Source organism: Uranotaenia lowii, chromosome 1 (assembly GCF_029784155.1).
Source record: "Uranotaenia lowii strain MFRU-FL chromosome 1, ASM2978415v1, whole genome shotgun sequence".
Taxonomy (NCBI): Eukaryota; Metazoa; Arthropoda; class Insecta; order Diptera; family Culicidae; genus Uranotaenia; species Uranotaenia lowii.
In genome coordinates this window covers 26,582,313-26,654,401 of record NC_073691.1, presented here as the reverse complement: position 1 = coordinate 26,654,401, position 72,089 = coordinate 26,582,313, and the positions used below count along the sequence as shown (strand labels likewise).

At 34.7% G+C, this 72,089-nt stretch overlaps 1 protein-coding gene and 2 long non-coding RNA genes across 3 annotated transcripts; 2 read left to right on the top strand and 1 right to left on the bottom strand.

Moving 5' to 3' along the window:
• Positions 1-31,875: 31,875 nt before the first annotated feature.
• LOC129761051 (uncharacterized) lies at positions 31,876-32,601 on the bottom strand. Its single transcript, XR_008740426.1, has 3 exons — positions 32,451-32,601; positions 32,167-32,389; positions 31,876-32,088 (listed from the first exon to the last, which is right to left on the bottom strand). It is a non-coding gene; the product is annotated as an uncharacterized LOC129761051 (long non-coding RNA).
• Positions 32,602-39,439: 6,838 nt separating this feature from the next.
• On the top strand, positions 39,440-42,636 carry LOC129758647 (uncharacterized). The gene is made up of 2 exons (XM_055756208.1): positions 39,440-42,558; positions 42,629-42,636. Exons 1-2 carry the CDS (start codon positions 39,534-39,536, stop codon positions 42,634-42,636), a joined length of 3,033 nt encoding a protein of 1,010 aa, XP_055612183.1. The 5' UTR covers positions 39,440-39,533.
• A 9,170-nt stretch (positions 42,637-51,806) lies between these two features.
• On the top strand, positions 51,807-53,933 carry LOC129740064 (uncharacterized). The gene is made up of 5 exons (XR_008736083.1): positions 51,807-52,104; positions 52,164-52,432; positions 52,495-52,557; positions 52,634-52,992; positions 53,321-53,933. It is a non-coding gene; the product is annotated as an uncharacterized LOC129740064 (long non-coding RNA).
• Positions 53,934-72,089: the final 18,156 nt, after the last annotated feature.

The window sequence follows — 72,089 nt, the reverse complement described above, 5'->3', positions numbered from 1 at the left end:
CTGTATACGTTCACTGTAATCCGGAATATGAATATTTGAAGTGATGGATTCGGAACGGAAATCCAAAAGTAAAATTATGAATTTTAGATTTAAATACCTTAATTCAGTATGAGTTTTTTAACTCACTTTTGAATCATGGTGAACTTAGGGTGAAATAAATTCAGAAGAAAACTTTTTTTTCTTATTTTACAATCTAATAATGAATTCATTGTAAACACAAGCGAAAATAGTATTGCTTATGTTGCTTTATATTCTTAAATAATCTGAGACATCTGATAGGATTTTGTAAATTAGTTTTAAAACTCTCACTAAACCAACTGCATGCATAAGAATGTTGAATTTAACTTCTTATTTTTATTTAAATTTTATATGATTGATTTTCATGCTGAAATCAAAGCAACGTTGTAGGTTTTTGATTTTGATTTCATGATTTTGTTTCGATTAAGAAAATATCTTGAAATATTTAAAACAAAGCCTAATAGGAATTTCAGTTTCCCAAAACTTCAATTCGACATCAACATTTGTTGAACTGAATCTTTATTGGGAAATATTAAGATTAGAAATTTAGTTTTTGGTCCCAGAATTACCTTCGCGTTCCCGTTTCTTATTGAATAATGATTTTTTTCGTTTTAGAATGGAAATTTTTGATGATATAATTATAAATCATTATTAAAATTGTTTAAAATGGCTCAACATATTAATATCTTGCTACGCCGAGGCAAATACAAAGAAAGCAAATATTCGTTTGAAAGCATTCCAAAATAATCATCTGAAATTTATTTTTTTTGTGTAGAAGCAAAATGAAACTTTAATTAGTTTTTGAAAGCAGTACTCGTTTGATCTGGGATTTTTTTTTATTTCTTCCTAAATTTTCATTAACTGATTTTCTGGAATATTTCTGACTAATTGAAATCGTCTAGTCAGTTTATGGATGTACATATTTGTAAAAATTATAGCTTGCGATAAGAAATCAACAAATTTAATACCCTCATTTTAAAGTTTCATTTTTCTATTTAAATCACTTTGATAAAGAAATGATATACACCAACAACTAAAAAAGGGACAAAAAATTTGCTTTGTCTATGTTATACATATCTGTAAATTAACAAAACAAAACCAGAAGTCAAATTTTGTAAGCATTTAATTTTTGTTATGATGTTGAAATGAAAGGTGAGAAAGTAAGAAAAATATGCCAAGTAGAACAAAACACAAATGCTGTTTTTTCAACAAATTAAAAAAAAAAAATTTCCAGTTATTGAACTTTGATCCCTAGAATCCAAAAAGATATATTTTTCTTCTTAATGGATCGTGATCATTTTTATTTTCAAATTACTAAATTGTGTTCAATAACTAATGTTTATCCAGTAATTATCTGTTTAACAGGACTAAAATACTGTTTTTATTTAAAAACTAGAAACTAGCGCCTTTAAGTAAACTATTAATCTAGGGTAGTAGACAAACTTTTAGAATTCCTTTTGTCGGATACTTACAAACTGTGAAATGAGAACTAATATGGCAAAAAATAGTCAACGGACCTTTTATCTTCGGATTTAACTAGCTTTTTGCTTAGGGTCTGGGCACCCTGAGTTAAGAATCAAGTCTACTTAAGTAAAGTATCAAGTCTCCTGTAACTTAAAAAATTTCATAATATTTTTAGTCTCATGAAAATGCTTCCAGTTTATTTACGTGTTCATGTATCGATCTAACTTTTGAAGCATATAAAGTTGAAATTACACGCTGTCAGAAAATGCAATAGACGGCGAGTTGCTTAATTTTTTAAAAAAGTCGTTTAGGTAAGCAGAAGACAACTGGATTTTGCGCATAGTAGTACAATTTAGTAGCTGTAGTGCCAAATTTTTAACGCATGCGACAATGAATAAAATAAATTCAACTAAAAAATATTGGCACACATCAATTTTTAATTCTTGTATTTTGTTTGATTCTCGTTCTAAATCACCTCCCCCCGTTTTCGGAGAGCGAACAAACACGTTCTGCTGGACGTGCTGCTTGTGGTTCTAGAAATTCAGGAATAATTTACGTTTATAATTTTAATATTTTTGTGAAATCTCACAGAGTAAATTGTTGCACCTCATTACAATGTAAATTGAATTCCCTTTCCAACGAATATAGTTTTAATTGATTCAAACGGCGAGAAAGCACAGAATATCAGGATGCAACCTTACGTTGGACCAAAAAAAGAGACGAAATTTCAATATGTTTGAAAATCACGTAAATTAGTCAACTTTGAAAAATTGTAGTAAATTCATTTTTTGTTGTATCGAAAATCTTAATACAACAATATGATAGAATTAAAATAAATTTTTCATTCATACTTTTTTTTTTAATAACTTTACCACCCCTCAAACAGTCTTTACTAGCAATCGAATGAATAGTAGGTATTTCAGACCAAATTTTTATCTTTTTGTGCTTTTTCATTGAAAAAAAAAATTTAAAAAAATATTTCTTGATTTCATTATGTAGACCAAAACTTAAGCTTTCATATGCATAATAAAGATATTTTTAACGACTTAGATAGATTTCACTTTTGGAGTGTCAAATTGACACTCTCAGTCGGAAAAGGGAATTTTTGTGTCCAGGCTTCCAGGGTTCGTCCATAAAAAAAATAAAGGTGCAATTAGACTCGGAAACTACTAAACTGATTTACGTGAAATTTGGCAGGTGGGGGTGTTGGAGGCCGGAGAAGGTTCCTTAAATAGTTTGAGACCCCTCTCCTCAACAGGAAGGGGGGAGAGGGTCTTCCAAACAAAAGACAAATGTTCGCATAACTCGAGAACAGATCAAGAAAATGGTACCAGACTTGACATGGGGGGTTGTTTGGATACGAAAAATGTTTCTTTGATTATTTGGGACCCCTCCCTTTTTCCAGTAGAGAGATTGAGAGGGGGGAGGGGGATTCTTTTATAATTCTTTACGTAACTCCAAAACTAAATAAGCAAATGGAACCAAATTTGGCATGGGAGGGCATATGGGTACGAGAAATGTTCTAATGATTATTTTTAGACCCCTTCCGCATACCAATAAGCAAATAGGAGAGAGGAGGGGAGCTTCCATTTATTTTTTGTATAACTGAATAACAAATCTACGAAATGGAACGAAAATTGGCATGGGATGGTATTAGGGTACGATAAATGTTTCCCTGAATTTTTGATATCCTCTCTCCTTCCAGTGGGGAGGTAGGAAAAGGGAGAGGAGGTTCCTGTACAATTTTTTAAATACCTCGAAAAGTGTTTAAGGGGGGGGGGGGGGGGGGGTAGGGTCTAACGGGTATAAAAAAACACCATTTTCACGATTATTTTCTAGAGCTATCGTTCAAACAAATGTATTCAAATTTTTTGCATTATACAAAGCATTGTTAAAAGAACATTTAGTAATTTTTTCGTAGAAAAATATTGAAAAATGAGCCGGTGACGGAGCATTTTCGAGGATGCCTTTTAGAAAACAGGATTTGCGGTGGACACTGTATCTCAGCACAGAATCATCTAAAGTCAAAAAATCAGAGCAAAGTATTTTTAATAGATGTTTTTCTGGACCCCAACGTTTTTATTTAACTTAAAAATATTTTTATGAAATTTTTGTGGCTGTTTGAAGTAAAAACTACGATTTTTCACTTAAAAATCCGCCATTTTTCACCTGTAAAATTTCCCCAAAGGTAAATAATCAAAAAAGAAGAACGTTGGGGTCTGGTATTTTATATGTAGAAAATGTGTTCCAAATTTGAAAAGAATCGGATAAGTAGTTTTCAAATGACGATGTCCACGGACTTTAAAAATGTGCTTTCGAGAAAAACGCGTTTGAAGTTTCTGCTCTTGCTTTCTTGCAGTATTAGACAGGAGGAGATAAAGGCCTATAACTTCTGCAGTTTTGCTTCAATTGACTTGAAAATTTGACACAACATTCTTGAAATGTTTTACAATAAGAAAATAAAAAATAAAAAAAATCGATTTTTTGAAAGTGTTAGACCCTACCCCCCCCTTAAGTAAATGGTAAAAAATGGGGATGGGATGGTATTTGGGTACGATAAATATTTTTATGATTATTGGAGACCCTTCCCTTCTCTTATTGGAAAGATAGAAAGGGAGATGTGAGGCTCCCATACGATTTTTATTGCTTATCTCGAGAACAATTAGAGCAAATGGAACCAAATTTTCATGGAAGGGTGTTTGAAAACAATAAACAATTTCTATTGATATATGGTACTACCATTATTGACCATACTGATTGGACACTCGATTTCGTTTGTTGGAAAATTTTTCCAGCAGTACGTAATATCGATTATAGAATGCGCCTCAACGGCTTTTGATGAAATGCTATCCCAGTTGGGAAGAGCCACCCAATTTTTAAGAAAAATAGGCAATTTTTGACGATACAATCATGCCATGTCAGTGCCATCAGTGGTACAACTCCCTCCTTCCAGTGGGGAGATAGAAAAGGGAAAGGGACTCCGTTACAATTTCTGGCATAACTTAAGAACTAATCAAGCAAATGGAGCCAAATTTGATATGGGAGAGCGAGAAATAGTTATATGATTATTTGAAACCCCTCCATTCTTCCATCGGGGATACAGGAAGCGATGGTACGATTCTTTGCATAACTTGAGAAATTATTTATGGAAAAGGAATCAAATTTCACAAAGAAAAAGATTGGGCCACGAGAAATGATTCTATTTTTATTTAAGGCACCATTTCTTTTCCAATGTGTACGATGGTGGCAGGGGCCCTAATTGAAATTTTGATGACATAACTTAAAAATGAATCAAGCAAATGGAATCAAATTAAGCATGGAAAGGTGTTTGTGTGCTAGATATGTTTCTAAGATTGTTATAAAACCTTAGAGAAAAGGAGGGAGTTCCATAAAATTTGGTTGTTTCGCTTAAGAACTTATCATCCAATGGAACCAAAATTGATATAAGAAAATTTTTGGGAACGCTAAAAACTGTATGATTTTAAAACGCTTGCCTTCTTCAAACAATTTGCCTTGAACGTGACAAAAATCAATGTTCATATTTTCGTATGAATTTGACTTTAAATAATAATCCGAAATTCTATGTGTTCGATTCAAAAAAAAATTGTTTTAGCAAATAATCTGATGCTAAATGTATATAACTGAAACCACCCTCATGCCACGAGCCTAGTCATTAATGTGGGCGGCACTTTTTCCAAAATGGCATCTCCAACCCACCACACCACCTTCGCCTTAAAAGTGAAAGAAAGAAGAAAAAATCAATCGAATCGATCAATCCATTCGATTGGGCTGACTGGCTGGCTGCCAATTGCTGCCTCACGCCCGGCAAACATCATCGGCATGGGTCAGCCCCGGTTTTGAAATTTACAACATATCAGCCAACATTTATGTGCCCATGTACTTGGGGTGAGAAATTCACTTGCCGCAAGCAAATGAAGCTAGTTGCCACTTTTAGTTGATAATTGCAACTAGGTGAACCAGTTGCTCAAATTGGTTCGATTATGTCGATGGAATCGATGGAATGTGTCCTGGGCCAGATTGCGCCAGACAGCTGCTGACTAATCGAGGCTTATGATCGAAAAAGTTAAGTAGGTGTATTGAAGGTACTGACAAGAAAGCTAATGATATGGTTAAGCATATTCAACAAGAGTCTCGTTAATCCAAAATTTAAATTCAAAATTTTCTAAATTACAGCAGTTTTCTAAAAAGCATCCTTGCTCAAGAAAATATCCATTGAAAAAGTGAATGCTTGATTTCTTACAAAATCGACAGATAATCGACACAAACTGATCGAACAATAACTTTACAAAAAATCAGTGAACTGCATTCCGACATGACGGAAAACCGGGGCAATCTCATATATATAGATACCGTCTCTGGGTGCCATAACTTGCACTTAAATAATGCGAAAAATTGTCCACCGAAGGCCATTGACTGAACCGAAAAAAGTTGCCCCTCATAAAAAAGAGAGTGCAGCAGCAGCTCACATCATCATCACAGTTAAATCGGGAAAGCGCACAGAATCGACCCGGTGTGTGATGCAATTATGAATTAAAAGCATCGCTTAGTTAGCTTCATGCGCGTCAACGGTTTAGCTCAGATGATGGCAGAAAGACGTTACATGGCCCCCCAAATCCTAGCTTAGCACTTTTAAGCAGTTCAATCTTTGTCCACATACGTGAGACAAAAATATCCTCGTTCTTTTGACATTTTTTTTTAAATTTTCTGAATTATTTTGTAATTTTGTTATTTAAAAAAAAAATTCTGTTTGGTCAATTTTGTCAATTTTGTCAATTTTGTCAATTTTGTCAATTTTGTCAATTTTGTCAATTTTGTCAATTTTGTCAATTTTGTCAATTTTGTCAATTTTGTCAATTTTGTCAATTTTGTCAATTTTGTCAATTTTGTCAATTTTGTCAATTTTGTCAATTTTGTCAATTTTGTCAATTTTGTCAATTTTGTCAATTTTGTCAATTTTGTCAATTTTGTCAATTTTTTCAATTTTGTCAATTTTGTCAATTTTGTCAATTTTGTCAATTTTGTCAATTTTGTCAATTGTGTCAATTTTTTCAATTTTGTCAATTTTGTCAATTTTGTCAATTTTGACAATTTTGTCAATTTTGTCAATTTTGTCAATTTTGTCAATTTTGTCAATTTTGTCAATTTTGTCAATTTTGCCAATTTTGTCAATTTTGTCAATTTTGTCAATTTTGTCAATTTTGTCAATTTTGTCAATTTTGTCAATTTTGTCAATTTTGTCAATTTTGTCAGTTTTGTCAATTTTGTCAATTTTGTCAATTTTGTCAATTTTGTCAATTTTGTCAATTTTGTCAATTTTGTCAATTTTGTCAATTTTGTCAATTTTGTCAATTTTGTCAATTTTGTCAATTTTGTCAATTTTGTCAATTTTGTCAATTTTGTCAATTTTGTCAATTTTGTCAATTTTGTCAATTTTGTCAATTTTGTCAATTTTGTCAATTTTGTCAATTTTGTCAATTTTGTCAATTTTGTCAATTTTGTCAATTTTGTCAATTTTGTCAATTTTGTCAATTTTGTCAATTTTGTCAATATTGTCAATTTTGTCAATTTTGTCAATTTTGTCAATTTTGTCAATTTTGTCAATTTTGTCAATTTTGTCAATTTTGTCAATTTTGTCAATTTTGTCAATTTTGTCAATTTTGTCAATTTTGTCAATTTTGTCAATTTTGTCAATTTTGTCAATTTTGTCAATTTTGTCAATTTTGTCAATTTTGTCAATTTTGTCAATTTTGTCAATTTAGTCAATTTTGTCAATTTTGTCAATTTTGTCAATTTTGTCAATTTTGTCAATTTTGTCAATTTTGTCAATTTTGTCAATTTTGTCAATTTTGTCAATTTGTCAATTTGTCAATTTTGTCAATTTTGTCAATTTTGTCAATTTTATTAATTTTATTAATTTTGTCATTTTTGTCAATTTTGTCAATTTTGTCAATTTTGTCAATTTTGTCAATTTCTTGAACATCTGTATTGGAAGAAAACACATCAATCTTTCCGACTGTGATATTTGAATCAGGATTTCAATAAAATTTATCACAATTTTCTTAATTTCCTCTCTTAAACACAATAAGCTGTTAAACTTAACGAAATCATAATAGAATAATTTCCTGCCAACAATATTTGTTGAGGTTTTCCGATTTTCAATGCTTCGCTTTGCTTCTTATCATTGCCTACATCGCGGCGTTTTCTTCTCCGCTATTTCAAACAGTGAAAGCAAAATGTAGAAGTCGAATCGTTTCTTTCAATGCATGAAGACTAAGAAGCTTTACGTTATGGTTGTCACAAAATTTACTCACTGATCGTTTAAGTTTAAGCATGGTACTTTTCGAAGCTTACGCACGATCAAATACTGTGCTATAATGCTTCAATTTGCTATAACAAGACACGTGGGCTGTTGGAGTGAAGATGGATTTGAACAACTTTATTAACCAAGAGGCTTTTTTTTAGGTCGAACCAGCATTTCCTCGCAAACCGAATTTTCTCGAATCAGAGCATGAAAGTTACGAAATGTTCCTCAACAGCCTTTGTTGTGAAACATCTCAGTATGATAGTTAAAAATAGGAATCCAGAAATTTTTTTTTCAACTGTATTTACTTACCAAGAATTTATCACACAGTGAAAGTCAATTTAAGCAATTCATGAATTAAATATCAAGATAATTTCAAGCTTCTGTATGATTTTATTCTCAAATGTTATAAAAATGGATTTTAATTTAAGGAACATGGGAACCGTAAGAACCGTACGCACCTTATGAACTGTAGGCACTGTAAGATCCGTATGAACCGTACACGTAAAATTATTTTTAAATTAATTTTTCGGTATTTTTTACGTAAACGAAACTTTCGATGCATCACATGACCTGAAGTAATTACTTTTCTGTTATGTATCTATATCATGAATTTCACGTAAAGTCTAAGTGAAAGCGTTTTGCGCATTTTTCTCAAGCGTTTGGTTGTTAATCTTACTAGGCAAAGTAATTTTCGTCAGGCCAACGTACACTGCCGGCCAAAAGTTTGAGATCACCCTCTAAAAAAACATGCACATTTTGGTCGTTCGTATCTCTGCCGTCTTAGGACATATTGCAAATCTTCTGATCTCATTTGAAAGATAATGAGCAATAGCTATTTCGGAAGTATTTTGCCCAGAAAAAAGTTTTAGTTTTGTGCCTTAAACATAACCTAAAGTTAGAACATTTTCAAAAAATCGCACTCAATATTCAAAGCCGATCATCTCGGGATAGAGTGGACCAAATTTCAAAATTTGAGTTGCATTAGAGTTCTTATTCTTTACTTCTCAAAACACAATTAAAAAATTTGTGTAAAAATTTAAGAATGTACTTTTAATTAATAAAATATTCACTTTAGTAACCATCAAAATGTTTGGGATCACCCGTTAGTATGGTGTATCGGCCAAAGATTGGAATCATTCTTTTGCATAAAAACATGCAAATTTGTCCCGTTCAAATCTTTCTCATCTAACATCGTATTCCATATCTGAAGGGTACATTGAAAGCTTAGGAATTAGGCCGGAATAAATTTCAAATCCTTCTTTTGTCACTCGGAGTTGAAACATTGCAAGGGGGGGGGGGGGACAATAAAAAATAATGCGAAAAACAAATAAATTGGAATAAATTGCACGAAAACTTGTATGCAACCACATCGCATACTATATCATTGCACAAAACCTATCGCAAATCGCAAAAACAGTCGCAAATGAGTGAATTCACGTCACAAAAAATGGATTTTTTTTAATTTTACGAGAAAACTTTTTTAAATAAAAAAAATGAGATTTTCTTCAAAAATGACAAGACGATTCTGAAACACTAAAATTTATAGAAATCGGTTGGAATCTAGCTGAGTTGCAACAGCGCGAGTGAGTAAATTCACGTCACAAAATTTTATTTTTCGTTAAATTGTTTATGAAAATGTGCTCTGAAAGCTGTTTTGACCCTCCAGATGGTCGAATTTTGACAAATCGAGCATAATTTAGTTGATTTTTTAATAAGCTCATTATTTTCAAATAAAAATGCAAAAAGATTGGAGAAAAATAAAAAAAAATTTTTTGGTGAATCTTTAAATAAAGACAGTAGTTATTTTAACATATGATCCCTCAATATGTTGCTATTCAAGTGCCAATCAAAATAAGGAAAAAGTTAGGTGCAGATACTAAAAAATTATGATTGTAAAAGTCGGAACAACAAAATATCGTTTTTGAAAGTCTACATAAAATTTGAAGACTTCAAAGAATGGTTCAGTATAGCCACAGTATAACTTTATATTTCGTGACGTGAATTCAGTCAACTACCCTGTTCTGTTTAAACTGAGTGAATTCACGTCACAACTTCAAATCAGCATAACTTCGTTCGTTGTTGTTCAATTGAGAAGTTCTGCACATCAAATTGTGGGTAATTATTTTCTTTACAATTCATTTGAAGACACCGATATTCTATTTCCACAGAGAGAACAAGAATTCAAGGATATATGTACTAAAGTCCGAAACATGAAAAAGGCGATCAAAACTATTTTCCGCCAAAACTGTGCGTTTTAAACCTATAGTGTCTTCGAGACAAATGACCAAAATTACAAGGGCTAAAAAATTAATTATTTGAAAAATTGATTAATCCACCAAGTAGTGAGTTAGAAAAACTAACTGTTTTAATATCCATTTTAGAGCTGTATTGTCTGAGAAAAGTTTCTAGCTTGTACCAATTCTAGCAACTTTGCTAAAGAAGTCATAGCTGTAACATTAATCGTTTCAAAGTTATGACAATTTTTAGAAAATTACACCAATTTTCAGTTTTTTCAACATAACTTTTTTGCGCGTGATTTTTCATATAAAATACGTTGTAGAGAGTTTTGAAGACAGTAGAATTGCACACTTTTGCTAAATATATTGTATAGAAATTTTGAAGTTTAAACGAGATGTTTTAAAAATACTTAACAAAAATAGTCATTTTGAACTGGTTATATCTGCTGAGTTCGGACGAGTTCGATTACATATTTTACAGTTTTAGAATTAGAAAAGTATCGCCTTTCAAACAATGTTCAATTCAAAGTGGCCAATTGTGACCTTCATAGTGTAAATGTCAATAGAAGTGAGCCGAAAGTGAAGTTTTTATACTAATTTGAGCATAACTATTACTATTAGGCTGCAACATGTAGGATTCCTAAAAGTAGGCCTATTTGAACCACTTGGACTTGAGATGGTAGATGGGCTCAAATTAGTATAAAACTTTATTTTTATCTCACTTCTATTGACATTGACAGCTATGACTTCTTTAGCAAAGTTGCTAGAATTGGTACAAGCTAAAAACTTTTCTCAGACAATACATCTCTAAAATGGATATTAAAAAAGTAAATTTTTCTAACTCACTACTAGGTGGATTAATCAATTTTTCAAAAAAACTAATTTTTAGCCCTTGTAATGCTGGTCATTTGTCTCGAAGACACTATAGGTCTAAAACAAACAGTTTCGGCAGAAAACAGTTTTGATCGCCTTTTTCATGTTTTACCCCTGTGTGCACCGGGCAAATTGAAATTTGAAATATTGTCGGCGGGTCGCACTTAAAGTAAAATTTTGTCAATAATCAGCAGAGCTTCGGGTCATTTTTTATAGTTCACGTGTTTAACATAAAAAGTTCAACACGACTTTTTAAATACCCGATATTGAAAAGGTACACCACAAATTCTTTATCATTTTTGAATCATGTTGAACGTTGAATCGCTTTTTGAATTTCTGGGATTTTTTTCCACAATTAAATCTTGTCTTCAAAGCCTAGATTTTTTTTCATCCAAACGGTAAAAACCCCGTTTTTATATTGAAGTTGAGCAAGGTTGTCGAAAGCAAAGAAAACTGTTAAATTTCACAGTTTTTTAGCAACTGTTCTCAAAACTACAATCTATATTCTAAAATTTTTATCCAGATTTTTATAATTTTGAATCTTATTAAGATATCATTTGGATAGGATTTCATAATCTATATTGTGACTTTGGTAATGTGGAATGCAATTTATAAGTGAAATAACGCAATTTATCGATGTTTGTTTTAAATTTTCTATCAAATTTCTGAAAAAAGCAAACTGTGATTGCCAAAGACCTTTTGGGTCAAATCACTGAACTTAAGATATCTACTTATTGTTTTAATCAAAAACTCATTATTTTTTCGGTAAATTTGATGCCGGCTTACTCTGTTGTTAAGAAATCCAAAAACGTTCACCCAAGCTTTATTATTAAACTTTCGAAATTTTCATAAATAATCTGAAATAAATTTTTTTTCATAAGGTTTTGGTTGATTTTTTTGCCAGTATTTGAATGCTAACAAAACAAGCCTTTTTGCAGAATTGGATAGAATAATTTAAAAAAAATCTGCTGAGCATATTTTTTATCATACAACATTATTTAAGCTTGAAACAAAAATAACGACTCCACTAACGGACTTCGAAATTCCTTTGATCATATGTCGCTTCGAATTTTTCCCTGCTCTTCGTCACTTTAATGGACTGAATAAAAACAAACTCTAATATTACGTTGTGCCAATAAACAATATTGCATTGATGCCTTGAACAGAACATGCTTAAAATTCTAGAAAAAAGGTTATCATTCTGAATGATTATTGGGGAAATGTAAATAATTGCATATTTGATCAAGTCAAATAAATTTTCCTAACAATCCATTGTAGAAAAAGTTAAGGCTAAAAAATTTGAAAAAAAATCTTCGCGGGCCGCACAAAAGGGTCTCGCGGGCCACATCCGGCCCGCTGACCGCGCGTTGCTCATTCCTGTTGTACACTCTTAACACCCCCAGAAGTCGCGAATGATATAAAGATGTTAAAATGATTATAATTGAAACAAAAAAAAATCCCCCTAGTGACGCTAGGGATCACTCTGAAAACCTTTTTTCTAAACAATATATTTCTTACAGGCGGGTAGTATTTTTTGTCGTCCTAAATGTAGGCTCATTATTTCATTCAAGAAACTCGTGCTTGTGCCCTGTGCTACGACAGTAAAAGGAATCGCCCAAAATTTCCTCTACCATTTTTTCAAAAATACGCAGGCCTTGGTTTGCTGTTCAGTACACGTGAACTCTGGATGCAATGAGGTACAAAGAAAGGTGACGAACAAACACAAACATTATTCCAGATCTCGTTATTCAAAAAGCAAAAAGGTAAATAAAGCCTAGCCGAAGAATATGAAAAACGGTCATTCGATGCAGCATATCCCGACAAATTTAAAAACAGAAAGTTACGTAATAAAGCTATGCGAGTCAAAAACAAGCGACAGGATCTTTTCAAGAAATATAATTCGCAATTCACGAGCTAGTCTGGGCTTTAGATCGACGTGGTGGACATATCAACTGGACAAGATAACATTGCGCACCCACTTCTGCGAACACTGCCATTTTCATCAAAAGTTTGTGTTTTGAGACTTTTTAACAATTTTTTTTCGGAGCGAGGGATCATTTCCTGACGAATGGAAGCAAGGAACCGTTATTCCTATTCTTAAACCAGGTACAGATCGAACTAAACCAGAGTCTTATCGGCCAATATGCCTCATTAATCGTCGCCTTATGACAGAACTGGAAGAGAGTAAACGATTGGATGATCGCCAACACGCATTTCGTGCAGTTTTAGATATTGATTCATATTTTTCTTCTCTTGAACCTCTAATTTGCCATTCACCTGACGAACACGTCGAGCTCATTACATTGTATATCACTACAACGTGTAGAATGTCGATCATCCACACTTTGCAGAAATGGAAACTGTCAGTGATGAACATGTTGATTAGTCATCTAGAAGATCGTTTTTTTTTTTCGCGTGTTAGCCATTGGGAAACTATCCAGTTTAAGAAAAGCAAACAATTGTGTTCCTCAATGATCGATTCTGTCTGTCACAAGGTTTTTAGTTGCCATGCAGCCGTTACAAATTTTGCTCCAGCTTGAATTTTAGTAGCATTTTGCAACTTGTTTTTAAGTTTTTCGAATAACTTAATATTTCAGAAAAGCTATAATCCAAGAAACGAAATTTTTCGTTTCAAAAGTTTGAGTTTGTTGGATGTCGTTTATTCCACATGTATTTTCCTGAAAAAAAATTTAATATGAATATTAAAAATTTATGATAATTGAATCTTTTGTTAAAGACTCATTTTTTCAACAAATATGTTTGCTTTTGTTATACTTTTAATCTTTTGTCAACTTTAAGCGAGACATCTATGTCACCCAATATCAATAATGTTAGTCTTTTACACTTTCGTTTAAAGTAGCTTTGCAATAATATGCCACCAGAATAAAGTCTAGTTTTTAAATAATGATCCAATAAGGTTAAGAAATACATAAGGAAATGATTTAGTGATGGGTCATTAAAATTTTATAAAAATGCTAAACGCCCCTAGGGTGTCATAAAAAATGTCAAAATCGTAAAACTTCGTCACTCGATGGTAATTCTAACCGTTGAGTATTATTCATGAATTGTTAATGCAAGTAGGTACCTTACAGCAATGTGGTAGCCACAACGTTGACGCCAAAACAAACAATGAAATTCCAAAAACAGATAGCAAAACTTACTACTCATTCTTGATAGCCAGCTGAAAAAAACAAAACTAAGATCACTATCAGTAATCGACCAACAGGGACTAATAAATCTCGCTCAAGTGCCAAAATAAGTACTTTTGATAGGCTTTTAATTTCGACTGCTGGCCCACCACCCCTTTGTGGAATTTGAAGTCATTGTTCTTACCATTCACGGAATGAATACGCATAACTTGACACGGTGGTGGAATGAATGAATTGAGATGTCTAATGCCAAATGTTGTTCTATCCAACAAGGAACTGTTTTCGGAATTCCTTTAGCTTCTATAAGTACCGAATGTTTTTATTCATTTATTACGAGTGCTAGAATATTTCCACATTTTACGATAGGTTGACAGCTTTTTTATATTTTTTAATGAAAGAATATAATCTTTCTCTTTATTTTAATTTTTTTTTACAACATATTCGTTATTTTTGTCGTTTTTGTCAATTTTTATTGAGGTTTCAATTTTTTTTAATGAGATTGCCTGCACCACATTTGTCTCGAAGAACCATATTTTGTTAAAAATAGGTAACCGTTGTCGGTTGTCATATTTTTTGGACTCGTCTGTTTTTCATGAGAGGCCTCGCGGCTTGTAGGAATATTAAAAGAACCCGTACCGGTGAGGCTGAGGCCACCTTCAACCTGTTCATTAAACCTCAAACAAATGACCGATGTCATTCTTGTTTGGCTCTCTTGTCGCTGGGTGTCGCCTTTTTAAAGTTCCAGCAGCTAAAGTCAAACGTTACCTATGTGCTGCAGTAGAAATAATACCTTACCTTCTACTAGAAACCAAGTGCTCAAACACCTGCTTTTCCACCCACATTCACCCCCACCCGTGGGATTTTCGCGAACCTGGATATGACGAACTATTGTTTTCGGATTCTTTATACCGCCGCGAATGGTCAGAAGTAGCTGGTAAAATCCAACTAGTCAACCAGTCGCCGGTTTAATGTCCGCTCAACGCGAGTGAGCAGTCACCAAGAATGAAGAAATTAATCTGCATACAGCGGTTCATTCACAAACGGACGCGCCATACGCCACACCACCGCCTCGATGAATGGGTTTGCGGAGTGAGTGATTAGGGTAGCAGTTATAAATTGATTTTACAGAATCTTTGAAATTTGTGTCATCAAAATTTTTTCGATTTGAATCGAAAATTTGACTGGAATGGTTAAAATATTTTTAAAATTGACTGAAACAGCAAAAATTTAAATTACTTACAAGACCAACAAGAGTTACAAGTAATTTTACAAAGGAATTGTTTAAACCTAGTTAGAAATTTTATAAACCATTGAAACAAAACGGTTCCAAAACATTGAGAAGAATACAACAATTATGCAAAATAATATTCAAAACGTTATTAATACGACAAAAATTTTTTTTCGGATGTTCCATTTGTCTTTAACGAACTGTGCCGCATTCATAGGATATATTTATACTTTTTTCTGAAATAGTCTGTTGTTTTTTATTTTTGATAATTGTTTGTACTTCAGTTTCAAAGTCGAACCTGATTTCCTTTTTTGATTTTCGGAAACGCCGGAAAAGTTTTTGATGGATCAATTCAAATTGATGAATAATAAAAAAAAATATGACGATGAAGGATTTAAAAAGATGGTGGTCAAGATTTTCAACAGGCGGACCAAATTTGAGAAATGAAATATACTAGCGGGCCAAACACCAAATTTTTCTGTGATATTCGTATAAATTTTTTTTTGAAGATCCTATTGTGAAAAAAAAAGAAACATTTTCCACCAATATACCGTTCAACGCCGTGCGAACGGGAGGGTTAAGGGGTTCAACCCCCCCGCCCTATGGGGATTTTTCCAAGTAAAATTATCACTGTATTGTATCGGGAAATGACTTGATCTTGAAATGTGTATAAAAATAAGTGTTTACAAACACGTCAGAATTTTGGCTCTCCTCTGGCGGAATTTTTTCTTACATCACCCTAGACTTGTGACATTTCATTTAACGACACTATCACGACTTGAAAATAATAAATTTTGATTTGCAGTTGAAAATGAAAATAATAAATCTTTTGTATTAAAATTCTTAACTTCACATATTAAAACCCTACCCCAGGGCATAACTCCATCTATCCGTCTTTAACTTTTTCATGCTCGTGAAATAGCCTCCTTTCCATAAAAAATGGGATGGAAAAACCCTCAGATACATTTATACATAAGATATTGATTAAGAAAAAATCGAATGCTGATATAGATTGCTAATGTTATGCCAGGGCTTGAAGCTCATGGTAGCCAAAACGTAGGGTAAAACAGTTACTTTTAAATGAAATTAGGGAAAAATTACAATTTGTTTACACTTTACTGCATACGAGCCCATAAATGTACCCGAAGCTTTTTAACTTTTTCTGCCATAATTCAGTACTGTAAAAGATTCCATAAATTTTAATGCATGAAAAAATCAATCAGCTATAATATAACCTTTGAAGTTTTTTAACAATATAACTCATTTCTTACACTATTTCAACAAGAAAAACTATTGAAAAAAATTTTTTTTTGTAATCCTCATTGCTTTTCTTGAGAGAATTTCCGAACATTAGGTTAAACCGAAAAATACAATTTCTATAGAATTTTGGGTGATTCTATTCGTTTCTTCTTCCCAAAGCGCTCTAGCATTGATCTGTCCGTTCACGAATGCCAAAGCGTTGGTAAAGTGTCACAAATAAACAATTGATCTGTCCACCTAGTAATTTCATCATCTATACAATATAATTCTACTTAGTTCCTTTAAAATTGCTGAAATGCCAAATCAGATTAAAAATTAATAATCAGCGATTTAAAAAATGTTGCTAAATTTTTAAACGTGTTTTTCTTGAAACGTCATAAATGAACATAGACCCTTTTCACGTGTTGGTGCTGAAATGTTTTCATCATACACGATCAACTTAGTTACACAGCATGTGGATTGGAGTAACCCAGCAGTGTTAGCAATTTATTTTGAAAAGATATTTCAGAAACTGATAGTAATTAAGGACTGATTCTGAGTTTGGGAATAAACTAGAATCATTTCCCGGCATTGCCCGGATATTTAATGTAAAATTTGGGATCAGTCCAGTCCGACCCTGTTGCCAAAATTTCATTGAAAAAATCTTTAAAGGCGTTAAATATGTTTTAACAAGAAAGCCATACGTTTTTCTCGCCTCCGGTGGATATTAGACTTAACTCACCCTAGACTTGAAATATTTCATTTCACGAAATGACATGCATATATGCCGTACACGAATTTAAACTAATTTTGAATTATTTATTTCGATTTGCAATTCAATCAACATTTTGTGTTGGTACTCTAAACTTGACATTTAAAAATACTACCTTGTCTTTAGAATGGGTTTTTATGAAGAAGTGTAACGAAACAAATTCAGAGTTAGAAACCAACCATTTAAACATCAAAATTAATAAATCGAAGCCTAATTTTATACATTAACAATTTGGAAGCCATGTATCATGACTCATGATGGTCATCAGAATCAGCAAAATAAAATCTTAAACCTAGTATCCTTTACTTTATTACTAAAAATTTTGATTTACAAACATCGTGCTTATATGAAATATTCTTCGAGAAACCAATTTCAGTATCTATATTATTTTGTGTTTTTTGTTCATCTAAATGCTCAACATCACATTCGAGAGCGATTAATGAGATTTTAATTCAAACTGAGTTTTAGATATTTTAAAAGCAACTAATTGTTTTGCAGGATTGAACAAATTTTGTTAAATGAATTAAATTTTTTTCTGAACTTTTTTTGTGATGAGATCTTTCTACATTTTTCAAAACTGTTAAAGTTAACTTTTCCAAATTTAAAAAAAAAATGTAACTTAATTGAATTAAATAAATAGTGAACAAATTCAGAATCTGATTTTTCTTTATCGTAGATTTGTTATTTCATCCGTTATCAATGATTGATTTCAACTAAAACTGATACATTTTAAAATGATGTTCCTTGGAGTTATCAAATAAATCTATTAATAAGTGAATAGAATGGTTAGACGAGCTTATTGAAAAAAATGCTTCTAAAATGTTGCAAAACTTAATTTTCTTTTCCATATTTTGTTCAAATAAATTTACCGAATTTTAAAGTAAACCTGTTTATATTTAATGAAATAGATATTTTATAAGTTTGTTTTCTCTATTCTATATGTTTGTGTTCTGAAAGCATAATTTTGCATTTGAAACTAAATTTGTAATAAAAAAAAATAGCTTCCACCTTCTGTCCTTTCCATAACCTAATATTCCAACTGAAACCGACAAAATATTCAGAGCTTGAAATTTTAATCTTTAAAACCTTCGATTGAAAATTTTTAAATTTATAAATTTTATTTCTTTCATTTTCGTTTTATTTAATCATTTTTTTAATCGATCATGTTTTTTTATTTATCTTTAGGAAGTTCGAAATTTTTTTGAAGTAGCAACCGAACATAAAATTTTTTGAAATAGCAACTTAAAATAAAATTTTTATGCCCAATGTTAACTTAATTTGTATTAACGTTGTTCTTTCAATATTTATAAGGAAAACTTTGAACTCACTATTTTTATTTTTTTTTATCAATTCCTTATTGATCATTTCCCAATCTGAAATATGTCAGTTTAAATGAACATGTTGTGTTATATATAAAGTTATTATTTTGAACATCAGAACATTTCTTAGCTTTTTATTTAAATAACTGGAAGAATTTTATTATATAAAATTCAATTATCAACTATTGAATAAACTCTCCTTAAAATTCAAAATGTTTTTTTTCCCTACTCAAGAATCCACATTTCAAATCGTGATTAATTTTTTTTCTAATTGAAGATAGTAATCGGAATTTTTAATCAATCCTTCCACTGAAAACAAACAAAAGAAATGTTAAATAAAATGGGTAGTAAATAACAATCACTATTATTTCTCTATCAGTTTTTAATCTTGGTTAATTTTTAACCCAATCTGACATTTATTTGAGGATTCAGATTTTTTATTTAAATTTGGTGTTATATTTTTTGTATGTATTCTATTTCTATGCATTACTCTTGTGCCCGAAGCTTCATTCGAAATTTTTATTTTTCTTCTTTTTTATGAGTTTTGGAAATATTTATTTCCAATTTGAAAACTTTACTGCGTAGAATTCGTTTTCAAGCGAATTCCTACTTCAGAATAAGGAACATCATTTTTATAAATTAATGAGTTACCGGAAATAGTATAAATGTAAAACATTCATTCTGAATTGTTTTGAAAATTTTTATTTATTTTATCGGTAAAACTTATGATTTTTTAAGTTTGTGTGTTTATCATAAATAAGAAAATTGTTAAGAAATCAATTTCCTTGTTCATTGTTTATTTTTGGTATTGTTATTATTTTTTTATAAATTCAAATTTTGAAAACCCCCCAAGGACGGGTCCTTCGCACGGGCCTGCTAAACATCATGGGGAAGATTGCTAAAAATTTTTCAGCACATACCGGACAAATCCGGGCAATTTTATATAAAATCTTGCTAAATCCGGCGATTTGATTTCAAAATTGACTATCATATATCCCGACAAAATCCAGGCAAATTTAGTCAAATCATAGAAATTACTCAACAAAAATCAGGAAAAAATATTTGAAAAATTTTTTCATCAAAACTTATCGAACGATTTTAAAATGTATTCCGGACTTCCAAAAAACCTTTCATGATCATTTTTATAAAACTTGCTCAAAAATTTCCGTTTTGGAGGCATAAATTAAAAAATGACATCAAAATTATTTTTTGTTTGATTTGCCAAAAAAAAATTAATAAATCATGGTAAAATCCGGGCATTTTTAAAAAAAATCCGGGCAACCGGGCCAGGCCGGACTGATCCAAAATTTTGGATTACATATCCGGGATCCTAAATTTTGGAATCAATATCGGGGAAAACCCGGATAAAACCGGGCAATCTGGCAACTTCGTTTGTTTATTATTTAAGCTTCCAAAGCTATTCAAGTCAATATGTCCATTACGCACATTCAAATCATCTTAATCTTCATTCCAATATACTGAAGAACTAAGATTTTCGATACACAAAGTTTGTTTTATGAAAATGATAATTTAATTAACGAGAAAAACTAAAATTTGAGTCCAAAGGAGCGGCTCATGGAGAAATGAGACAAAGCGAAGCAAAGCCAAAACTTGATGTTATAGTTTTTTATTAATTTTTTTCTTCTACTCGAATATACTTGAACCTGAATACAGCAAAGCTATCAAAATTCATAAAAATTCAAAAATAAAATTGACTGTTTTTAATAAGGAGCTAACTACAGAAAAACTGCTAAAACATATGTAAATAAATTTGAAATATTCAGAAAACTAGAATAAATTACTGACACAATGAATCTAATATCATCAAAATATTTAGGTTAACATTTTCGGCAAGGGGAACGCTAGCAAACAATAGGTTAAATTTTCCCAAAAAAATATTTTGCGAACAATTTTGAAGGGTTTCATTTGTAAAAAAAATAATTAAAGGCTATTTGATTTGTGTTGTGTTGAACATTTAGAATGTTTGGAAGTCGATTCATTCTTGTAATGAGGAATTTCCTCTTACGAATAGTCGAAGTTGCTGTAAAAATATCATTTTGATTCTGATGAAAATGTGATTCCGCGAATTTTTTGTAACGATTTTTAATCGACAGTACTTTCTCCCTGAAACCTTCCAGAAGAAAACAAAAGTGTGCTTGAAAACTCACAACGCTATGCTAAATCCGCAAAATATGATGGATGGTTAGGAACTTGACATTTGATTAACCGTTTTTTACACTGGTTAATTGATCTATTTTCAATTAACATTTCTTAGTCAATTAGCGCATTTTTAACCGACTAATTTTCAACATTCGAAACCATGATTTTTCATGCACTTTTTGTTATAGGCATCTTACCGTGGCTTTTCAAATATCAAGATGGAACAACTTTGAATCCTTTCGCAAACAATTTCAACGGTCGCCATGTAACGTTCAAAATCATCGTCTGTTCAACATTTTCGAGTTTAATTTCTTTGTTCAGTCATAATCCTTAATTTTTTAAAGTCGATAATCTTTTTGACTTGGAATCTTTAAATATTATTTCAAAAAATTTAATTTCTGAAATAAATCAGAAAAAATGATTACTTTTCCTATATATGGCATGAAAAACGTACCACCAGGAAAGAATAAAACACAGCATCCCGCCCACCATAAAGAGAAGCAAAAAAAAATGGGTAGAAACCTTTACCCAAGAGTCGGCGACACGCAAAACTTTTCGGTTCAAACAGCCGGCCTGCCATTGTTTTGATGAATTTGTCTACAATAAATTTTTATTCAAGTGGCTTCGAGGGGAAAATGAAAACCCCACCTTATTTTAAGAAGTCAACGGCATAACGTTTGCAACGTTCTAGAACTTTAATCTTAAAAATTGTTTATAATTGTGCGTAAATTAAAAGAAAAACTCTAATTAAAAAACATTTTTAACTAATTCAAGTTAAAAAATCAAAAAAGGTTCCACTACAAAAAGATTGATTTGGTTTACACAAAGCATTTCTCAATCTGTTCGAGCTTCCGGTGTCCAAACTTCGAGGAAATTGCAATCACTCGTATGAAATGTGTTTTGCTGATTGCTCACGCTGAGGGTGGTCTGACAACAACTTTAAATTCCACCTTTTTAAAAGTCCACAACACGCAATTCTGACCTTGCCAATTCTTAGTTCAAATCTCACCAGGTTCGTCAATTTCAAAGAAAAACTTTTAATCGCTGCTTACATTTTCCGTTCAGTTCACACCCACGTTATCGATATTGTTCGATCTTGTTTTGTTCCGAGAGCTTGAATTATTTATCAATCGCTGTTGGTTTTGATATGTTCTTTTTTTTCCTGTCTTAAACGAAATTTTGATTAAGTTTGGGGGTGTATCTAACAGATTGACTGAAACTTCTGAAGGACCAACTTTTCAGAGCGTATCCATTGACTGAAAGAAGCTTCGATCGTTCTGTTATTTTGTTTAGGTTTTCTTTCCTTGTCTTTCTCTTTTTCACACAGATTTTTCGGTCTTCTTAAGCTCCTCACATTGCCAAGGTTGATTGCCAGTCGGTTGATGGATGCGTTTAGTGCGGCGAATGGCTTATATTAATTTGTGCTAATTCTTTCTTAGCTGATCGTCACATTTTGATTAGAGTAGCTTCGAGGGGGCGATTTTGATACATTTGTCAGATGTGAGTTGGTTGAGGTGTAATTTTTGTTTCTCTTGGTGGTTCGCTCGTTTTTGTTTGGTTGGGAAATCTAATTTAACGCTAAGCTGAATCGAGAAGGACTGATTTCATCTTAATCGCAGCAGATCCATTTCATAAATGTCTTTATTGTTGAACAAACTTAAAATTAATACTTAAGAAGAAAAAATCACTTACAGTTCGAATCTGACGAAAAAAACTTGATTAATAAAATGTCATTTCATAGTTTGTGAAAAATATGAACTCGGTTTCATTAATTGAAAAAAATAATTTTTTTTTATGTTTTGACAATAATAAACTGATTTATTTTGCATTTTTTTTAAATTTTCCAGAATTTCAAACAATTTGTAATTTTTCCTTATGTTTGTGTTATGTTTGTTATGTTTGTATAATTTTATGTTATTATTTTGGAGTTTAATTCTGGCGTTTTTGTGTAATTTTCTATATTTTTTTGTATTGATTTTTGACAATATTGTGATCTTTGTGATTTAGGCGATTTTTGTGATATTTTTATCATTTTTGACATTTTCGTCATTTTTGTCATTTTTGTCATTTTTTGTCATTTTTGTCATTTTTGTCATTTTTGTCATTTTTGTCATTTTTGTCATTTTTGTCATTTTTGTCATTTTTGTCATTTTTGTCATTTTTGTCATTTTTGTCATTTTCGTCATTTTTGTCATTTTTGTCATTTTTGTCATTTTTGTCATTTTTGTCATTTTTGTCATTTTTGTCATTTTTGTCATTTTTGTCATTTTTGTCATTTTTGTCATTTTTTGTCATTTTTGTCATTTTTGTCATTTTTGTCATTTTTGTCATTTTTGTCATTTTTGTCATTTTTGTCATTTTTGTCATTTTTGTCATTTTTGTCATTTTTGTCATTTTTGTCATTTTTGTCATTTTTGTCATTTTTGTCATTTTTGTCATTTTTGTCATTTTTGTCATTTTTGTCATTTTTGTCATTTTTGTCATTTTTGTCATTTTTGTCATTTTTGTCATTTTTGTCATTTTTGTCATTTTTGTCATTTTTGTCATTTTTGTCATTTTTGTCATTTTTGTCATTTTTGTCATTTTTGTCATTTTTGTCATTTTTGTCATTTTTGTCATTTTTGTCATTTTTGTCATTTTTGTCATTTTTGTCATTTTTGTCATTTTTGTCATTTTTGTCATTTTTGTCATTTTTGTCATTTTTGTCATTTTTGTCATTTTTGTCATTTTTGTCATTTTTGTCATTTTTGTCATTTTTGTCATTTTTGTCATTTTTGTCATTTTTGTCATTTTTGTCATTTTTGTCATTTTTGTCATTTTTGTCATTTTTGTCATTTTTGTCATTTTTGTCATTTTTGTCATTTTTGTCATTTTTGTCATTTTTGTCATTTTTGTCATTTTTTTCATTTTTGTCATTTTTGTCATTTTTGACAATTTTGACAATTTTGACAATTTTGACAATTTTGACAATTTTGACAATTTTGACAATTTTGACAATTTTGACAATTTTGACAATTTTGACAATTTTGACAATTTTGACAATTTCGACATTTTTGACATTTTTGACAATTTTGACAATTTTGACAATTTTGACAATTTTGACAATTTCGACATTTTTGACATTTTTGACAATTTTGACAATTTTGACAATTTTGACAATTTTGACAATTTTGACAATTTTGATAATTTTGACAATTTTGACAATTTTGACAATTTTGACAATTTTGACAATTTTGACAATTTTGACAATTTTGACAATTTTGACAATTTTGACAATTTTGACAATTTTGACAATTTTGACAATTTTGACAATTTTGACAATTTTGACAATTTTGACAATTTTGACAATTTTGACAATTTTGACAATTTTGACAATTTTGACAATTTTGACAATTTTGACAATTTTAACAATTTTGACAATTTTGACAATTTTGACAATTTTGACAATTTTGACAATTTTGACAATTTCGACAATTTTGACAATTTTGACAATTTTGACAATTTTGACAATTTTGACAATTTTGACAATTTTGACAATTTTGACAATTTTGACAATTTTGACAATTTTGACAATTTTGACAATTTTGACAATTTTGACAATTTTGACAATTTTGACAATTTTGACAATTTTGACAATTTTGACAATTTTGACAATTTTGACAATTTTGACAATTTTGACAATTTTTACAATTTTGACAATTTTGACAATTTTGACAATTTTGACAATTTTGACAATTTTGACAATTTTGACAATTTTGACAATTTTGACAATTTTGACAATTTTGACAATTTTGACAATTTTGACAATTTCGACAATTTTGACAATTTTGACAATTTTGACAATTTTGACAATTTTGACAATTTTGACAATTTTGACAATTTTGACAATTTTGACAATTTTGACAATTTTGACAATTTTGACAATTTTGACAATTTTGACAATTTTGACAATTTTGACAATTTTGACAATTTTGACAATTTTGACAATTTTGACTATATTGACAATTTTGACAATTTTGACAATTTTGACAATTTTAACAATTTTTACAATTTTTACAATTTTGACAATTTTGACAATTTTGACAATTTTGACAATTTTGACAATTTTGACAATTTTGACAATTTTGACAATTTTGACAATTTTGACAATTTTGACAATTTTGATAATTTTGACAATTTTGACAATTTTGACAATTTTGACAATTTTGACAATTTTGACAATTTTGACAATTTTGACAATTTTGACAATTTTGACAATTTTGACAATTTTGACAATTTTGACAATTTTGACAATTTTGACAATTTTGACAATTTTGACAATTTTGATAATTTTGACAATTTTGACAATTTTGACAATTTTGACAACTTTGACAATTTTGACAATTTTGACAATTTTGACAATTTTGACAATTTTGACAATTTTGACAATTTTGACAATTTTGACAATTTTGACAATTTTGACAATTTTGACAATTTTGACAATTTTGACAATTTTGACAATTTTGACAATTTTGACAATTTTGACAATTTTGACAATTTTGACAATTTTGACAATTTTGAGAATTTTGAGAATTTTGACAATTTTGACAATTTTGACAATTTTGACAATTTTGACAATTTTGACAATTTTGACAATTTTGACAATTTTGACAATTTTGACAATTTTGACAATTTTGACAATTTTGACAATTTTGACAATTTTGACAATTTTGACAATTTTGACAATTTTGACAATTTTGACAATTTTGACAATTTTGACAATTTTGACAATTTTGACAATTTTGACAATTTTGACAATTTTGACAATTTTGACAATTTTGACAATTTTGACAATTTTGACAATTTTGACAATTTTGACAATTTTGACAATTTTGACAATTTTGACAATTTTGACAATTTTGACAATTTTGACAATTTTGACAATTTTGACAATTTTGACAATTTTGACAATTTTGACAATTTTGACAATTTTGACAATTTTGACAATTTTGACAATTTTGACAATTTTGACAATTTTGACAATTTTGACAATTTTGACAATTTTGACAATTTTGACAATTTTGACAATTTTGACAATTTTGACAATTTTGACAATTTTGACAATTTTGACAATTTTGACAATTTTGACAATTTTGACAATTTTGACAATTTTGACAATTTTGACAATTTTGACATTTTTGACTATATTGACAATTTTAACAATATTGATAATTTTGTCAAATTTTGGCTATTTCGATTTATTTTAAAATTTGGTTATTTGTTGTTTATGATTCAGTCAATTTCTTACAGGAACGAATCAATGTCATGCTTTAAAAATTTTCCACTTGAAAGAGTTGTAAAGTCATTCGATTATCCAGTCAGCGTAGGGGTTGCTCACTTTTAATATCTCACTGCCACGGTCGGTCTAATTTTAATCGCATTTAAATGGTTGCGACTTTGAACGATCGCCTCCAGTAAATTATCTTTAACAGTAGCAAAAAAAAAATTATCGTAGTAAAATAGAACTGAACCGTGCAGAAGAATCACCTCAGTCTAGCAAAGAAAGAGAGGAAACTCCCACACTTTTAATGGTATCAATAATAATTCGCGCAGGTAGAAATCATTCCGGTTGGGTGGCTAGCGCAAAAAAAAAAACGCCAAAACAGAAAACGATCTTGTTTCGGAAATTTCAAACGGAAGGTGTGGAGCGATTCAAATCAAAACAAACGCCCAATTTCGAGGAGCGGGACAAGAAAAAAAAAACAAAAAGAACATTATCGAAAAGGTTAAAAAGGTGTTGTTCGTGCTGACATTTTTTGGCGGTCATCAATGAGGAAAACCTCGCACAAAGTCAATGAGTTTATTTTTGGCATAAAGAAGGGTTATTTTAAGAATCTTTTCAATTTATTTGGGATTTAGTGCAATTTTGTTTATGTTCTGTCACTGAGTTTTTTTAATCAATTCAAGACAAATTACTTTGTTTTTTCGGTTTCTTGAGGTTTTACTAAAGAAAATTGGCAGACGAGTAATAAAACCCCCCAATGGACACAATCTTTCTTGAAATTTTAAAACCTAATTTGAAGTCTGAAATAAAGACAATAAGAAAAGATTTTGAACATTTTTCAATTTCCTAGATTAATTTTTGTTTGACACCAATTTTTTTTATTTAAATGCTCTGAATGAAATATGAATAGCTTATGTTCATGGGAAAATCCTTAAAAGTTGCAGAGTTATTTGATTCTCATTAAGGAAGGACATCGGACATCCGTACAGGCATTGTTTTGCGAAATCAAGCCCTTTTCCTCCGTGTACACCTCAATCATAATTGGACCAGAACCACATCCACAGAAAAGGAAAAAGCAAACAAATTTTCCCACCAATCAACCACACGATGGCGATTAATATGCGCATTGTGCTTGGGCCATTATTAGTTAAATCAACGACGGCGGTAAGTCATTTGAATATCGAGCTTCCGTGGCCGTCTCGCGGCTTAAGAGGCTCCAAAACAAGACACTCAGAGATATCATCTGATTTGAGGCCTTCCATTGTTACTCGCTGCAAATTCGTCGGACCTTCCTTCTTTTTCCGAATGACACACAAGCCCGGACTGAATGAGATGGATTCTTCGGCGGATTAATGGCCAATTTGGGACCCTCTCGGTGACAATTGGGCTCTTTACGGATACCTTCTTTGTATGGAGTTGAAGACAAATTACGCCCTGCTGTTGTAGCTGAAAACTAGTACCTAAGAATAAGGTTTTTTGAATGTTGCATCCTACGCAGCGGCAGAATTGTGAATGTTCGTTAAAATCTACATTTTCATTATCAAATAAAGAAATTTCCCATTCACAGATAGAAATAATCAGCACAGAACAACAAGGTTCTGTCTGAACGAACAGAAATATTCGGCAACGTACCAAATTTTCATAGAACTATTTATCGAACAAAAATACGTTTCGAAGCTTAATTTGGTTCCATTTGCTCGAGTAGTTTACAAGTTATGCTATAAAAAAAGGTATGAAAGCCTCCTTCCTTCCCCACTGAGTCTGAAATTTTCATACAACCATTTCTCCTATTCCACTACCCTCCCATGTCAAATTTTGTTCCAAAAGCTTCATTAGTTCTTCAGTTATGGAAATCTCTCCCCCTTTCCGTTTTCCTCTCTGGAAGGAAGGAGGGGTATCAAATTTGTTTGAAACATTCCTCGTACTAAAGTAACCAACTTTGACAAGTTAGGTTTGATTTGCTTTACCAGTTCTCGAGTCATGAAGACTTATTTCTTTTATATAAGAGATCCCATCCCCCCTTCCAGGAAGAAGCAGGGGTCTAAAACTTTAAGGAACCTTCCCCGGCCTCCGATACCCTTAAGTTTCACGCAAATCGGTTCAGTAATTTTCAAATATCTAGGGAACAGATAAGACAGAAAAAACAGACAAGACAGACAAGACAGACAAGACAGACAAGACAGACAAGACAGACAAGACAGACAAGACAGACAAGACAGACAAGACAGACAAGACAGACAAGACAGACAAGACAGACAAGACAGACAAGACAGACAAGACAGACAAGACAGACAAGACAGACAAGACAGACAAGACAGACAAGACAGACAAGACAGACAAGACAGACAAGACAGACAAGACAGACAAGACAGACAAGACAGACAAGACAGACAAGACAGACAAGACAGACAAGACAGACAAGACAGACAAGACAGACAAGACAGACAAGACAGACAAGACAGACAAGACAGACAAGACAGACAAGACAGACAAGACAGACAAAACAGACAAGACAGACAAGACAGACAAGACAGACAAGACAGACAAGACAGACAAGACAGACAAGACAGACAAGACAGACAAGACAGACAAGACAGACAAGACAGACAAGACAGACAAGACAGACAAGACAGACAAGACAGACAAGACAGACAAGACAGACAAGACAGACAAGACAGACAAGACAGACAAGACAGACAAGACAGACTCGGTATTTGCTGTTTTTTTAACTGTTTGTATATCAAGGGGTTATATGATTAAGTTATGCTTGCATCAACTTTTTGTTATAATTTGAGATATTTTAACATCTTACGAGTACTACATCATATCTCTTTTTGATAGGGAAAATTTGATTTTTAAAATATCTCATTTTGATACACCTTTTTGCCTTTCTTACAGAAAGGTATAGTTATCGGTCGATTTGGGAGATCCTTAATTATGGGTCTTAGATATACCTTTATAGGTACCTATCGAATCAGCTCGACGAGTTCAGACGATGTCAGTGTATTTGTATGTATTGGTGTGATTTTTTTATAAACTTTGTCACTACGTTTTTGCGAAACTGGGAAGTACAATAAAAATGATTTTTGTCTTAAAAAATTTGATTTTTTTCCCTCTTCAATGTATAAAAGAAAGAAAAAAAAACAAAATAGTTTGAAAAATAAATTTTCATAGTAATTATCATCAAATCATCACTCCAAAAAACGTGTCAATTTGGCTGGCTAGCCACAACCAGCAATCACTAAAATCTAGATTATCGTATAAATGACGTCAAATTATAGATGACGTCATAGACACGATGGGCGCGCTCACTACCTTACACAAATGATGCGTTCAAGTGAGGAACGACACCTATCCCTCCCACTCAGAATTGCTGACTTCAAAGTAACTGTGTGGGAGGAAAATAATTTTTTGGGAAGCCCAACTAATTTATTGCCTTTCTTATTTTAAGTTGTTTCTGGTTCAGCTTTATGCCGAACCATTTCAAAAAATTTGGAGCCAAGCTCCAAATAATTATATTTAATTAAGGTTTTCACCAAGGGGTACAACCCCGAATTTATGAGAATCAGTCAAGAGTACTTGTGGCCAACATCGCATGGTACGAAAGCGATTGTTACTTCGATGTTTCGCTAAACGCTTTATTCGCAAGCAAAGGTTGCCCTGTGAAGGAGATAACGACGAAGGGGCGCGTGCGGGCGGACGAAGCAAACCATCTCAATTTCTCTCGCACGCTTATTTTTTATTAATCATTTTTTATGCTTACTTAATTTATAATCTAACATGTTTTGATATGTTTACTTTTGAACGATTTTTTTTCGTATAAATTTCAACCATGATGGTAGTTTTCATGTTAAAATTTGAAAAAAAGTTTTATATTGTTTTCTTTTAATTTATATTCATGTTCTGATTGATTTTGATTGGTATAAGGTACACCGGGGCAAGTGCAAACTCGGGGCAAGTGCAAACGCTCAACTTTTCTCTGTTACAAAAAAAGTAAAAAATATTTCTTCTTCTAGAAATTGTTGTTTACACCCAAACGAACAATCTGACATAGATAAACTAAACTTTCTTTAAATTTTTCACCAAAAACACGGCACTGTTTGATCACACACGAATTCAACTACGTACTAGACATGAACAGTGTGTTTTTGTTTTGCATATTTTGGCTACAAAGAAGGGCATTCAAATCCGAATTTTCGTTAAAAGGTGAGTGTTTGGGACCGATATTCAAGTGAAAGCAGAAAATTTATGATAAATTTTCAGTACACCCCGAAAGTTGTGAAAATAATATTCGCTCTTGTTAACCCACACTGCGGGGCAAGTGCAAACGACACTACCGGGGTAAGTGCAAACGTACCTTTAAGCCATGTAACATCAGCCATTTCAGAAAATTCATCACCAAAATGGTTCAGCATTATATTGAAATGGTCAGAAGGGGTACCAAAGGGTTGTATCTAAAGCGGATGTTCAAAGTTCCGTAATGCATTAGTAAATGAAGGTCTTTTGCTTAAAACAACAGTCACCAAAAATGGAGTTCCAAAAAGTTATCAATATTGCAACAAAACAGCAAATATATGAATAAAAGTTGATAAAACGTGCCGGAACATGTATTCAATTCATTTTAGGACCGATGCACTGACTCATTTGTGAATTAGTTAGGAAAAAGTATTGCGTTTGCACTTGCCCCCATAAACGGGGCAAGTGCAAATTTTGAAATTTTTTCACAAAAGCACCGTTACTTTTCACCAACATTTTTTATTTTTCACTTTCAACAGGAATTTGTTTAGAACTATTTTAGTGATGCAACGAACGATAATTGATAATATTTGAACATATACATATTTTTCTAGGACATGTGAAAGTTGAACTATGGTGAAAACCGTTTGCACTTGCCCCGGTGTACCTTATATGTTTTTTTAATGATCAATATTTAAGAAAGTGTACAGACCAGCCAGATATACCACCACAACATAGTATTGGGCAGGAAGAGTGAAGTTCATCAATTTTGCATCAAATTTATTACCTTTTCGCAGAAAACAGCCATTTTTGAAAATAATTGTAAACTTTTAAATGAAAACTTTCAAGAATACATTTCATTTAACTATATAGTCAGTTTTTAGTAGATAAGTGGAACCATATTGAAAAGTATAAGCTTGGTAACCTTATACCAGTTCACCAATATTCGTAAAAATAACGTCTCGAATGATATAAAAATGTAATTCCATGAGAACTATAACATATCTGATCCTGTCATTTTGACTATTTCCAACTATTTCCACATGAATGGTGAACGATGGCTCTTTAGAGGTTACACAGATTCAAAATGAATCGTAGATGTTAATAACACCCCACATTTTTTTTTAAATTAAACGAGCCACAAACGCTTCGAGACTTAATTATGTTTTGATCTATTCGAGGAATGATTTAATTTTACATAATTTATAATCTAAGCGGTATTATACATACATCTGCATACATAATACAATACTCCCACACACTCAACTACAGTCAATCCAATTTGAGATACATTTTAAGAGACATAATTTTACATATTTTCGAATTTAAATTTGAATGTATTGGTTCTAGATGTAAAATCACGTCACATATGATGTTAATAAAAAGAAACATCATATATGACGTAATTTTCAGTGCAAGTTGAATTTTACAGTGCTGTAACATTACATAACAAATAACTGAATTTTCAGAATGGCTTAAAAAATACGTGTTTCTTATATTTTGGAATGAATTTGTTATATTTCATGAATAATAATGCAATTTTTTACATGAAATCAAATCAAGTTAATATTAATTTCATTCAAAGTACTTTAACACAGACGATAAATAAAAAATTTGACCGTTCATCGGAACTTATCGGAAGACTTGAAAGAAATTTAATGCACCAGAAGCAAATTTTTTACTGGACAAACAGGACAGAAGAAACGGCAATTTCCTCAGTAGACTTAGTTGTTCTTGTCCTAGGAGAGATCTTTGAATGATCCTTACTCGGTAAATCATGGTTAAAACTTTCACACTTCCTCGCGCTGTGGAATAAGAAAAGATAAAAAAAATGGAATAAATCATTCAATATTTTGAAGATAATCAATTATTATTTAGATTACCTTTATTTGCTCTGCCAGCATCACGACACATATCTGTGTTTGTTCACATCTCCTGCTGGTGAATCAAACAGGTATGTTTTTCCAACGGAAGTATTAGGAATCCTTTCAAATATCACGACACATGCGTCCGAGCCTGGTGCTGGTGCCTCCAGTAAAGTTGATCGTTTCTGGTGCAAAAAAGTTTTCAGTTTGGAATATTTATTAATTTCCATTTTCTTCTCACCTAAAAATAAAATACAGAAAACGTTAAGCATGTTGTACTTTGTTATAGCCGGACTACTTACCAGTCGGGCAACGATCTAGCAGAGGGTAGCTAATATTCGGGAAATTAGATGTCTCTGAATTCCACTTCCGGCGACCTCCGTAATTTATTTTCCCGCTCACCAATAGCATCATCCGTGGCGGTACATCCATCCAATCCAATGCTAACCTTAACTGACGTGTGCTGCGGCAGACGTAGATGCTTCCGTTGTCTGCCTGCTGGAAAGTCGAGGCTTTCGGTTTCTCAAAAAACTCCATCGATTGCAATCACTTCCTATTTCACAAAACCTCACAAAACTGGTGTTTTTTTTTTTTTGTTTGACTGACAGTTGAGGAAAACTACACTCATATGCACGAATGCCAATTTTGATTTAATTTTATCCCATTATGTTTTAGTGTATTTCTCAATGTTGTGTAAATTAACATCATAAAATTGAGTTTTATTTCCATATGACGTTTATAAATCATAATTTTTAAATTTAAGTTTTAAAATCACGTTCCTTATCACGTTATTTTAAAACATTTAATTTTTAGTGGAAAATTACATCACATGTGATGTAAATAAAAAGAAGCATCATAAATGACATTAATTACGTCATTTACATATTACATAAGAAAATCGTGTTCACACGGAGAAAAAAGACGACAGTTGTTCCAATTATTTCAGCTATTTACACCAATCATCAAAGTGCAGTAGATTTTTTTTGTATTCGACTATAAATATAATAGGCTAAACTACAAACTGCTGATTGACCTTAAGCGATCAACTATGAGTATAATGGGTTCAACTGTCATTAATTCAACTGCAACTACAATTGTAAGATTGATTTTAGGTTTTTAACTATAAATATAATAGTTTCAATTATAATGGTAGAATTGATTCAACTATAGATATGATAGATTCAAATAAAATTGTATAATCGAATTTAAGCATTAAACTTTAATATAATAGATTTCACTACATACTGGTCGTTGAGCTTATGCATTCAACAATAGGTTACATAGGTTACCAAGAGCAATCGTTGAATTATTTGAAACATATGGTTGGGGACCTTTTTTTTATATTGTAATCTTTAATTTTTATTTTGAAAATATATTTTACCCATCATTGGACTCTATGTTAGAATCATTGATACTCTATTCTCGCTGTCTTCACTTCATAGGTTACCAAGAGCAATCGTTGAATTATTTGAAACATATGGTTGGGAACCTTTTTTTATATAGTAATCATTAATTATAAATTCATGTTCTCAATTGATTTTGAAAATATATTTAACCCATCTTTGGACTCTATACTGGAATCGTTGATACTCTATTCTCGCCGTCTTCACTCAATAGGTTACCCAGAGCAATCGTTGAATTTTTGAAACATATGGTTGGGGACCTTTTTTTATATTGTAATTTTTAATTATAAATTCATGTTCCTAATTGATTTTAAAAATATATTTTACTGGTCATTGGACTGTTCCCAGAGTAAACGTTGAGTTATTTGAAAGAATGGTTGGGGACCTTTTTTTTATATTGTAATCTTTAATTTTGATTTTGAAAATATATTTTACCCATCATTGGACTCTCTGTTAGAATCATTGATATTCTCGCTGTCTGCAATCCATTGGTTACCAAGAGCAATCGTTGAATTATTTGAAATATATGGTTGGGAACCTTTTTTTATATAGTAATCATTAATTATAAATTCATATTCCTAATTGATTTTGAAAATATATTTAACCCATCTTTGGACTCTATATTGGAATCGTTGATACTCTATTCTCGCCGTCTTCACTCAATAGGTTACCCAGAGCAATCGTTGAATTTTTGAAACATATGGTTGGGGACCTTTTTTTATATTGTAATTTTTAATTATAAATTCATGTTCCTAATTGATTTTAAAAATATATTTTACTGGTCATTGGACTGTTCCCAGAGTAAACGTTGAGTTATTTGAAAGAATGGTTGGGGACCTTTTTTTTATATTGTAATCTTTAATTTTGATTTTGAAAATATATTTGACCCATCATTGGACTCTATGTTAGAATCATTGATATTCTCGCTGTCTGCAATCCATTGGTTACCAAGAGCAATCGTTGAATTATTTGAAACATATGGTTGGGACCTTTTTTTTATATAGTAATCTTTAATTATAAATTCATATTCCTAATTGATTTTGAAAATATATTTAACCCATCTTTGGACTCTATATTGGAATCGTTGATACTCTATTCTCGCCGTCTTCACTCAATAGGTTACCCAGAGCAATCGTTGAATTTTTGAAACATATGGTTGGGGACCTTTTTTGATTTTATACTGTAATTTTTAATTATAAATTCATGTTCCTAATTGATTTTGAAAATATATTTTACTGGTCATTGGACTGTTCCCAGAGTAAACGTTGAGTTATTTGAAAGAATGGTTGGGGACCTTTTTTTATTATTGTAATCTTTAATTTTGATTTTGAAAATATATTTTGCCCATCATTGGACTCCATGTTAAAATCTTTGATACTATATTCTCGCTGTCTTCACTCCATAGGTTATCCAGAGCGAACGGAAAATGAACTCGCTATGTGCTTTCAGTCCAAAAACACAAAGGAGGAAAATGATAACTCAAGTTTAAGTTCTTAGAATCGAGCAACGTTTTGTATTTTGGTCAAACTTAATTTTTGGTATTAAAAAATGAGCGTGTGAGAAGTGGGTTTTTGTTTGGCATTTTTTGTCTAGAATAAACATTTTCAACCGCTTTTTCGTTGAAAGGTGAGTGTTCAAAATTGTATTCGAGTGGAAATTTTGGTGAAAAATTTAAAGTTATTGTTGAAAATATTCACTGTTGATTATTCACACCGTGGGACAAGTGCAATACAGGGGTAAGTGCAAACGCATATTTTAGCCATGTAATATCCACCCTCTAAAAATGTATTTATCATAAACGATGGTGCTTTCGATTGTTCCCTGTCATCAGGGGTGGAGGAGGACGGTGTTAGAAACTGGTCAGCGGCGTGGATTTTTTTATATCGAACTGATTTTTTCTATCGATACTGGCGTTAATAATTTAAACATATTTTATGCAACAGCATTGGAAGGTGATTTGACATCAGTGAGTTATCGAGTATAGCGATAAATCCTTGAGCGGTTCGAAAGCCTTGAGTATCGATTAAAGATCGCTTAGAATCAAGAATTTGCAATAATATTCATTGCCATGTAGATATTCTCGTTAGCTCTACCTGTAGATTGGAATCTTATATATAAAAATTGAGGCGTCTCCTTACAAAATTATCTCTTCTTCACATCTTATATATAAAAACTAGCTGACCCGGTAAACTTCGTTTTACCTTTAAATAAATAAATCGTTTAAAGGATTGACCTTTATTTAAACGTCCTTATGAAAGTCGAAAAAGAGAGATTCAACTATTATACAAACCATCTCTGACCCGAAAACCCCTCGGATACCAAATTTCACTTCATTCCGACCGTTCGTTTATAGGTGATGGTGTAACAAAGAAAACGCATCCATCTTATACATGAAAATGAAGGCGTTTTCTTTGTAACACCATTTAAAGGTAAAATGAAGTTTTCAGGGTCAACTAGTCTCTTATAAACATTAAGTCTCAATCAATCACAACCGTCTTCCTGCATCTTTTAAGGTACGCCGGGGTAAAGAGGGGCACGGGGTAGATGGGAATGCTGATTATTTAAATAACATTGTGCATTTTTTTTTTCAAAAATGTTAAAATAACTTTTAATCTATCTAATAACTGCGAAAACGAGACGATTCCGACAATAACGGATGTTTACAGCGACTTTTTATTTTAACTCTTATGTGGAGTTGATGTGTATCATTTTCAATTTCAATTTACTCGTAATCTAGCGGGTTCTTGACGACAAACTCTAGATTCTTATTTATGATTTATATTCATAATTGTAATTCTGAATTTAGATCTAGATTTCACATAAGGTTAAATTCATATTTCACATTCATTTGGAATTTAGATTCGACATTCAGAATGTCGGTTCAAATTCAAAATTTATAATCAAAATTTATATTGAAAATTCTATTTTAAAACTCAGATTTATAATAGTATTGATTTTGTTTCCTGCAAATGTTTGCGTACATTGAAACGGATTCAGAATCCAAACACAGAATTCATATTCAGAATAAAACTCATGATTCATATTTACAATTCAATTTTGGGATTCAATATCCTGCATCAAATAGAATTAAAAAAATTCTCATTTTAGATTTGGTATTCATATTCATGAATTCAATTTTAGGTTTTAATTTCAGGGTTTCAGGAATTCAATTTCAGGTTCAATTTCAGGTTTAAGGTTAATACAATATACATAAATTTCAGATTCTCGATTCAGAATGTTCATATTTTCAAACTAAGACATCTTAATCCAGATTCAGATTTAGAATAAGAATCTAAATTTATGAATGATATATTACAAGGTCATGAGTATTTCAGACTACAGATAAGGTTTCTATTCCTTTTTGTCCAATAGAACTCCAATTCCAATTTGTCCAATTCAAATGATTGGGTTCGATTTCAAAATCGTGTATTCGAATAAGATTCATTTAAAATTTCAATACACTTGTTACATTACAAGTAAAGAAGCTTTGCGGTCCGGATTTGTAATGTTTCGGACAGATATCATGCTCGCGTAAGTCGGCAATGTTGTGGGCAGTAAACTGACAATGTATAGCGATCACTTAAGCAACATGTTGTCTAATTATGAGTACACATGTGAATGGTATCATACGTTGGGGCTAATGATGCATATTTGCTACTGGGCCAATGAGACGACCAATTAATATCGCTGCAATGTTTGATGGAAATTTCAAATGCTTAAATGTTTACACTTCCAATAACTAGTTTTGGTACCTTTCGCTGCCAGAAATAGCAATAAATTTTTGAAAGCGCTCCATTCAGTCCTGAATTAGCGCAAAGGATTTTAATTATGAATGGAAATTTGTATGGGAAAACTAAAATTTTCATCCAAAAATCTCCAGAGATGTACTGAAAGCTGCATAAAATATAATTTTGGATGACAAATATTTCATTGACTCTTAAAGTACAATTCTCGTCAACAAAGTAAAAATCGAACTTGTAACCCTGAAAAGATATAAGATGTTATAAAAAAAAATTAGTTTAAAATTATTTATTACCATTATTTATTACAACATGTAACCATTATATCTCGTGTGAGCTCTCATTACGTCGTATGTAACAAAATGTAAACAAAAAGTTTTATAACGATAAAATACAAAAACGGATATAAAATAGTCGCACTCCTTCACATGTTGAATATTTGTAACCTGGACAACATATCTTATACGTAAAATACAAATCTTAAAGTTCTATTGATAACTGTTGCAGCAGTTTTTTTTATGAATTCTCAAGAAGTTTCATAGGACGTAATGAAAGCTCAGGCGAGATATGCATGAACACTATTATTGTTGTTTTGAAACAACATTCTCGCGTGAGCTTTCATCACGAAACGAGAAAAACGCTTATGAATTTTGAGGAGTATATTTCAAATCCTAATTTTATTCTTTTACCTATAACCCTTTATGAAAATTTAATTTTTCGAATAAAAATGATGTTCATCTGATTCTGACGCCTCAATTGGTTTCTATTTTAAAATAGTATTATCGAAAAAAAAATTGTTTTATTTGGATTATAGTCGTTTTAACATCTTTATGACATTCGCGACTTATTTAAACGATGCAGTTGGCGGACAGTAATTGAAAAACTTATTCGGTACAACTCTGATCGATTTTTACTCTTGGGCTTGGACACACGGACATCGGCTCAGGATGCAACTGACTTGTCAACTGAGCTATGTATATCACAAGCCATGAACAAATTCTATTGACAATTAGAGTCAAAAGGGTATAAATTTCGAACTTATTTTATTTCTGAATTTTGTTCCGAAACAATCAATCAATACCTTATTTTTTATTAATTAATTAAATTTATGATTGAATTTTTATGAACAAATTTTAAATTGGAAAGTTTTTCAAATTTTTTATTTCAGCTTTCAAACATGTCTCGCACCAAAAAATATTCGTCGCAATACAAAGCGGACAAACGTCGTTTATACGATAAGCAAAAGAACATTAAAAAACTCGCTTCCATTATAAATGATCAAAGAATGAAATCAGATGTCAGTTCTTCTAATAAACCAAACGCAACAATTTTGAAAGATATCCAAACAAATCAAAATTGTTACAGTGAAGAACGTCGACAGAGAGAAACCTTGAATCATACAGAAGCAATTGATGATGATGCTTATCCTATTGTTAAGGAAGATAAAGAGCAAAAACAACAAAGAAACCAGTTTCTATTTGAGAGGAAAAGAAGAGATATTGAAATATCTTCGATCAATCGAGAAAAAAATGCTAAAAGGATTCGAGAAATAAGAGCAGATATGAGCTATTACGAAAATGAAAAAAGAATGAACAGATTTCGTATTCGTAAGATAAGGAATGAAAACATGGAATACTATGCAAGAGAGAAGAACAACATTTCATGTAAATTAGCAGAAAAACGTTTAACAAACGTAAAAGTCCAAGCTGCGTCGAATCATTCAAATTTCTTGAATATGCGTTTACAGAGAAGCAATGAAACGTATCATGTTAATGAAATTGCACGCAACAGATTATTACGACGGGAACAAAGAATGGATGAATTCATAGCTCATCGAGACAGATACTACAACCTTCTAATTCGTTCGAATGATATTCAATCGAAATCAATAAGGGAATTCATTGAGAATAGAAAGCAAATGCCCAGTTATGTATGCGCAAGCTGCGAGGGTTCATTTTTCTTTAAGAGTGTTCAAAAAATTTCTAAACAGATAATTGATAAAATTATGAAAAACGAAAACATTCAAAATACTTGCGATTCACGCACTTTGAATTATTATTTTCAAAATTCTTGTAATTATCTGTGCAAAACTTGCATTAAATATGTAAAAGAACGTAAAATTCCTAAGCTTGCTACAAGTTGGGGCTTAAAATTACCGCCGGTTCCTGAATGCATTACAAGACTTAATGATATTGAAGAAAGAATAGTTTCTCCTTATGTTGCTTTCCAAAAGGTTGTTCTCATGTCAAAACGTGCTTGTAATCCACAGCTTGGAATGAAAGGGAGTGCAATTCATGTGCCTAGTAGTGTGCCCCTAATGGTTTCGTCTTTGCCAAGACAACTAAATAATCTTGATGTTATACCTATACCGGTGGAATTCAAACGACATATGGGTCACTCTTCCACATATATTAGTGGATTGGTCCGTGCGTCATATGTATCAGAAGCTCTTGATTATTTGAAAAATACTGATTTATACAAAAAACATGACATACAAGTTTCTTCTCATGAAATGAGAATTTTCACGGAAGAAATCAATCGGAACAATGTCATAAATTTAGATGACAGTGAAAATCAAGTTGCTACAAGCGACGAAGGTAATATTAGGGATAATCAACCCTGTTCTGGATTAGAACAAGAAGTGAATCTGAATTTACAATTTGACGGTTTAGAGGTCGATGATGAATTTTATGAACATTTGGTAGATGATGATGATGAATGTTTACTTTTCGACTTCAATCAACAAACGGCACAACATGCCACTATTGTTATGGCTCCAGGACAAAATCACTGGCCTGTTTCAGTTCACATTCAACCAGATGTTGAGTGTTTTTGTTTTCCAAAAATTTTTGCTGGAAAAAAAAGGCAAATACTTAACAAAAATATTACGAGATCTGATTTAATTAAATGGGAAGTACGCTGCCACACAGTAAAAATTTCGGCATTCAGAATTTTATATTTGGCCAAAATCAAATTGGAATCAGAAGTTCTTAGTTCAACTACACTTACACTAAAAAAGAAATCTAATGCTAAAGGTGTTACAGTTGAGGAAGCATTGAATCCCCAGTTTATTACAGAGCTTAGGCAGCATAATGATGGGTTGAATTTTTTAAAGCACATCAGATGTTCTCCAAGTTTTTGGAGCTCGAAGAAAAAGAATCTCTTTGCGATGTTGCGGCAGTGCGGAAAACCTATGTTTTTCTTAACCGTGTCTGCAGTTGAAAATAAATGGCCTGAATTGATACAAGGTTTGGTATTGAAGACTACAGGGAAACAAATTTCGTTATTGCAAGCTCTTAACCTTCCGGAACAACAAAAACACGATCTTATCAAAGAAAATCCTGTTTACTCAGCATTGTACTATGATTTTAAAATTACTGAGCTAATAAAACTAATGAAACAAAGCTCAGGCCCATTCCAACCGTATAAAATAACAGACTTTTACCGAAGGCGCGAATTTCAAATGAGGGGATCTCCCCACGATCATATGTTACTGTTCATTGAAGATGCACCTTGTCTAGATTTAAATGATGAAGATAGTATAAAAGCTTTTGAAAAATTTGCAGATACATTTATCACATGTCAGTATGACGCTGATAATCCACTTTGTAAATATTTGCGTCACAAGCACACTGATACATGTTCAAAAGGACGAAGTAATAAAAACACATGTAGATTTAATTTTCCAAAATTTGTTCTATCAGAAACTAAAATTTTAAAACCATTGCCGAAGAACGAAATTACTGCAGCGGTTAAGAGAAATCTACAGAAAATAAAAGAAACGATGGAAGTTCTATATTCAAGTAAAGAAAGATCAAATCTTAGTTTTGAAGAAATTTTAGAAAGCTTAGATTTGACAAAAGATGATTACATTAACGCTTTAAGAGCTTCTATAAGTAAAGTTACAATATTTTACAAACGCAGGAGTTGTGAAGTTGATATCAATTCTTATAATCCAATAATATTGAATTTAATGGAATCAAATACAGATTTGCAACTTATTCTAGATGAATACGGCGTTGCAGCATACATTGTTGATTACATAGCTAAGTCTGAATCAGGACTCTCGAAGCAATTGAAAGAACTGCAAAATGAATTAGATAAAAGAAATACTACTTATCTTGAAAAGTTAAGGACAATTGCTAACAAATTTATCAATTCGAATCTAATGAGTGTCAGCGAAGCTATTTATCACTGTTTAAGTATTCCTTTGTCCCATTTCAGTCGAACTCATATATATATCAGCACCTGTAAATCTGAAGATAGAGTAGTTTTTCTTAAATCAGAAAAACAATTAAGATCAATGTGCAAAGATAGTACTGATATCGCTGGTAAAGATATCATAACATATTATGCGGAACGGGTAGATTTACAGAACATTTGTTTAGCTGAGTACGCTGCATTTTATTTTAAAACTAAAGGAAAAAGACGTCCTGATAAGAACAGGTCAGAGATTTCTGACGAAGAAGAGGACATTGAAGAAACAGAAGTAGATAGAGAAAATCCTAATCATAAGAGAAGAAAAATAGCTCGGATTCTAAGATATAATCGATACAAAATCGAACAAGATCCCGACAATTATTATCGAGAGCAACTACTTCTATTCTATCCTTGGAGAAATGAAATCAATGAAATTGAAACAGTAAACTGGTTGGAAGTGTATAATAATAACCTAGGTGTTATTACTAGAAATCGTTCTAAATTTCAAATACTGTCAGATGATGTAATAGACAAAGCAATAGAAGCCGCAATTGATAATAGAGCAGAATTAGAAAACGAAGAAATTTCCGAATTCGAACAAAATCAGTTGTCTAAAGATCATGAAATTGATATTCTTATACAAGGAGGTATTGATAGACCGAAAACGTTTACTCCATTTGTGTATTCGGCTCCTCCGAAAGTAAACAAACGTGATCTTCTTGAAAATCTAAGGAAGCTGAATAACAGACAAAGAGAAATTGTAATTCATATTTACAAATGTTTTAAACTGAACAAGTTACCTTTTAAAGTTTTTATCTCCGGCTCAGCAGGTGTTGGAAAAAGTTTAGTTATATCAACAATATATCAATTGATTACATATTTTCTGGAGTACTGTGTTGAAACCTCAGTTTGGCAATCATCAGATTCTGTCAAAGTGTTATTAAGCGCGTTTTCTGGCAAAGCTGCCTTTTTAATTGGAGGGAATACTTTACACTCAGCCTTTGCCTTACCTTTGACTGAAACTAGAAACATTCCAGATTTACCTATGGACGTCGCAAATAATTTACGTAAACAGTTGTTACATTGTAAATTGATAGTTATAGATGAAATATCAATGGTTGGAAGTACCATTTTTAGTCGTATAGATACAAGATTGCGCCAAATTACAGGAGTTGATGAAAGTTTTGGTGGTTTATCTGTAATAACCGTAGGAGATTTCCGACAACTTCCGCCGGTCAAAGATAGATTCATTTTTAACCCTCCCAGAGATTGTTTGGTGACGTTGGATCTTTCCCCTTTATGGGCGGATTTTGAATTTTATGAATTAACTGAGGTCATGAGGCAGAAAGACGACTTAGACTTTGTTAATGCGTTAAATAATTTTGCCCAGGGAACTATGAATGCAGCAGATATCAACGTTTTTAAAAGTAGAGAAGTCGCTGAAAATGAAGTACCTAGTGACGCTATAAGGTTGTACTATACGAATTTGGATGTTGACAGATATAATGCCATAAAAATTGCAGAGTCTAAGGAAACCGAAATTTTAAGTTTGGCTGAAGATAAATTGACAGGCAATTTGAAAGAAGAACAAATTTTAAAGAAACTTGATATTTGGAAGGCTAAAACTACCAGAGATTGTGGAGGGTATCCATATTCTATACAATTCAAAAAAGGTATCAAGTACATGGTAACTGCAAATCTAGATGTATCGGATGGTATCGTAAACGGCGCAACTGGAGTTTTGGAATTTGTTTTTTGCAATCCACAGTCAAATAAACCTATCATAGTGTATCTTAATTTTGACAGTAAGAAAGTTGGCAGAAACGCTCGACTTAAATTTCATGAATTTACAGAAAATTTGAATCTTAACAAAAACTGGACGCCTATTGAAAGACAAAGATATAGTTTGACTAATCATTTTCAACGTGACTATCAAATTACTCGAAATCAATTCCCATTAGTTCCCTGTGAAGCGCTTACAATTCATAAAAGTCAGGGACAAACATATTCAAAAGTATGCGTTGATTTACGCAAGAAAGGGAACTCGACTCGTCAGTTAATTTATGTTGCCTTGAGTCGTGTTTCGAAATTATCTGGCCTTTATATATTAGGAAATTTTCCGGGAAATATGGCCGACAATCCTACTATCAGAGCTTGTTTGAAAGAAACGGAAAGATTGAAGACGTATAGACAATTAACTTTATCTTTTAATAATTTAACAACTCACACAGGATTGGTTATTGCTTATCAGAATTCTAGATCTTTAAGAGAAAATTTGAAGTATATCAACGCGGATGCATGGTATTCGAGATGTGACATAATTGTATTTTCTGAAACGGGTATCCTGACAAACGATGAAGTAAATATACCCAATTTTAATATTGTTTACCGATCAGATAGACAAACACTTCCATTGTTTGTTAAGAGTGGCATTGCAAAAGGTATAATATGCTATGCGAAAATTGGTTTAATAATTTCAGTAGAAAGTCATAAGACGGTTTTTAAAGCCAATAACCTCAATAAATATGTTGGCCACACCGACTTAGTGATTCTAAAACATAGACATATTTCGCTTCTTACAGGCTATAAATCACCTAAAATTAATTGTAATGAATTTATATCTGTATTCAATTCAATTCACAATGATTATAATGACCCAACCATATTGATAGGAGATTTCAATTTCAATCTCAACAGTACATGTGACGAAACAAAAAAAATTGTTAAATACCTGAATAGAAAGAATCTTTTTGATAAGTTAGTTTGTAACGAGCCTACAACAGATCTTGGTTCAAGATTAGATATTGTGTTTTCTAACATAAGAAATATTTCAACTGGTGTATATGAGTCTTATTTTTCTGACCACAAACCAGTCTTTGCGATAATTCGTGAAACAGTATTGGAATTAGAATCCGCTGAATTTCTAGAAAGTGTGTATTTTGATAATTCTTCATCAAATTTAGTTAATGACAACATTCACAATGAACTTTTTAATGACCCTCCAGAAGAATTTTTTAATGATGCTGATATTTTGAATGAAAATTCAACAACACATATACTTGAAAACGAAGAATGGTCCAACGCTGAACTTTTTAGAAATTTGAATGATGCGTTATTAGATATTTTGGTTACTTCAATTGATTTTAATGTAGATACAGAATACCGCATTATATCATTGTTAGAAAATTATTCTGAATCCCTTGATCTTGCTTATACGCATTTGAACGTTTGCCCAATTCAGATTTTTGACCGTTTACGTGATCTTGACAGGATGGCAATCGAACAGTATTTTCAAGAATTTGTTGAAATTGAAATCCCGAGAGATGGAAATTGTCAGTTCCATTCGATTTCATATTCTTTGATTGGAAATACAATATTGTCAAATGTTCTCCGAACGTTCGCATTCAGAAGTGTTTTACAAAATAAGTCCTATTTTGAAGGTAGAGAAAATTTACTTGAATCGGGATCATTTTTCAATCTTCTTTGTGTTTCATGCGAAGACAGTGCCTGGGGTAATGCGGATACTTTATACGCATTAAGCATTATTTTAAAACGAAGTATTTTTGTTGTTATCAAAGGAACCCCAGTTAATAGTTTAGAAATCAGACCACCAGTCGTATCATTGACTCCAATTGTTATGATTTACGGATCATCACATTATAATGTACTTCTTCCTAAAAAACTTCATTCTAAATATGAGTTTCCGAATACAAGTGTAATTAATGTAAGAGAAAGTGAACTGTTCTTGTAATTTTTGTTTTTTATTCCTTAGTATCTGTGTATTGTGGTGAAATTCAAACAGTCAGCGATGGTTTGTCTAAATTCTCACGGATGATAATGATAATGATGATGATAATGATTGTTATAATGTTTAAGATTGTTGAATTTTCAGTGGCCTTTTGTCACCTTAAAACTTATAAAGAGAAGTCTACATATATTTGAGCAATGCGCGGTATTTACATAAATTGTTTCATATCCGAGATATTTCTAATTACAATTGTTGCTGTAAATGTATATGATTTGTTAAAAAAAAACCAATTATTCTTTTCAAAAATATTACTCGAACCGCTCAAATATGTGTAGGGGAATGAGGTGGGAACATTATCATCATCATTATCATTATGATTTTATTATTCAAATCTCATACTCGCAATTGATCCGATTAATTTTGAAAGAAGAGAGAATAATAACTGGTTGAAGCGAGATAACATTCTCAATTGTTTTGCATTGCACAGTGTGGCTGGACAGCTGGACATCCACTAAGTAAGGCGTGGCCAGACACCCGCCTTGAACAAGCACAGTGCGACGAGACATCCACTGTTTAAAGCGAGATAACATTCTCAATTGCTTTGCATTGCACAGTGTGGCTGGACATTTGGACAGCCACTAAGGCGTGGCGAGACACCCGCCTAGAACAAGCACAGTGCGACGAGACATCCACTGTTTAAAGCGAGATAACATTCTCAATTGTTTTGCATTGCACAGTGTGGCTGGACACTTGGACAGCCACTAAGGCGTGGCGAGACACCCGCCTAGAACAAGCACAGTGCGACGAGACATCCACTGTTTAAAGCGAGATAACATTCTCAATTGTTTTGCATTGCACAGTGTGGCTGGACACTTGGACAGCCACTAAGGCGTGGCGAGACACCCGCCTTGAACAAGCACAGTGCGACGAGACATCCACTGTTTAAAGCGAGATAACATTCTCAATTGTTTTGCATTGCACAGTGTGGCTGGACACTTGGACATCCACTAAGTAAGGCGTGGCCAGACACCCGCCTTGAACAAGCACAGTGCGACGAGACATCCACTGTTTAAAGCGAGATAACATTCTCAATACTTTTGCATTGCACAGTGTGGCTGGACACTTGGACAGCCACTAAGGCGTGGCGAGACACCCGCCTTGAACAAGCACAGTGCGACGAGACATCCACTGTTTAAAGCGAGATAACATTCTCAATTGTTTTGCATTGCACAGTGTGGCTGGACACTTGGACATCCACTAAGTAAGGCGTGGCCAGACACCCGCCTTGAACAAGCACAGTGCGACGAGACATCCACTGTTTAAAGCGAGATATCATTCTCAATACTTTTGCATTGCACAGTGTGGCTGGACACTTGGACAGCCACTAAGGCGTGGCGAGACACCCGCCTTGAACAAGCACAGTGCGACGAGACATCCACTGTTTAAAGCGAGATAACATTCTCAATTGTTTTGCATTGCACAGTGTGGCTGGACACTTGGACATCCACTAAGTAAGGCGTGGCCAGACACCCGCCTTGAACAAGCACAGTGCGACGAGACATCCACTGTTTAAAGCGAGATAACATTCTCAATTGTTTTGCATTGCACAGTGTGGCTGGACATTTGGACAGCCACTAAGGCGTGGCGAGACACCCGCCTTGAACAAGCACAGTGCGACGAGACATCCACTGTTTAAAGCGAGATAACATTCTCAATTGTTTTGCATTGCACAGTGTGGCTGGACACTTGGACAGCCACTAAGGCGTGGCGAGACACCCGCCTAGAACAAGCACAGTGCGACGAGACATCCACTGTTTAAAGCGAGATAACATTCTCAATTGTTTTGCATTGCACAGTGTGGCTGGACACTTGGACAGCCACTAAGGCGTGGCGAGACACCCGCCTTGAACAAGCACAGTGCGACGAGACATCCACTGTTTAAAGCGAGATAACATTCTCAATTGTTTTGCATTGCACAGTGTGGCTGGACACTTGGACAGCCACTAAGGCGTGGCGAGACACCCGCTTAGAACAAGCACAGTGCGACGAGACATCCACTGTTTAAAGCGAGATAACATTCTCAATTGTTTTGCATTGCACAGTGTGGCTGGACACTTGGACAGCCACTAAGGCGTGGCGAGACACCCGCCTTGAACAAGCACAGTGCGACGAGACATCCACTGTTTAAAGCGAGATAACATTCTCAATTGTTTTGCATTGCACAGTGTGGCTGGACACTTGGACATCCACTAAGTAAGGCGTGGCCAGACACCCGCCTTGAACAAGCACAGTGCGACGAGACATCCACTGTTTAAAGCGAGATAACATTCTCAATACTTTTGCATTGCACAGTGTGGCTGGACACTTGGACAGCCACTAAGGCGTGGCGAGACACCCGCCTTGAACAAGCACAGTGCGACGAGACATCCACTGTTTAAAGCGAGATAACATTCTCAATTGTTTTGCATTGCACAGTGTGGCTGGACACTTGGACATCCACTAAGTAAGGCGTGGCCAGACACCCGCCTTGAACAAGCACAGTGCGACGAGACATCCACTGTTTAAAGCGAGATAACATTCTCAATTGTTTTGCATTGCACAGTGTGGCTGGACACTTGGACATCCACTAAGTAAGGCGTGGCCAGACACCCGCCTTGAACAAGCACAGTGCGACGAGACATCCACTGTTTAAAGCGAGATAACATTCTCAATTGTTTTGCATTGCACAGTGTGGCTGGACACTTGGACAGCCACTAAGGCGTGGCGAGACACCCGCCTAGAACAAGCACAGTGCGACGAGACATCCACTGTTTAAAGCGAGATAACATTCTCAATTGTTTTGCATTGCACAGTGTGGCTGGACACTTGGACAGCCACTAAGGCGTGGCGAGACACCCGCCTTGAACAAGCACAGTGCGACGAGACATCCACTGTTTAAAGCGAGATAACATTCTCAATTGTTTTGCATTGCACAGTGTGGCTGGACACTTGGACAGCCACTAAGGCGTGGCGAGACACCCGCCTAGAACAAGCACAGTGCGACGAGACATCCACTGTTTAAAGCGAGATAACATTCTCAATTGTTTTGCATTGCACAGTGTGGCTGGACACTTGGACAGCCACTAAGGCGTGGCGAGACACCCGCCTTGAACAAGCACAGTGCGACGAGACATCCACTGTTTAAAGCGAGATAACATTCTCAATACTTTTGCATTGCACAGTGTGGCTGGACACTTGGACAGCCACTAAGGCGTGGCGAGACACCCGCCTTGAACAAGCACAGTGCGACGAGACATCCACTGTTTAAAGCGAGATAACATTCTCAATTGTTTTGCATTGCACAGTGTGGCTGGACACTTGGACATCCACTAAGTAAGGCGTGGCCAGACACCCGCCTTGAACAAGCACAGTGCGACGAGACATCCACTGTTTAAAGCGAGATAACATTCTCAATTGTTTTGCATTGCACAGTGTGGCTGGAAATTTGGACAGCCACTAAGGCGTGGCGAGACACCCGCCTTGAACAAGCACAGTGCGACGAGACATCCACTGTTTAAAGCGAGATAACATTCTCAATTGTTTTGCATTGCACAGTGTGGCTGGACACTTGGACATCCACTAAGTAAGGCGTGGCCAGACACCCGCCTTGAACAAGCACAGTGCGACGAGACATCCACTGTTTAAAGCGAGATAACATTCTCAATTGTTTTGCATTGCACAGTGTGGCTGGACACTTAGACAGCCACTAAGGCGTGGCGAGACACCCGCCTAGAACAAGCACAGTGCGACGAGACATCCACTGTTTAAAGCGAGATAACATTCTCAATTGTTTTGCATTGCACAGTGTGGCTGGACACTTGGACAGCCACTAAGGCGTGGCGAGACACCCGCCTTGAACAAGCACAGTGCGACGAGACATCCACTGTTTAAAGCGAGATAACATTCTCAATTGTTTTGCATTGCACAGTGTGGCTGGACACTTGGACATCCACTAAGTAAGGCGTGGCCAGACACCCGCCTTGAACAAGCACAGTGCGACGAGACATCCACTGTTTAAAGCGAGATAACATTCTCAATTGTTTTGCATTGCACAGTGTGGCTGGACATTTGGACAGCCACTAAGGCGTGGCGAGACACCCGCCTAGAACAAGCACAGTGCGACGAGACATCCACTGTTTAAAGCGAGATAACATTCTCAATTGTTTTGCATTGCACAGTGTGGCTGGACACTTGGACAGCCACTAAGGCGTGGCGAGACACCCGCCTAGAACAAGCACAGTGCGACGAGACATCCACTGTTTAAAGCGAGATAACATTCTCAATTGTTTTGCATTGCACAGTGTGGCTGGACATTTGGACAGCCACTAAGGCGTGGCGAGACACCCGCCTAGAACAAGCACAGTGCGACGAGACATCCACTGTTTAAAGCGAGATAACATTCTCAATTGTTTTGCATTGCACAGTGTGGCTGGACACTTGGACAGCCACTAAGGCGTGGCGAGACACCCGCCTAGAACAAGCACAGTGCGACGAGACATCCACTGTTTAAAGCGAGATAACATTCTCAATTGTTTTGCATTGCACAGTGTGGCTGGACACTTGGACAGCCACTAAGGCGTGGCGAGACACCCGCCTAGAACAAGCACAGTGCGACGAGACATCCACTGTTTAAAGCGAGATAACATTCTCAATTGTTTTGCATTGCACAGTGTGGCTGGACACTTGGACAGCCACTAAGGCGTGGCGAGACACCCGCCTAGAACAAGCACAGTGCGACGAGACATCCACTGTTTAAAGCGAGATAACATTCTCAATTGTTTTGCATTGCACAGTGTGGCTGGACTCTTGGACAGCCACTAAGGCGTGGCGAGACACCCGCCTTGAACAAGCACAGTGCGACGAGACATCCACTGTTTAAAGCGAGATAACATTCTCAATTGTTTTGCATTGCACAGTGTGGCTGGACACTTGGACATCCACTAAGTAAGGCGTGGCCAGACACCCGCCTTGAACAAGCACAGTGCGACGAGACATCCACTGTTTAAAGCGAGATAACATTCTCAATTGTTTTGCATTGCACAGTGTGGCTGGACACTTGGACATCCACTAAGTAAGGCGTGGCCAGACACCCGCCTTGAACAAGCACAGTGCGACGAGACATCCACTGTTTAAAGCGAGATAACATTCTCAATACTTTTGCATTGCACAGTGTGGCTGGACACTTGGACAGCCACTAAGGCGTGGCGAGACACCCGCTTTGAACAAGCACAGTGCGACGAGACATCCACTGTTTAAAGCGAGATAACATTCTCAATTGTTTTGCATTGCACAGTGTGGCTGGACACTTGGACATCCACTAAGTAAGGCGTGGCCAGACACCCGCCTTGAACAAGCACAGTGCGACGAGACATCCACTGTTTAAAGCGAGATAACATTCTCAATACTTTTGCATTGCACAGTGTGGCTGGACACTTGGACAGCCACTAAGGCGTGGCGAGACACCCGCCTTGAACAAGCACAGTGCGACGAGACATCCACTGTTTAAAGCGAGATAACATTCTCAATTGTTTTGCATTGCACAGTGTGGCTGGACACTTGGACATCCACTAAGTAAGGCGTGGCCAGACACCCGCCTTGAACAAGCACAGTGCGACGAGCATTCTCAATTGTTTTGCATTGCACAGTGTGGCTGGACACTTGGACAGCCAATAAGGCGTGGCGAGACACCCGCCTTGAACAAGCACAGTGCGACGAGACATCCACTGTTTAAAGCGAGATAACATTCTCAATTGTTTTGCACTGCACAGTGTGGCTGGACACTTGGACATCCACTAAGTAAGGCGTGGCCAGACACCCGCCTTGAACAAGCACAGTGCGACGAGACATCCACTGTTTAAAGCGAGATAACATTCTCAATTGTTTTGCATTGCACAGTGTGGCTGGACACTTGGACATCCACTAAGTAAGGCGTGGCCAGACACCCGCCTTGAACAAGCACAGTGCGACGAGACATCCACTGTTTAAAGCGAGATAACATTCTCAATTGTTTTGCATTGCACAGTGTGGCTGGACACTTGGACATCCACTAAGTAAGGCGTGGCCAGACACCCGCCTTGAACAAGCACAGTGCGATGAGACATCCACTGTTTAAAGCGAGATAACATTCTCAATTGTTTTGCACTGCACAGTGTGGCTGGACACTTGGACATCCACTAAGTAAGGCGTGGCCAGACACCCGCTTTGAACAAGCACAGTGCGATGAGACATAACTGTTTGAAGCGAGTTAACATTCTCAATTGTTTTGCATTGCACAGTGTGGATGGACACTTGGACATCCACTAAGGCGTGGCCAGGCACCCGCCTTGAACAAGCACAGTGCGACGAGACATCCACTGTTTAAAGCGAGATAACATTCTCAATTGTTTTGCATTGCACAGTGTGGCTGGACACTTGGACATCCACTAAGGCGTGGCCAGACACCCGCCTTGAACAAGCACAGTGCGACGAGACATCAACTGTTTAAAGCGAGATAACATTCTCAATTGTTTTGCATTGCACAGTGTGGCTGGACACTTGGACATCCACTAAGTAAGGCGTGGCCAGACACCCGCCTTGAACAAGCACAGTGCGAGGGAACATCCATGGTGTTAAAAGCTGATACGATTATCCAAGATTCACCGGAATGGAAACCATTCTACAACCGGGGAAGAGCGCAGTCCAGTTTGATTTTACTTCATGCTGACCGAAGCTTCAATTGCGGAAACCGAGGAAGTATACAGCAAATTCCGATGGCTAATGATCGAAATCCAACTAAGAAACTGCATTTGAGAACCTTTATCGAAAATCCTGATGTTCCACGCTTGCCGTAAGTACCTAGTATTTATTACAAATATCCATCCACCTTATATTTTGTGTTTTGAGCAGCGCCGGAGTCCTTTTCGAAAAATTTGGCAACTGTGGCACGCGGTGCTGGTTTGTTGATCAAGACGGTCAAAAACTTCGGCATCATGCGTAACATGCCGTGGATTTGTGCTTGGTGCCGTTTCCAATCGAAGAACAATCACCGTGACCGTCACCAAGGACGAGTGGTGAATTATTATGGCCAACGCAAGGCTGTGTTGCTCAAAAGGGGGACCGACACTCAACGGTTTTCAGTTACGAGCTAACGACGCTGCCATCAGCGATTTCAAGGGGTAAGTTAGCAATTATTCCAACCATTATCAATCAATTAAAATTTTTTTTTTGTCATTTCTAGGCCAACAAATAATCATCGAAGGTGCATGTGCAAGGACATTTGGTGATGGTAACATTTTCATTGGTGGGTATCTTTTATTATATTTTATGACTAAATCTATTGATTGAAACCTATTCTATTTTCCATAAATTGACGAAAGAGCTGTATGCTTCAGATGAGTGCATAAGCGGTGGTAAGCGAACACCCATTCGTTTTAAGACGCTCTCAGAGGCCGGATACCTTCACTTACCACCAGATGTCGATCGGAAAAATGTAGTTATTAACCACCTTTAATCTAATGGAGAAAGGAGACTAGCTGTTTCTGAGCAACAATAAGTTCAACATCGAGCCGAAGATTCCATACCTGCCAGAGTAGTGAGATTGGCAGCAGTACATCCAATGAATTTTCTGGATATATCCCAAGAGTTAAACTACGGAACAGGATTTAGCAGCCGACTCTATGCATAAGCTGCATAAGCGTTCTAAATGATACATCGCAAGCGCTAATGATAAGTGCAGGTGAGTAATTTTTTTAACTTTCTTTTAAAATATTTAAATTTGTTACCATTCAAGACTCATCGAAATGTCTTATTTTGAAGTAGATGTGTTCAAATGATGATAAGCTTGAAATTAAAATTTATTTAAATCTTATAATAACTGATCATAACCGATGAAAATAATATGCCTAACATAATCTAATTTAGGATATATTTATTCTCCTAAACTAACACCTAATTTTTCTTCAAATTGTCGGCTTCCCAAACATAGCTATTTAAATGCTACAAAAAAAGGTTGAATTATTTATAAAATGTGAATAAAAATAATGGTTTTACTTGATTGTTTCTAGATAACAATCGTACGGGTGCTGAAAATAAGCTATCCAGATATGGAACTACACCGCAACACGGGTGATAGACTACACCACATTTGTATAAAATCTGATGATTGCTCGACGATTGCTTGATTCTATGCTAGCCAACACACGATACAAAAAAATTCGCGCGAACACAAACGATTGCTGACGAAAACAGTACCAGCAAAAAAAAACACCTCCACCCCGGCTGGAGCTGAGTAAATCGCCTGAAGTTTGTACAAACAGCACCATACACCATGCCAGAAGCGGGCCATAGACAACATAAATGGCGTGTGCAAATTCGATGATTTCAACACGATGGTTTGATGTATGCTCGCCCACACACGATACAAACGTATTTCGCGCGGACACAAACGATGGCTGGCGATAACAGCAACAGCATAAGCAACAACAAAAAACCACCTCCACCCCGGCTGGGGCTGAGTAAATTGCCTGAATTTTGTACAAACAGCACCATACACCATGGCACAGAGGGTGGTTTGTACAACATATTTCGATCCGGACCGATTTTATTCAAACCGTTTGTGTGCTAAATCAAGCAGTGCCATACCTCCTGCTAGTCAACTAGCGGTCCTAATAAATCACTTGCGGTGTTTCATGGTAAATTTATTTGTTTAAAAAATTTTTTTCAATATGATGACACTAATCATCAAACAACAAAGAATTTCAAGTGAACATATTTAGTATCAATTACTCATACCATTACATTCGATTACCATTCGAATTTTGATATCTCCAATTGTTCGCTTAATTTAACATTGTGAAACGGATTCAAATCCATACGCGGAGAACGAATTCAATTTACATTTTATAATTCATAATTTGGATTAAAAAACCAGCATCTGAATAGAATTCAAATTTAAATGCAGACTCACAATTCAGAATCACTGTTCAAATTAAAAAATCATCATTTAGTTCAAAATAATATTTAAATTAGAGATTCAAATCTGATTTTGTAATTGGCATTCACAGTTGTGAATTCAAATTCTGGTTTAAGATTGAACATGTACAAAATTCTGATACAAAACAGAATAATTGAGACCCTCAGGATCAAAGGGATGCAAGTGTCAAAATCATCAATTTCGAGTTACACAAGTATACCTAACGATTCTTCATGTTTCAATAAACGGTGAAAAACTCAGATTTTTTTATATTTTTTTATCACTTGTTTGATTGAATTAAAACTGCTCGAATTCTAAAAATATATGAAAACTCGAGCACCTTCACAACTTTGAAGCGCGTTTTCTCGAAACTATTATTTAGGCACTTGCACCCCTCTGATCCACCTGATGCACCCCACCGATTCATATGATTTTTAAATTGTGTAATCTAATCGAATCCGTTGATAATTTCAATAGATTACTTATTTTAATTTTGTGTCAATATCAGTTGCCCAATCTATAACAGGTTTTGATGAACGGAGCTTTAAGCTCGCGGGGATAGAGAGGCTACTTTGTACGTCTCGCAAGTCTCAATCAAGATTTGCAGTCCGGATTTATAATGTTTCGGACAGATATCACATGCTCGCGTATGTCGGCAATGTTGCGGGCAGTAAACTGAAACTGTACAGCGATCACTTATGCAACATGTTGTCATATAGTGTGTACATCTGTAAATCTCTAGTCTCGTCGGGGTGAATGATGCTCGTTTGCCCCTGGTCCGCTGTATGGCCGTAAATTGCCACTGCTACTCCTTTCCCTAGTTAATACTTACTAGGCTTCGGGTGGCTGGTGGCAATGGTGGTTACAGTTGAGGCTCATTTTTGGTGCGGCCGACGACCGCGCAGTTAGAACAGGTGTGTCTGACTGTGTTGTTGTGGCTTGCTAACAACTCCTAACGGAGATAAACTAGAAAGCATTAGAATGTTCCACCTGGATGCGGTCCGGGTGGATGCTCAATGGTGCCGTGAAGACGATTGATGCGTGATCACGCTGCCAGGGATTCACTGGTTGATGAGAGTTCAGGATGCCGCGTCACGATTTGGCGTGGCTAGGCAGGCTGTCTGCTGGCAGTAAAGAAACGACTGGATCTCTGCTGAATGAGATGCTGGCGGGAGCCTAACACCAGATAAAGAAACAATAATTTTGTAGGTAACATACCTTCCCAAATTTGAACTGGTTGCTTTCAAAATTTAAGTCATTCATGTATGTAAATATTTGAAATATGGTATTTGAGTTCAATTATTGTGATTTATGTACGTATAATATTTGTTAAACATAAATAATTTTATTATTTAGTACTAAATTCTTTATTTTTGTGTATTGATATCACTTAGACTTAAAATGACCAAACCAAACATGACTGGATCTAGTCCAAATAGTTTCGGTTGTACTGATGAATATAGCAAAGTTCTAACCTTAAAGACTCCTTTTAACAGCTTGCTGAGTCGCAAATGCTTGACGCTACATGTTCACCAACGAGGTGCTGAGTACATTGGCCCGAAACACTCAAGGTATCTCTCGGTAGTTACTGTTTTTCTGTGAAGTTTAAGTGGAAGTTCGAATATTACTATGGATTCAATTATGGATTTTTGAAAATAATGTATCAAAAAGTTATGTGAAATAGAAGCACAACCTTGGAAAGTAAGCATCTGTCGCGGATATCAGCTTCGATATGAACCTCAGATTGTACAAAGAAGGAACAAATTGTTTATGCTAACGTGGTTTTCTAAACTTGATCATTTTCCATTGGAGTCTCATTCGGTAATGCAGAAGATATAATAATAGTTAACGTTATTTCCACGTAGAAGAAAACTTGGAACAAAAGCATGAGTACACATTTTAACATTTAGCATACATTCTTTTATTGCCAATGGTCGGCAGTTATTATTGATTGAAGTTTTTCAATAAAACTTTACATACACGTTATATTAATAAACACTTCACGATTAAGTCAGCAGACTTTTGCGTTAGCAATTCACACACGAATCCTCAATGTTTGATTAGGGAACATAGAACAATTGTAACAGGCTTCGCGTCGGGATCGATGATATCGCCAGTGCATTCAGTGGGTGTTTTGCTGCGCCACAGAAAGTTAAAATGCCGTTCATCCACAAAGGTGGGCGTTAAAAAAACTTGCTTTTTTTTATTTTCACGAGCAGCCTGAGTCCCATATCCAGGGTTGCCAACATTTATTTTCAAAAATCAGGGAACTTGCGAAATAAAATCAGGCAAAATCAGGCTACGTTAAAGTAACGGAAATTTCGCTCAAAGTGATGACCTTTTTTTTTTTTTTTTTGGTCATCGCTCCACATTTTCACTCCAATATGTGTTGTGTGCCTGCTTAGTTGAATAATTCTGCTGCATCAAATCAATCAAAAGATAAAAAGATTCCCTTCAATTCTCTTTTTCAATAAGAATTAACGGGAATCTTTCGATTGCTTGGATTCATCCACATTTTCACCTTTTCACTTCAGCTATGGTACCTACTTCAGTTTCTTACTACCCATTTTTCATGACATTCGCAAAAATCAGGCAAAATCAGGCAGATTTTCAAAAATCAGGGAAAATCAATGGCTTTTCAGGTTGTCAGGCAGAGCCTCGAAAAATCAGGCAACGCCTGAAAAATCAGGCACATTGGCATCTCTGCCCATATCCTCATCCTCGGATGCTCTCTCCTCCTTATCAGCAGCATTCTGCGTTTGTACAACAGCAGAAAACTGTAGTGTCAGCAGAAAAAAATTGATCGGATCCTTTACGAATTGCTTGGCGGTCTCCGTTTGCATTATTTCAAACTCGGCAGCCACAGCGAGGAGGTTGCGAAGTTCATTGACAATGCTGTGCGATCGCGAGCCACTCCAGTTGACACGCAGTTGACATGGTGAGCTTCGAGGGCTCCTGCTTTGTCTTCCGACTTCAAAATGGGAACATCATTCATAATTTTTTGTGAGCCTTTGGAAGTCTTGGACGGGATGGGACCAGGACCTCCTTAGACGACGTCGTCCTTGACCAGCAAGAGATAGAAAGCGTTCTTTCGATTTGTTCAATCCTGAAGGGAAGCTGAAAAATGCCAGCTGATGTACAGGTTGAAAAATGTCGATTTTGTGAATGACATAGCCACCGATTAACTGTCGCAGCAAGGATGTCTTCAGGACCCGAAATCGGAAATGATTTTGTAGATTGGAAGCCATCCTGAGCAAAATAAAATCTATGAGTACAAAATCTAAAACACTTTACTGATTTTCATACCTTCTTGATAAGAAGTTTTCTCCGTAGTGCTCCTTTGATTTGTGTTCAGTGGGATAATGCAGCACCAATGCTCGCATAATGGTCCTCCAGGTGCAATTTGAGACTAATGAACCGGCTTTTCGGATGGGCTTTTCACGTTATTTTGCTGATTTTTGGCCGTCCGGAAATTGTTAACCTGCTCTCGAATACAGTATGTAATCTATAGAATTTTCACTGTCGTTTTGTTTTCCCTTTGTTTACATCGTATGTGCACGATAAAATAAAATAACCCGGAATTAGGGTAAATACTGTTCCGACTGAGCTTAGAAGCAAGTAACACATTTGATAAGGAGGTAAGGGTTAATATTTTTTTTTCGATGTTATTTTTCTAAAGTGTCGTCAGTATTTTCTACTATAGTGAAATTATGAAAATACAACTTCTATGAATTTTATATTAGTTGACGTAGCTGTCTAATTTAGGATTGCAACCAAGACAAAAGTTACTTGTCAGACTGATACCTTTATACGAGCTGGCGCACTCGCCTATGACGATTGTTAATTCAAATTGAATTACTCGTCTGATTCGAACAGGAATCTTACTTGGCATATCGGCACATGTTCTATATATGAGTGTAAGCTTTATGATCCAAACGAAGGTGGAAAAAAGACTTTGGGTGGCGTACTGGCCTGATTCGACACAAGACTGGCAGAATCGTCTGATTAAACTAAGCCGGCGTACTCGCCGGATTCTAAATTTAGCTGGCATACTCGCCTGGTTTAAATAAGCTTCTTTTTTCAACTTGGCTGGTGTACTAGGCCTATTTTAATTGAGCTGGCGTATTCGCCTGATAAAACTTAGCTGGCGTACTCGCCTTTTTAAACTAAGCTGGCGTACTTAGTCGGTGTACTCGCCTTTTTTGAACAGAGCTGGCGTACTCGTCTGATAAAACTTATCTGGCGTACTCGCCTTTTTTAAGAGCTGGCGTACTCGCCTTTTTAAACTTAGCTGGCGTACTCGCCTTATTTTAACAGAGCTGGCTTACTTGCCTGATAGAACTTAGCTGGCGTACTCGCCTTTTTTAACAGAGCTGGCGCACTCGCCTTTTAATTTTAATTTTTCGATTAAAGGATACCTGTTTGAGGATTTCATCGACAAAGTACCTTCACTAGAGCCTAAAACGCGTAATTATGGTTCGATCTTCTTTCACATAATTTTGGTTGTGAATTACTCACATTTCGACATTTCAACTAGGGTTTACGAAATACATAAATTAATTTTCAATTAAATTCGTAAAAACTATTTTTTTTTAAATTGTCATTTAGTCATCGTAGCATTAGCAGTTTAGGTCGCTCTAAGCAATACATTCAGTTGAAGATGTACAATATTTTTCATTGAGAACTGCGTCAGTGATATGTACGAAATCCAACATTCAATGCATCGAGTAGTACTAAAAACGTTGTATTACTAAAAACTTTATCTGGCATCACTGCTGCCAACGTCAAAACGCAAACTCAGATGTGCACTCTAAGCCGCAACAACCCAAAACCAAGTTGAAATGCCGCAAAATCGGATGAAACTGGCTCCCGACGAAAATGTGTTCGAGGGGGTTTTCCCAAACTTGAGAATCGAGCTCTTTCTCACACCCCAAAATCGAGAATGCCATTTGGAGAGGAAAACGATATATTTTTGCTGGGCAAATATACAAAAGGGAGAAAGAAGAAGAGATTATGTTTATTTTGAGAATTTTTATTCAATTTCTTATTTTAATCGCCTCTATAGAAATGTGGAAATAAACTTTCGCTTCATCTTTTGCTGCTAAATATCTTCCAAAGTGCTTTTTCTCATTCTTCACTTTGCATGCAGCTTCCGGATCAGAAATTAATATCTGCACGGAACTGCTGATGTTAGGTGCCATAGAATTTTCGGCTCCGAAAGAATCTTCCTCATACAACCCGAATGATTCTATTCTTGAGCTGTTCTAGCTTTTGGGCGTTCGCTGGTCACTCGTCGCTCAATGTAAAAACACTTATGCCCGGGGGAACAACACCATCCTTGCTGGTCAATGGATCAGCAAACGGATATCCTTGAGACTCACCAGCTGTTAGGTTTCTCCGAAAGACCGTCTGCTCCGCGTTGTTTTCCGTGTTGTGCAATATTCTTCCCAGATTTGGTCAAACTAGCATCATAATACTGAAAAAAATATTAAATTTATATAAACTAACTTTGATTACACGGGATAAAATTTTCCTACCTGATTTTCTGGCAAACAACACCATATACATATGTAACAAATTATCAAGAAACGAACATTTCGTTTTTTGGGGCATCAAGTTCAAGCTATGAACTTTATTTTGGACACCCCAAAATTAAGAACGTCAGACGAACTTTGTTTTGATGCCTTGCCGTTCTTAATTTTGGGTTGTTTTGTTTCTGAGTGTGTAGAGATGTGTCAGATGCGCGCGCTATTATTGTGTCGTTTAGTTTTTTTCCTGGCGCCGGAATCGTTGCTGGTAATTTCAACCGTCAACCTGTTACGTAGGACTATTTCCTTCATCATGCCTTGCTCGGATAGGAGAATAGCCGTCACAACTCAAGTGGAAAAGAATCCAATCGGAAAACAAGATTTAATGAGAGGTATGTTCTTTAATCTCTTGCTTTTTGCAAACTACAAAATTGCATGTATCGGCAGCACCAAATTGTTGGCCAGTGAAGCTAAAGCCTGAGACGAATTAAAAGTCGGAAGTCAGAAAAGTTTGATCACTTCAATCGGTGCACGCTGGATCGCTTCGTCCAAGACTGTGACAGGTAACCGGAACAAGAACAATCAACTTTTACTTGCAGTTTTACTTGCTATTATAGTTCTAAAAGGTAAGTTTATTTCAATATTTATCAGAAGTTTTATGCTTTACGCATCCTGAACCGCAGGGCAGAAATATTTTACTTAGTACATGAAAAGAAAACTTTTTCTTAACGTTATATGAGATCTTGGGTTCTATTTTTCTTTCCTAATCAAAAAATATGTTTATTCTTTGAATTTGTATAGCTTAAAGGTTTCTTTACATTCCGACATAAGCGATGAAAACATTCTTCAAGAAAGCAATATGTGTCGCAAAATCAGAATTTAGATTCAGTATTCAGATTCAAAATAAGATACATATTTATGATTTTGATACAGAATTCAAATTCAGATTTTTGAAGCAGTTTTCAGAACCCATATTCAGAATTCCGATTCGGAATTCAGAATCAACATTCAGCTTCAGTATTCAGATTCAAAATTTAAATTCAGAACACAGATTCAGGATTCAGATTTAGAACCCATGTTCAGAATCTAGATTTAGAATACAATTGAATTTGGTTCCTGCAATGGTTTGCTATTTACTCTGTTAAACGCATTAGGAAGCCAGACAGAATAAAAATTCATATTAAAAATTTAATTCATATTTACAATTTAGAATCGGGATTGAAAATTCAAAACTCCAATTAGATGCAGACTTATAATTCAGAGTCACAGTTAAAATTCAAAAATCATCATTCTGTTCCTTGACACGAATGCCGAAGCGTTGGTAAAGTGTCACAAATAAACAAAAAAAACAATCATTCTGTTCCGAATTTACAGTCAAATGCATGATTTGAATTCCAAATTTAGCGCTGATGTGGTCTAGTGGATAGGCTGGCGCGAGTCTGGTAACCCAGGCGTACTGGGTTCGATTCCCGGTATTGGCAAGAAAAACTTTTGGGTTCGTATCCCATAATAGTTGCCGACAAGTAAGACCTGTTTCCATATATAACTTACTATATACATATAACTAAATATTCCAGAGGGAATGCATCTGGGGTTAATCTCAAGAGACTAATGCAAGCGGAGTGGATTGCCAACCATTGTAGGTCTCTGAAGGTTGGATGCCTTCCCTCGACGAACCATCGGCCGTGCAAGCAATTCGAAGGCCAAGCCACACATACATAGGCTGGACCTTGCTACCGATGGGGGGACCATACATACATTCATACACAAATGCATGATTTGAATTTCAAATGCGTTTCAGTCATTCAGCATCAAAATTAAAATTTCGATTTTCCAAATTTCCCCTGTTTGGTAATTTTTGAAATTTTAAAGTCGATTTTTGACAAAAACAGTTTTTCGAAAAAACACCACTTTGGTTGATTTTCGTGAGCAAAAAGTGGTTTCTCGTATTTCTCGTATCGAATCAAGTACTAGATTTGACCTTTTGAAATGTTACGCGAGATTTGCAAACATCTTCAATCACCTACTCTTTCAAGCAGATGCATGAGTACATGCTAGAGCGAAAGCTATTTTATTTGGGAAGCAAGAAGGAGATAACACCGAAACAAATCAAGGTATAGAAAATCGCATCGACTTTGAGAAAACGGAGTCTGGCGTGCGGAAAGGAAAATAAAAACAACAAAACAAATCTTGTTAAGTTGGCAGCTCCACCTGCATAACCTAATTAAACAGTTGGTATTTTCTAGCCGTGCTCCACCGATTGGCCACCAGTAACAAGCTGTTCGAAATTGAAAAAAAAACAGCCAGACAGGCAATTGCCCAAGGTCTACGGAAAAGGGATTGAAACCGTGAGTATTTCTTGGAACCAAAGTTATATTTATTCCTGAACGGAAACTCTTTTTCTGACAGGACCCCTTTTTTGATCGGCCTATTTTGAGCTCTCGAGATTCACCAGTGACCTTGTGCACTTCCGGTTCCGATATCCGAGAGGGCAACTCGCCACTTCCCTGTTGGCTGAAAGCACATTCAGACGCCGCTACCTAGTGCTTCGGCGGACAAGCAGCCAACCAAGGAAAGCAAGTTTCGGCGTCCTCTTCCGGAGGACACATGTTCGTGCCGATCTAAAGGGGTGAGTCATTCGAAAACCTTCCGAAGTTCAATAGGGCCACCGCCTTTCATCAGCTGAGGACACATTTGCCGGTTTTTTCGTGTCTACTGGTGGTCAAAGACGTGTTTCGAAGTCCCTTTTGTGGGATTAGCCAACTGCAGGAGGACAGTTTCGTTTCCCTAGGATCGATGCGGTGGTTCGGAGTACGAGAAGGGGTCACCGGTGCGGAAATACCCTCTCAATCGCTTGGCCAACAGATGACAAGGGAATGGAGCACCAGAGAAAGTCCACAGAATGGACAGGAACATCGAACGTCCTTCGGGCGCGCTGAAGTGCGCGGAATTGCAGCTGTTGTCAGCTGTATCACGCGTGCTAAAATTGAATGGTGGTGTCCAGTGTCAATGCATGAAAGCAGTGTGGAGGACTGGATAGGTCTGTCGTACTCAACGGCGGAAGTAACAGCCCACCCGATGTGGGAGGATGATACGGTGCGGCGAAGGGATTGTTCGAGGCTCAAGCAAGGTCTGCCAGCACCTAATAAACGCCTGGAAGGTATGCAACCGGAGAGCCGAAGCATCTAAGCAGAACCAAATGTAAGTCGCTAACTTTTATTAATATTTGGGGAGAAAATGGCACCTATCGATTGAAGTTAATCAACACTTATGCTCGCAAAAGCTTGTTGATATTATTTTGTGGCACCGACCAAACCAACCGTTGTTACACATCAGTTCCAAATTTTTCAACGTGAGCAGTAAACGTGTCAGCAGTAAAATAAGATGATTTATAATCGAAAGATAAAGATGAACTTAACATTTCATGTAATATTTAATTTGATATAACACTCGGTATGATACATTGTAAAATTAGCACATACATTGCACGTATCATGCAATCTCAAAAAGGTTTAAGAATTTAGATTTGGGTTTTTAATAACATGAAACCATTTAACATTACATTATCAAGCATGAAATTAAAACTCAATTTAAAGAAACTCATTTTATCGTGTTGTTTCGTGTTTTTCGTTTTCGTGTTTTTTCGCGCAAAATCTAACGGCGGCATTGTTTGATAGAAAAGTGCATCCACGCGATCTGAATCTGATTTGGTCCGTGTATTATCGCAAGGCTTAAACCTGATCAACGAAAGTGCATTAAGTATCAATTACAAACGGCAGTGGCTGGAGAAACTCGTGTACCAATTCTACACCACATCAAGCAGTGCATGCTGGACCGCTTTGTCTAAGACTGAGCCATTGGTAACCGGAAGAAAAAAGACCAGTCATCTTTCACTTGCAGTCGACTTGCTGATACAGTTTAAAACGGTAAGTTTTATTGAATTTTAATCAACAGTTCTATGTTCAACGCATTCCGAACCGCGGGACAGAAAGATTATACATAGAACATAAAAAGAAGAAAAATTCTTCTAACACTTTTAACACTTATTAGTAAGTAGTTTATTATATGTGAAATTAATACAAAATATTATAAACTTCTGAATCGAAGCAACCGGAAGATTCCCTTTAATTAAACCACGGTATAAGAAACGCTCAGATACCGCTATTTCAATCGAAAACGCTTACTGAAGAAGGAAGTAAGTTACTTTTAAAATACCGGTAGATAACGGTATTTCAAAAGTAAGTTCAGATGAACTTTTCTTATACTGTGCTTGAATTAAAAAGAATCTTTCGATTGCTTTGATTCAGTACAATTATTCAACATGTCATATATTAGAAACATGTTAATTATTGATTTATTTTAAGAAGCTTTTTCATAATTTTATGGCACTTGTTCATCATGACAGTTAGAAAGAAATCAACTTTAAGGTCGAGAATTTCCTTCAAGTCTCAATCAATTAAGCCACACATCAGGTTTTTCAGTTTGTCTGTAATTTGTTATCAGTCTCATACAACTTTACCTTTATTTGTCCAGATGGTTTGAAATGTAACAATCATCTAAACTACAGCTAAGTGTGTAGAATTAAATATTTTATTTAAGAGTTTAAATATTTTTGTGCGTTTAGATTACGTAGTTTTTTTTATAACTACGTTGAATGTATTGTTCCAAACATTTGCAGCTTATATAAGATACGTCAATTTACAAGAATTTTTAGTTACGTCATACAATGAGAATAGCGGTTCTTAGTGTAATTCTTTTTCATTAGGTTTGTTAAAAGATTTTGTTATTTCTACCAATATCAATCAACCAAAATCTTCCCCAGTTCCAAAGGGATTATTATTTTCGTACAGTTTCGATCCGAAACAACTTATTGTTAGCACTCTTATAATACTGCTAATATAAAATTGGTCGTTCACTACGAAATGCAATACTTTGGATTTTTTTGACAAATATTTTTAATTTGATTTGTGAATATTGTTTGGAACGGATAGCTTATCGGTTGCTTTATTAGCTAAATAAAAGTCAGCTATTTTGTTTTTTTACCATTTTCAAAAAGCCAAAAATGAAGCGAAACTAAAATAGGTGATTAAGAAATTGTTGAGAAACAGTTTGCAGTTTCAGATTCAGATTTAGATTCAGTATTCAGATTCAAAATTAGGTTTAGGATTAACTTTCAGATTTCAAATTCAGATTTTAGATGCAGATTTCAGATTAGATAAGATTCAGAACTCATATTCAGAATTCAGATTCGGAATTCATAATAAGCGTTCGGGTTCTGAATTTGAATTCAGAGTTCAAATTCAAAACTCAGATTCTGGATCCAGATTCAGAACCAAATCGATGTTGTTATTTTTGCAATTGTTTGCTTAACTTAACACTGTGAAACGGAATTCAAATTATATGCAGACTCATTGTTTAAATTTAAACTCATCGTTTAGTCATTCATATACAAGATTCAAATTCAGATTTTAGGTTTGAAATTTAAATTCGCTAATTCAATTTAAGGTTACAGTGTGTAAATACTTATGCAAATATGAAATAGATAGCCCTTACTTCTAAGTAAGGTTTAAAATAAGAATACTCTCAAAGGCATTGAAATTTTTGCTTCTAGCTCTTGACTTAGTTCAAATTCAAAAATTATCATTGCGCCTCGAATTAATATTAAAATGCAAGATCCAAATTCCAAATGCATCGAAAAATTTTGAGTTTCAGCTCTATGAGGCACCCCTAAACCAAGTCCGATTGAGATTTTACACAGGTCAGTTTTTTGGACCAATCTACTAAATGTATTTAGTCGATCATCGAAATTCGACATGAACCATTTGGCTGCCACCCCTAGTGCACATATTATGAAGTCACAAAACTGATTTCAAAACTTCGATTTGGGTACATAATTACATAAAACATTTAACATTATATCACCAGGCATGTAATTTAAACTCAATTCAAGGAAATTTATTTTTTCGTGTTGTTTACATTGAATATTGCAGATTTTTTTCCGCGAAATCGAACGGCCGCAATTTTGGAAAGTGCATCCACGCGTTTCGAGCGAAATAATAAACCCGAGAAGTCAAGAAGGTAGAGTTCCTACAAAGCTTTGCGTCAGGTTACAGATCCACCGTTCTATACAGTATCAAGATAACCAGAATCTGATTTGGTCAGTGTACTGATCGCAAGAGTGGCTGGAGGAACTCGTGTACCAATTCTACACCACAGCCCACAACAACCGCCACTGTTCTACTTAAATAGTTCTGGAATTTTCTGTAATTCTAAAATTTTAACACATCAACTGGTGCATGCTGGACTGCTTCATCTAAGGCTGTGCTATAGGTAACCGGAAGAAAAAAAATCAACTTTCACTTGCAATTTTACTTGCTGATATAGTTTAAAACGGTAAGTTTTTTTTTTCATTATTAATCAGCAGTTTTATACTCTATGCGTCCTGAAGCGAATGGCAGGATAATTTCACTTGGAACATAAAAAGAAAACATTTTCTTTCACGTTTTCAATAACGAACACTTTACAGGAATATTGTTGAAGCTTCAAGATGTAAAGCAATTGTTATGATTATCATGACTATATATTTTGTATGTTTACATTACGTCGTTTTTATAACTAATTTAAAAGTATTGTTCCAAATATTTACAGCATCTATTCTGTCAATTTATAAGGATTTTTATTTCCGACATGGAATTTGTTGAAATTTTGTTGATTTATACCAATATCAAAGAACGAAGTTCTTCCCCAGTTTCAAAGGAATCATTCAGAGGGCATCTATTTTCGTTTAGTTTTGAAACAACTTAATACCAGGACTCTAATAATACTACTTGCTCACTTCGAATTGCAATATGAGATCATGAGTGCTGTTATTCTTTAACAACAACCAATATGTTTATTCTTTGAATTTGTTTTGACCAATATTTTGATTCTTTTCATAATTATTGTTTGGAACGGATAGCTTATCGGTTGCTCTATTATCTAAATTAGAGGTCAGCTGTCTTATTTTTTACAATTTCTAAAAAGTCACAAACGAAGCGAATCGAAAAGAACTTTTTCAAGAGTTTAATTTTATTTCAGGTGTATGTACAACATGAACACTCTACGAGGCTATTTGAAAAAGTCAGTATCTGAAACAAAGCCTTCTTTTGAAAAAAATGAAGAAGATAAAACTCGAACTGGGTCAGAAACCGATCAACCGAAAATTGATGCGAGCAAACCTAAGAAACGTAGCGTTCGAGCTACCAAAAAATCTCTGGATGACAGCAACAAATCAAACCAAGATTTGAAGACAACTAAAACACCTAAGAAGCAAAAAAGAAATGTTTCAATTGATTCGATTCCGGATGAATTTTTTGAAATTACTTTTACGCAAGAACAAACAGACTAAATGTCTTTTCATCTTTAAAAAATCTTTTTGTTTCAATCAATACCAATGTTAAGCGTAAAGATGCGAGTTTGAGATAAAATCAAATAAAAATAACTGACACAAAATCAATATTTTAACACAATTTTCATTGTCTTTTAAAAGAAATCATTCCAATTACTAAACGAATTCTTTTGGATGGGCTCTTCTATACATTTACTTTTTTTAATATTTCCATGATTATGTATCGTATTAAGACAGTAATGTACACATGTACTTTGTTTCGTTGTTAGATCAGGAACAATGGTTGCTTATATATAAATAACTTTTTGAGATTTTGTCTTGGACACTTGGTCATCCACTTAGGCGTGGCGAGACACCCGCCTTGAACAAGCACAGTGCGACGAGACATCCACAGTCCACTGTGCAGGTGAGCAATTTTTTTTACCTACCTTTACATTTAAATTTGTAACCATTCAAGACTTATCAAAATTTCTTATTTTAAAGTAGATGTGTTCAAATGATGATAAGCTTGAAATTAAAATTAATTTAATTTTTGATTTTTTTTTACTTTTATGTTCTAAATTCGAATCTTAAGTCAGATTGTGTTTTTATAATGATATGGCGTTTAAAAGTCAGTTTTGAGTAAATAAAATCAATATTTGATAACTGATGAAAATAACATGCCAAACAAAAACAAATTTTTGGATCAATTTATTCCCCTAGCCTATCACCTAATTTTCCTTTAAATCCTCGGCTTCCCCTACATAGCTTAAATGGTACAAAAAAGATTCAATTGTTTATGAAATGTCAATAAAATAATGGTTTTTATTGATTGTTTCTAGATAACAATCGTACAGTTGCTGAAAATAAGCGATCCCGATAAGGAACTACACCGCTACACGGGTAATAGACTTTTGACATTTGATTTCTCCAATTGTTCGCTTAACTTAACATTGTGAAACGAATTCAAATCCATACGCGGAATACAAGTTCAATTTACATTTTATAATTCATAATTTTGGGTTCAAAAAACCAGCATCTAAATAGAATTCAAATTTAAATGCAGACTCACAATTCAGAATCACAGTTCAAATTAAAAAATCATCATTCAGTTCAAAATAATATTAAAATAACAATATCAGATTCATATCTGATTTTGGAATTGTAATTCGAAGTTGTGAATTCAAATTCTGGTTTAAGATTCCAAATGTACATATTTCTGATAAAAAATAGAATAATTGAGGCCCTCAGGATCAGAGGGGTGCAAGTGCCAAAATCATCAGTTTTGAGTTAAGTATACCTTACGGTGCAAAACTCAGATTTTTTATAATTTTTTAACACTTGTTTGAGTGAATTAAAACTGCTCGAATTCGAAAAATATATGAGAACCCGAGCACCTTCCCAACTTTGAAGCGCGTTTTCTCGAAACTGTCATTTAGGCACCTCTACCCCTCTGATCCCAAGCGCCTCAATTTGAATTTAGAATTTACCTCTACATATTATAATGTCATGGGGTTAATTCATGAGATTTTATGATTTTATACTAAAATGAACGGGTTTCAAATTACAGATTCTGTTTTTAGAATTATATTTTTGTTTCCTATCTTTTCTAGTTGTAGATGCAGAATCAGATTCAAATGATTTTCAAATGGTGCAGTCTAATCGAATCCGTTGATAATTTCAATAGATTACTTATTTTAATTTTGTGTCAATATCAGTTGCCCAATCTATAACAGGTTTTGATGAACGGAGCTTTAAGCTCGCGGGGATAGAGAGGCTACTTTGTACGTCTCGCAAGTCTCAATCAAGCTTTGCAGTCCGGATTTATAATGTTTCGGACAGATATCACATGCTCGCGTATGTCGGCAATGTTGCGGGCAGTAAACTGAAACTGTACAGCGATCACTTATGCAACATGTTGTCATATAGTGTGTACATCTGTAAATCTCTAGTCTCGTCGGGGTGAATGATGCTCGTTTGCCCCTGGTCCGCTGTATGGCCGTAAATTGCCACTGCTACTCCTTTCCCTAGTTAATACTTACTAGGCTTCGGGTGGCTGGTGGCAATGGTGGTTACAGTTGAGGCTCATTTTTGGTGCGGCCGACGACCGCGCAGTTAGAACAGGTGTGTCTGACTGTGTTGTTGTGGCTTGCTAACAACTCCTAACGGAGGTAAAATTAGAAAGAATTAGAATATTCCAACTGGATGCGGTCCGGGTGGATGCTCAATGGTGCCGTGAAGACGATTGATGCGTGATCACGCTGCCAGGGATTCACAGGTTGATGAGAGTTCAGGATGCCGCGTCACGATTTGGCGTGGCTAGGCAGGCTGTCTGCTGGCAGTAAAGAAACGACTGCATGACTCTGATGAAATGCTGGACGACCTAATCCATTTGCCCTTTGGATTGAGTTGTGTAGTGTGTGGCGGGAGTTTGATACAATATCATGAGAGAATTATTCTCTAACATTGTTACAACAGAAACAACTTTCCGTTCAAAGTAACATTTGCATTAGTCGTTGAAATCGTATGTTTTTATAAACTGTTTTATATTTACATACCTACATTTTAAAAATTTCTTTGTAGATTTCATACATCATTGAATTGGAAATTCAAAACCGTTTTGTTCATATAACCATTCGAATTTTTTGCTGCATGAACATACATTTTTATCGGCAGTATGATAAGAGGGTTTGTAATCAGGAACAAAGCTCAGTTTCAAAATTTAATTTCAGATAACAGATTCAGGATTCAGATTTAGAATTCATGTTCAGAATCTAGATTCAGAATAAAATAAAACTTGTTTCCTGCAATTGTTTGCTTCTTACTTCTTACTCTGTTAAAGAATTTAATTCATATTTACAATTTAGAATCGGGATTCAAAATTCAGAACTCCAATTAGATGCAGACTTATAATTCTGAGTCACAGTTAAAATTCAAAAACCATCCTTCAGTCCCGAATTTACATTAAAATGCATGATTTGAATTCCAAATGCATTTCAGTCATTTAGCATCGAAACTAAAATTTCGATTATCCGAATTCTCCCCCTTTTGCAATTTTTGAAATTTTAAAGTTAATTTTTGACAAAAACACCACTTTGGTTGATTTTCATGAGCAAAAAGTGGTTTCTCGTATTTCTCGTATCGAATCAAGTACTAGATTTGCCCTTTTGAAATGTTACGCGAGATTTGCAAACATCTTCAATAACCCACTCTTTCAAGCAGATGCATGAATACATGCTAGAGCGAAAGCTATTTTATTTGGGAAGCAAGAAGGAGATAACACCGAAACAAATCAAGGTATAGAAAATCGCATCGACTTTGAGAAAACGGAGTCTGGCGTGCGGAAAGAAAAATAAAAACAACAAAATAAATCTTGTTAAGTTGGCAGCTCCACCTGCATAACCTAATTAAACAGTTGGTATTTTCTAGCCGTGCTCCACCGATTGGCCACCAGTAACAAGCTGTTCGAAATTGAAAAAAAAACAGCCAGACAGGCAATTGCCCAAGGTCTACGGAAAAGGGATTGAAACCGTGAGTATTTCTTGGAACCAAAGTTATATTTATTCCTGAACGGAAACTCTTTTTCTGACAGGACCCCTTTTTTGATCGGCCTATTTTGAGCTCTCGAGATTCACCAGTGACCTTGTGCACTTCCGGTTCCGATATCCGAGAGGGCAACTCGCCACTTCCCTGTTGGCTGAAAGCACATTCAGACGCCGCTACCACCTAGTGCTTCGGCGGACAAGCAGCCAACCAAGGAAAGCAAGTTTCGGCGCCCTCTTCCGGAGGACACATGTTCGTGCCGATCTAAAGGGGTGAGTCATTCGAAAACCTTCCGAAGTTCAATAGGGCCACCGCCTTTCATCAGCTGAGGACACATTTGCCGGTTTTTTTCGTGTCTACTGGTGGTCAAAGACGTGTTTCGAAGTCCCTTTTGTGGGATTAGCCAACTGCAGGAGGACAGTTTCGTTTCCCTAGGATCGATGCGGTGGTTCGGAGTACGAGAAGGGGTCACCGGTGCGGAAATACCCTCTCAATCGCTTGGCCAACAGATGACAAGGGAATGGAGCACCAGAGAAAGTCCACAGAATGGACAGGAACATCGAACGTCCTTCGGGCGCGCTGAAGTGCGCGGAATTGCAGCTGTTGTCAGCTGTATCACGCGTGCTAAAATTGAATGGTGGTGTCCAGTGTCAATGCATGAAAGCAGTGTGGAGGACTGGATAGGTCTGTCGTACTCAACGGCGGAAGTAACAGCCCACCCGATATGGGAGGATGATACGGTGCGGCGAAGGGATTGTTCGAGGCTCAAGCAAGGTCTGCCAGCACCTAATAAACGCCTGGAAGGTATGCAACCGGAGAGCCGAAGCATCTAAGCAGAACCAAATGTAAGTCGCTAACTTTTATTAATATTTGGGGAGAAAATGGCACCTATCGATTGAAGTTATTCAACACTTATGCTCGCAAAAGCTTGTTGATATTATTTTGTGGCACCGACCAAACCAACCGTTGTTACACATCATTTCCAAATTTTTCAACGTGAACATATATTTATATCAGCAGTAAAATAAGATGATTTATAATCGGAAGATAAAGATGAACTTAACATTTCATGTAATATTTAATTTGATACAACACTCGGTATGATACATTACATACCGACACAAAATTAGCACATACATTGCTCATATCATGCAATCTCAAAAAGGTTTAAGAATTTAGATTTGGGTTTTTAATAACATGAAACCATTTAACATTACATTATCAAGCATGAAATTCAAACTCAATTTAAAGAAACTTATTTTATCGTGTTTTTCGTTTTCGTGTTTTTTCGCGCAAAATCTAACGGCCGCATTTCTGGATAGAAAAGTGCATCCACGCGATCTGAATCTGATTTGGTCCGTGTATTATCGCAAGGCTTAAACCTGATCAACGAATGTGCATTACGTATCGATTACAAACGGCAG

Bases quoted from the DNA above. Each gene is read 5' to 3' on its own strand.
- LOC129758647 (XM_055756208.1), top strand. From the start codon at position 39,534: ATGTCAAAACGTGCTTGTAATCCACAGCTTGGAATGAAAGGGAGTGCA.